This window comes from Fundulus heteroclitus, chromosome 7 (genome assembly GCF_011125445.2).
Source record: "Fundulus heteroclitus isolate FHET01 chromosome 7, MU-UCD_Fhet_4.1, whole genome shotgun sequence".
Taxonomy (NCBI): Eukaryota; Metazoa; Chordata; class Actinopteri; order Cyprinodontiformes; family Fundulidae; genus Fundulus; species Fundulus heteroclitus.
In genome coordinates, this window is record NC_046367.1 from 22,806,854 (window position 1) to 22,878,613 (window position 71,760).

The window sequence follows — 71,760 nt, forward strand, 5'->3', positions numbered from 1 at the left end:
TTTCTGTTTCTTTCCCATATATGTGAAACAGCCACCCGAGATAGAGAAATGTTACAACATAGACTAGAATATTACATTATTTACACATGATGCTGCTGTAAAATGAAAATTCAACCGTTTTTTTTTTGTGTTTTTTTTGGTCTGGCTAAGCTCCCAGTGTTTTAAGATCTTAACACCTGTGAGAGCAGCCAGGGACTGAAGGGAAGAATGCTCACAGTGAGATGTGAAGAGATAAAACTCACTCAGAGAACAAGGTCTGAAACCGGAGACGGATCTGGGAGATAGGACAACCTGACAAGTCAGCTACTTGTTGTAAAAGGTGGGATCTCAGTTTACCCGACCATTTTTACGTTTTGCATAGTTTTTAATCCAGGCTTGATCTCCATTTTATTTTATTTCCTTTTCTCACCAGCCTCTCGTCCATTCCTCACTGTAGAGTCATCTCCAAAGAAGGCATTCAGGTGACATTTGGCTATCCTTCAGTAAAATGTGGTGTACCGTATATATTCCCAAATAGCTGACCACTATACCAACACTTTTTAAGTGCTGTAAAGTTTACGTATGATTTAGCATTCAAAAGTCTTTAAGAAAGCAACTACACTGCAAAAACGGAACTAAAAATAAAAACCTTTCTGGAAATTGCTGTATTTGTCTTAGATTTGAGCACATAAATAAGATTATCTGCCAATGGAATGAGTATTTTCTACTCCTAAAATATGATAATTAGATAAACTACACTTGAAATAAGATAATGGAGATGGGTTGTTCCTATTTTAAGAGTAAAAACCTTATTCCATTGGCAAATAATCGTATTTACCTGCTCAAATCAAGGACAAATACACTAATTTCTTATTATTAGTTGTATTTTTGCAGTGTACTGCAGTGGTGTTTACCTGTTGGTCTGTGGGCCTTTGACCCCATTACCCACTTTATCTTTTAAATTAAAAGTCTACTTTGCTTTGCTTGTGCCAAACGCTGAACTATTGTGTTTCATCTTTCCACTGATGTGGACAACAAGACAAAATCCTGGCCCACTCAGACGTCTTTGGGATTCTCTACCCCATGAATCCACTCAGTTTATAGAAGCCAGCCTCTTAAATGTAAATGATGTGGCGTGTGTCTTAAGACTTCAGTTCACTAGATATTTTATTTTACTTTTAAGTAATATTTGAAGAACATAAAAACTGGTGTTGCTTCTTCTGGTTTCCTTTCCCGTCGTAGCACTGAAACTGCTTGTAAGATAGCCTGGCCAAAGTGGCTAAAGGAGGCAGTAGGCAAAAGATGGCCAATGTAGCAGGTGGTTTATGGTGGAAAAAATATTTACAAAAATCCAAAAAAAAAAAAAAAATAACTCAAAGGTTAACGTGGCACAACAGATCATAACTGAACGTAAAACAACCAAAATTAACGTCACGAGCACTCAGCTACACCGACCTGATTCTCTGCTCCCTCCCTGAACCTTAAATACTTAAATAAGCTTAAATACTTAAATAAGATTAAATACTTTATTACCAGGCTGACAAAATGGCCTCCAATGGACTCTTCCATCAACAGGCACCGCCAACATAGTTCCTACTTGAGCTCAACATGGTTTCCTTCAGTGGGCCTCAGCAACATTTCTTTGAGTATGGCCACAACAATGTAAGATTAAATCACACAGAATGACACCCCCCTCAAAGCCCAAATTTGACCAACTCAAAGTCAAGTAGCCATCCCTTCCCCCTCTTCACCTGGTACCTTCCTGTGACGTTAGATCCAACAGGAAGCCATAATTGCAGGAAGTGAGGCAACACTTCCCCCTGAAACACAGATAAGTAAGGTAAGTTCACCAAATAAAATGCACAAGTTAAACGATCAAACAATAAATACAGACTGGAACTGAATCGATTCAAACCAAGATGTTACAGTAAATAATCTGTAGAAATGCAAAACATAAACAAACCTGAGATAGTATACATTTGCAAACTATAGACTAAATACTAAAATATGGTTAAATGAAGCAAACAAGAATGTTACCAAAAATATATAAACTGTGGCAAATGGTGTTCTCACCCACTTTGTCACAGATGACCTCCTGATGGCAGCTGACTGGTTTATTATCCATACTCATCCTTCTTGATCTCAGTGCAGCCTTTGATACCATCTCCCATACTATTCTCCTTAAAAGATTATCCCTGATTGGCATCTGCCATTCCCCCTTAGACCGGTTTCTATTCTTACCTTACCTTACGGTCACATTCGGTCTGTCCAACTCAAGTCATTCAGTTCATGTCCCTCCTCTGTAACTTCTGGTGTACCTCAGGGGTCTGTCCTTGGACCTCTGCTCTTGGTCATATATCTTCTTCCCCTTGGCAATATTTTCCGTAAATTTAATGACACAGCTCAAACAATCTAGCAAGCCTAACCCTGCGCTTCCGCCATACTCCCTCACAATGTGTTTGTCTGAAATAAAATATTGTTTTACTACCAATCTCCTAAAATGAAACAGTGATAAAACAGAGCTCCTTCTTGTCAGAACTAAATCCATATTATCCAAGATACACAGTTTTTCTTTTTCCATCGACAACTCCACAGGTCTCCCCTCACCTCAGGTTAAGAGTCCGGGTGTCATCCGCGATAGATTTCCATCTTTCACGTCTCAAATCAAAAATATCACTTGGTCTGCATATTTCCATCTTACATCCTTCCCGTTCGCCTCACTCTGCCTCCATACTTGTTCACAGTCTTGTCACTTCCTGTACTGACTATTGCAACTCACTTCTGTTTGGTCTCCCATAAAAATCTCTCCATAAACTCCAACTGGTCCAGGACTCAGCTGCTTAAATCATGACAGGTACTCCTTCATTTCATCACATCACCCTGTTTTACTGCAACTTCATTGGCTCCTGGTCAAATTCAATTCAAAATTGTTCTGTTTACATTCAAGGTCATCCACAACCTCGCCCCTCCTTACTTATTTGATCTCCTTCATGTCAATCCATCTCTCTGTTCCCTTTTTTCGCCTCAGTGCCTTTGGGAGCAGAGCTTTCTTTTACTCTGCCCCCAAACTCTTGAGTTTTCTCCCATCGGATATCCGTAATATTGACACTCTATGCCTGTTCAAATCCAAACTCTAAACACACCTCAAGACTCCTTGTTCTCTGTGATTTTAACTTCTATTGTTCTATTTGTTTTATCTTCATTGGTAGAGACCTTTAGTGTTTTGAAAGGCGCTTCTAAATAAAATGTATTATTATTCAAATCTTTAAACTCTAATTTAATCTCCTTCATAACACTTTTATGGCTTAAAACTGGTTTTAAATCATGGTGGGAATATTTCTATTTTACACTAAATGGACATGTGCTCCAACTCAAAAACATTATTTATGAAAATATTCAAATCCTTCTGTTGGTAACACTTGAACTGAGAATATCACACCAAAAACAGAGGCATCTAGGTTAATAAAATAAAAAAATAAATAAAAAACTATTGATTGTGTTAAACCTAAAACAGGAGTTTACTTTGGTTAAGTCTCTGACAACAAAAAGTGTGTAAGAAAACATTACATTTTAGTAAAAACATGTCTAACAACATAACTTTAGTTAAAAAAAACTAAAACATTTAGCACTTCTGGCAATTTGTCTGGCATTAAACCTTTTGCACTTGGTAATGTGCAAATATTTAAGTGAACAGATTCCTTGGTGTTTGAAAGTACAAAAAGCAAATAAATGAACTTTTCATTCTATGAATTGCTTATACATTAGCCTGGGACCTATTATACAGTATCAAGGGAACTGGATGACCTAATTTCAGTCAGAGGTTATGTCCCGATCCATGTCAGTTCCCAAATGTTCTCCACTGAACCTCTCTTTCAAGAAGCTCCTAATGAAGCATGAGCCAACGTGCTCGAAAAGCTGTTTTGTTTAAATGTGGTGGTTTTTGGTTCAATATCAAAAGTCAGTGTTGCCTTCTCAGGTCATTTTTTTTTTTCAAAACTATCTTCATTGTACACAAACACTCTAGCTTACAACATGGTACATTACAAAGCAGATTTTGGGTTCTTGAGAGTCCTGAGATGATAAATTAAATTTAGAAAATACATGTGGTTGTGGATCTGCAGAAGGGTCAGGTCCTTGCTCTTAATATAATTAATGAAATAATCCATATCCTTTCAAAAATGTCTAGTTTATCTTTTAGAGTGTATATATATTTCTTCCAGTAGTAAGCATATATACAACTCTTTTAGCCATTTTGTAAAACTTGGTTTGCCCATTTCCTTCCACAAAATCCCTCTGCCTGTAAGATTCCTAAGTTTATTAAAATATAACAATTTCTTTCACAATTAAGACACTGATGATATATGCGTAAAATGTATCTGTTGGCACCTGATATAATTTTTCAATTGTAGATATTTCTAAAAAATATTTACGAAGGATACATTTAGAAACTACTTGTCCTTTACTAAACCATCTACCTCATCTGCTGCCTGTCATTGTTTAATCATTTGGTAAATTCGCCACCAGCCACAATAAAGCTTTTCTGTCTAAACTGACTTTAATAATCACCCATTGAGCCGTTTAAACCTAGATTCTTCAGCAGACTGCAGTGTTTTAACAGATATTCAGTATTATACTGTATAAACCTTAACACCATTGAAAAATGAGGATTCTTTCGGAGCGGGTTTCACAAGGATTCAGTGTTTATAAGCGACGACACATCTGTGTATTCGGCATATTTAATTCTAAGTTATATGAGAAAAACTCAAAACGTATGCAAGTCTTGCGTTTAATTAGGACACTATGAACCACACTACTGGAAGTGAAGTCTTTTATTAGCTTGACATTTTAAATTCAGGACGTCAACTGTTTCCTTTTGAAACTTCAAAATACAAAAACCTTGAAGTGCTCTTCTCATCTTCTTCAACCCGTTCATCTCAGATTTATTGCGATATACCATTTCTTCCTCGTATAAGAGCATCAAAGCTTTATTATAGACATGCAATGAAACAAGATGTGCGTAAGATGCTAAACAAGAGAGTACAAAACAACTCTGAATTCAGACGGTCATGCACTTTAGCTGCTCGCTGCTACAGCCACGGGGGAAATTATTGCTAAATTTCCCTTTTAGCTTTTTACTGGGGTGGTGCTGGTCTTGGGCCGTTTGGGTTCTGGAGGCTGGCACACTGGATCGGAGGGAGGAGACGGTCGCTCTGAAGAAACACAGAGAGGGATAAGCAACAAAAGGGTAAACTTTATAGTCCATTTCTGTACCATTTTCATTACGAGAAATAAGGATCTTTGCGAGAGGTGCCACAGCGGTGAAACAGCATACCGACCGCTCAGCGCCAAAACATGCAATCCAGTGGCAATTATTTTTCCACCAATAAACGTACATTAACCATAAAAACCCAGACGGGTTACAAAGTATTAGATTTTACTGAGGGGAAAACACTTAATAAGGCTGCTAAACGGAGAAAAAAAAAAAGATATACAATTGTGCTTTGTGCGTATTTGGGTGTATGGCGTGACAAGAAGTACAAGAACCGGGCTGAGGGAGTTGACGCTTACATGCCGGAGTTTGAAGGATCAATGCTGGCCTAGACGGAGAAGCTGAAAGAAACTGATGATCATCTTCAGATCCTCAGCTGGTACGAATCTTTTCATATTCTTGTTTCATATTCTTGTTTCATATTCTTGTTTTTTATATATATATATATATATATATATATATATATATATATATATATATATATATATATATATATATATATATATATATATATATATATATATATATATATATATATATATATATATATATATATATATATATAAAAATGAAGTCCTGCACTTGGGTTTCTTATGCAGTAAGAGACGATTGATTATATCTAATAATTTCATACTGCATAAGAAACTGTACAAGGATTATTATTAAGAAAATTAAATAAACTATTGTGGCCAGAAAAACCGTGGTTTTTGGTCTTTCCACCTTAATTAAAAGAGCAAATGTCTGTTCCTACTCAGTCTTACGCGCCCTAAACGTTGAGATTAGGCTCCTCATAAGAGTCGACCTCAGGAAACGGCTTTTCTGCAGGAAACATCTCACAAAAGAAAATCATCTCGGCAGAACACAATGTCCAGACTTTATGCTCTCTGCAACAGCTTGGAAACATTGTTTAAGGTCCTTAATAATGAAATCTGCTCATTTCAGACGGTCGCGTCGCCACAAACTGCTTCGTTGTGTTTTATTGTTGTATAAGTGTCCTGAAGTCTCTGCGCCGTTTCCACACAGGGCCTTAAACGTTTTTTTGCTGCAGCTGGCAGAAAACAGACAACTTTGTAGTTAAAAGTCGACCAAATAACTTAACGACAAGAAAAGAAAGATATTCAAGAGAGCATCACCAGAGGCCTTAAAGCTGCCGTTTCTGGGAGGGCAGAGCATCTTATTTAAATAACCATGTATAACCAAATTGCAAAACGAGCAGAAAAACTGACCGTGACATGTTGCTTTCTGCATGACAAACTATAATCAAAGTGAGTTTAAGTGAGTATTGACCTGGGTTAAATGGAAACACTCTGACCCGATGACTCTGATCAGAACGTGACATGGAAATGAAAAGTTGATCTGTACGTTCACACTGCAAAAAGGGAACTAAAAGTAAGTAACATATTTTTGAAATGAGTGTATTTTTCCTTGATTTGAGGAGCTAAATAAGACTATTTGCCAATGGAATGAGTGTTTTTACCCCTATAACAGGATAATTAGATATCCGGCACTTGAAATAAGATGGAGAGGAGTTGTTCCTATTTTAAGTGCAAACATCTTATTCCATTATAGTCTCATTTAGCCCTTCAAATCAAGGAAAAATACACTGATTTCAAGAAAATTTCACTTACTTTTAGTTCCCTTTTTGCAGTGAGGTGCTAGCAAGGCTCCTCCGGCTTTGCTTGAAGGTAATAAGGAGGGTGTGCAGATTTTAAAATGTGGCAGAAGCATCAGGAGAAAGCCCTGAATGTTGTTTCAGAAAACATAATTTCTCTCAAGATGTTATTAATTAAGACTCCTAAATGCAAAACTAGCAGAAAGGGGCAGAAACCAACCGTGTTTGGCCTTCTCTGTGGCCGAAGCGTTGCTGAAGAGTGAGCTGGCAGCTGGAGGCCGAGATCCCACCGGAGTCAAAGACACTCTCCTATAAACAAACAGGGAGACCAATAATGAAGTCCAGATCACACAGAAGAGCTTTGCTGCACAATAACACGGTTTCCATCCACGGTGTTAAAGCAGACAAACAGGATCGGTTACAGAGAAGCATGTGCAACAATCGTCTATCGCTGCGTTCAGACCAAACGCCTTTTGAGCGTCAAAAAGGTGTTCAACACCTCAAACTGGATGCCTGTGCGCATTAAAAGTCTCCCCAGTTTAGCCCCAATGCTCTGGTGGTGCGTCAGCTAAAGTGACTCCCGTTGGGGGACAGCTACCCTCTTTTCCTCTGCCACTCTTTGCCAAATTGCGGATGAAATCAAGAGAGCGGCTTGCCTTTATTTACTGAATAATATGATCTGTGCTGTGTCTGAATTCAGCAGATAATTCAGAGGCGTTTTGAGTTTCACCGCCTAAAGCAGGAGCAGCATGCAGGCGAGGGTCGCTTTCAGCGCCATCTAGGCTCACCCAGTTGGACAACTCGCTGACCGGCACTGGAGCCCGTATCTCCCACCAGGACACCAAGTCAAAGAGCCTCTGTCTCAGGTTAGTGGGCATCATTCAGGAGGCTGGGTGTTAACATTTATCAGCAATAAGAAGTAAAAATATTTTTCCTGTCAGAAAATGCCGCACTGCAACTCAAAACGAAGTCTGATTGGTTGACGCTCCAAACCGGCTGCAAAAAGATTTTACAACTCTTGCGTCGGAGACTCTAGAGGCGCTTAAAACGCGTAAAAGCCAAATTTGTGGCACAAAACGCGCAGAAAGCTTAAAAAAAAAAAAAAAAACACGCTGCAGGACCTGTCAAAGCCCCCAGAGGCGCGCCCACCAGACTTTGCATGTACACCTGATGCTCCTGATGCTCAAAGGGCGTTTGGTCTGAATCTGCATGAGTTGTGGTGTTATTGTCTCCATTGGGGGGGGGTCTGCTCATTAAAGGAAAAGATGCATGACAAAATGTAATGTTTGCTGTATTCCTCGTCTCTATGGAGACAGGATTTTCATAGCTCATGAGCCCCGCTGCTTCAGCCATCAGGCAGCAGCAGCGGCGTTTCCCGAAACCCATTTGAATAGTCCGAGTATTTCCATAAATTAACATCAGTAGCCACGTGGCACAGGACCAGGTGCACCTGCAGCTCTTTACCTGAATAAAACTTTCATTAAAATCGGTTACAAAAAAATTAAATAAAATAAATAAGTTAGCTGCACTAGATTCAAACGGCTGATTACTCGTTTCCTCCCTGAACCGACGACTGAAGCAGCAGAGACAAAAACTTTGCTCCTCTTAGTGACTTCCTCCTGAAAATCCATTTGTTTTCACAGGAATTTAACTCCAGCTTTCTTCCCCGAGTTTTACCCGTCAGCCTCAGATCTAAGTGTTCGTCCACAGGCCTGTCAGTGGTTTAAAAACCTTTACGGATTTCATCAGTAGGAGGAAGTCAGATTTTAAAGCTGTTCTGACACCAGTTTGGCTTGAATATTATCAATGATCATTTTAATAAATAAAAATAACTAATTTCAGAGCCCTCTTATTTATTGGCCTCCTTTCTAATCATCTCTAAAAATACTTAAAATACAATAATATTTCATTGCAGCAGAAAGATTCAGCCTTTAATATAAGCACAGTTACTCAGTGGTTTATTCTTAAATAATATGTAGTTTGTTTTCACCCCTAACAATTCCAACATTTAATGCAACTTATATTAACTTTCTTAAGCGGATCAGAGTCTAGCAGGAACAATCAATTAGTAATCCATCCATCCATCACCCAGGAGCATCTAGAGGTCGAACATAGATGCCCTAGGTTGGCCAAAAGGTTTGATTTTTTTTTTTTTTTTGATGATGATGATGTTGATGATGATGATGCTACTTTTGTTTATTTTAATGGGTTTTCACACATCTTTACTGGGGGTGCCCAGTAGCGTGGAGGATGCTGCATCCTGTCCGACCTCCACGACAGACTGAAACCACAAAGCACTGCAAACTCTGCTGAATTTTTTTAAAGGAAGAGCCGGCATGTGTTAAGGAGTCATGTTTGAAAGCTCACGTAATGATGCATCACTGCTCGCTTTCATTTAGCCTTCTATAAGAGGAAATCAGTTTAGTTTGATCATTTTTTGGAAATTATGCATCTCTAATTAAATTATTTATGTCGGTAATGAACCTATACATTTATAGGCAATCAAAATATATTAATATTTATATTTTAGTGTCACGTCGTGGGGTAGCCCACGCTGTACACGCTCATAAATACTCCACCACAGATATCAAGCTAAAGTAAAAGCTACACGGGTCTCGTTTTCTGCTCCAACATGTACCTTGGGGTGGGTCCTTTCGGCGTGGCCGGACCTTTGGGGGTTGTGGACCCGGCCGTGTTGAGGACTTTGGATGTGGAGGGGGTGAGGGGTGCAGCGCGGGGCTGGTTTTTGGAGGAGCTGGTGGGGGTGAGGGGGGTAACGAGGGGCTGGGCCGGTAAGGGCGAGCTCTGGCTTCCTCCAGACGACGGGGTCTGACTCGTCGAAGGAGCGGAGGCTTTAGGGGTGGCGGGCTTCCCCCAGCCCTCCAGGGTGCTGAGGGTGATCCTGCGAGGCTGAGGTGTAGATTTGGTTTTCGGGGTGTGCTTCTTTTCGTCCGGTGGGGTGGGGCAGGGAGAGTCTTTAGTCCCGCCGCCGGGCTGGGAGGTGGGGTTCTGGACCGAGCTCGACGACTGGGAAACCGGAGAGGAGTTTTTGCCTCCCGACGACTTCTTCCCCTTTTTCTCGACGCCGCTGTTCGGGACAAAGACCTCCAGGGTGGGAGGCTCTTTCAGCGGCGTACCCAGCTCCCCGGGAGAGAAGGACAGGAAGGAGCAGTAGCCGTCTGTTGATGACACGGCCAGGAAGGAGCCATCACTGGACCTAAACAGGAAATGGTACAGACGAGTCGGAGGAATGAAACACATGAGAGACCTCTAAAGTCAGCAGCTTTACAGTCCCCACATGTACACTGGAGGAGATTTAGTGGTTAATATAGTTTTTTTATTCTTTATTTTTTTATTCTTTACCCAAAAGCATGCATTTGTTGCTTATAAAAAAAGATAAACCAGGAAACCTTATGGTCGTGGTTTTAACCATTAAAATTGTACTTTTACATGCATAATATCTGACATGTCCAATTGAAATCACTTCTAACACTATAATAAGAAAAACAGCTTTTGTTTCACTTGCGTATTACAGCCTTTGACTTTTTTTATCTTTTAAAGTCACTTTATTTATTTATAAATCACACTCGCCATCACACACACACGACACTTCCCACTGAGACACAGTCAACCTTTTCCCTACAATATATATAACTTAAATGCAGAAGTTCACTAAAACGTTAGGACTTTGATTTCTACCGTGGTTGGGATTTTATATGAGAACTACAAAAGAGAGACTTATGAAGGAAAAAGGATGGATGGAGTGATCACAAGACTAAAAGATAGGCAGACCGTGGTGGGGTGAGTGGCGCTAATCCGCAAACACTGCAAAAACGGATCTAAAAATAAGAAATCATTTCTTAAAATTTGTGTCTTTGTCCTAGATTTGAGCAGGTACATAAGATTATCTGCCAATGGAATGAGCATTTTGACCCCTAAAATAAGATAATTAGATGTACTGCACTTGAAATAAGATGATAGAGATGAATTGTTCTTATTTCAAGTGCAAAAATCTTATTCCATTGGCAGATCATCTTATTTACCTGCTCAAATCAAAGACAGATACACTTATTTTAAGAAAATATTACTTATTTTTAGTTCCGTTTTTGCAGTGAACAGATAATTGTGGCACTAACCTTTCTCGCATTATCGTTCTCGCCAAGTTTAGTAACTGTGGACCGGTTAGCTTCCACTACAGAGTCCTCGCCCTGATTTGTTTTCAGCGTAACGGGGGACGGTTGGTGGGGGGTGCTGGTCTGTCGTTTCGCTGCTTCTCTGGATGAATTCACGCAGCGGAGCGTTCGTAAAGCTAATAACAGCTAGCGTTAGCTTACGCTGTCTAGGAGGTTTTGACTTAGCCGATACACGTTCAAGAGCTTTACTGACCTTTCTATGTTGCTCTCAAACCACCGTGTGTTAAAAATGAGGGCAACGTTCTAATTTCATCGTAATATTGTCAACTTTTAATGTAACGGGGCCCTTAAGCTGAAAGGCGCTGGCCAGAAACCCGCACTATATTGGGTTCAAGTACTTGTACTACGCTAACAACGATCACAAGAAGACAATCATAATATAATATGATTGATTTGACTTTGTAAAGCGCCTCGAGATGACGTTTCATGAATTGGCACTGTATTAATAAAATTTTATTGAATTCATCCGCCGTTTACGTCACTATCCTGGCTCTCACTACACATCCACACAGACCTCTCTGCAGCAGAAGCAGTCACTGTTCCATAAAAGACTAGTTAATAAGCTGTGCTGCTTCCTTCTTACCTTTCTTTGTCGTGTCACGATGTGGTCTTAATATTGTCGGCGACCATTGCTCAACTGCTTCATATAAACACGGAAATGCCGGTGTTACGTCAATCTGCATTTCCCCATCAAGGATGGGGAAATGCAGCTCCGCATTGCACATATTCCAGGCGGTGCTAGCTATCTATCTATCTATCTATCTATCTATCTATCTATCTATCTATCTATCTATCTATCTATCTATCTATCTATCTATCTATCATGTGAGGGGAAAAATCTGCTTGCCTGATTGCGTGCAATGTGAAGCATCTTTAAAGATGCAGAAAGAGTGCGTGAAAGCCACTGCAACAACAGACTAAACTAAAAATAAGTTAACAATTTTCTTAAAATGGGTGTATTTGTACTTTATTTGAGGAGGTAAATAAGATAATCTGCCAATGGAATACGATTTTTGCACTTAAAATAGGAAGAACTTATCTCCATCAACTTATTTCAAGTGCAATATATCTAATTATCTTATTTTAGGGATAAAATTACTCTTTCCATTGGCAGATAATTTTATTTACCTGCTCAAATCAAGGACAAACACTAATTTTAAAGAAAATTGTACTTATTTTTAGTTCTGTTTTTGCAGTAAGCACACTCTTACTGCTTCTTTGTGTGTCTGAGTACGTCCAAAGGAACCGTACGTGTCTGAACTGGAAACATCTCTAAGGGGTTTAGGAGGAAAACGGTCAAATACCGAGTTCTCACTGTGGGATAATTAAAAGAAGAACCTATTTTATATCCCATCTTCTCCGTATGAAAGAAACATGAGGTTCCTGCGACAGTCAGCCGAGTCGGGACGTTTGCCGTCTGACAAAACCAGCCGAGACCCTCTGCTCACACACCAGCAGACCGAGGAGCCCTACGAAGAATACCCCCGACTCGGGCCAGGCAGAGAGGTTTGAGGTTTACCATGTGAGGTCGCTGAGTGTGTGGTAGTGGATATTGGACACCAGGCCAAAGGGGAGGCTCTGCTGGGTGTCGTATAGGAAGATGGAGTCCTCTGAGGCCACCGCAAACACCATACGGTACGGAAGCTGGAAAAGATTGGGGAGAACCTCTGGAGAACCATCTGGGAGGAAGAAATGAGAACAAACACGCAGAGGAAGAATGAACATTAGAGCCACAAACAAATTAAACAGAAAGCCCTCCGTAATTAATGATTCTTGGGCCTTGCCTTCTCCCTTTTTGGTCCTGAGTTCAAAGTAGACGGGGCAGCAGCGCACAGCCAGAGTGGCTTTAGTCGGACAGGGCAAGTGGGCGATGGGCCTAAACGGATAAGAAGAGACGTTTGTATCACTTGTGAGACATTTACTAGTAAGAAATTAAACAACACTCAAAGCATGCTTTACCTTTTGAGGCTTTTCCTGGAGAAGATGTACGTGGTATTGATGATGTTTTCTCCCACCTCGACACATCCAGCTGTGATTCCAAGTGACAACAGAAAAGGGGACAGAGCTTAGCTACGCGTGGCTTTCTAATCTGCAAGTGTGTGAAAAGTGTGCCATGCACATGTGAATATACGGCCCCATTTACTCTGATACATCTTAGAGACATTTTTAAAGTGTTTAGTTAGTGAAGGGAGCCTGCCTATGAGTGTGTAACTTATTCTCATTATACAAGTAGCTGTTCTGCAAAGGCGGTTTGTTAAGGAACATTAAAGAACAAGCAGGATCGTGAAGACCAAGGAGCACAACAGAGAGGTCCGGGATAAAGTTGTGGAGAAGTTGAAAGCATAATATCCCAAGCTTTGAACTTTTCAGATGCTTTTCAATCCATCATCTAAAAAAATAAAATGGAAAGAGAGACAAAACAGCAGATGTACCAAGCCTAAACTGACAGCCCCAGGCAAGGAGCGCAGCAGACAACAGACCAAGGGTGACTCTGGAGGAGCTGTGGAGAGCCACAGCTCGGGTAGGAGGATGTGTCACCATGACAATTAGTGAGGTACACGCAGAATTTGTATGATTATTGCTCCGTTTCTCTCGCTCCACTCATCAAAAGGAGTCAGTTGAGGTGGTTTGGGGAACTGATCAAGTGACCCCAGGTCCCTTAAAGGGAAGTCCGGTCAATAAGGAAAAATCAGGGGATCATTAGCCAGGTCCCTTAAAATGAGGAGGATGTCTGGGTCTCCCTCCTGGACCTGCCACCCCCACAACCCGATCTCAGATGAACGGAAAACGATGGGTGGGTGGATTAGTAAAAAAAAAATTCATAAATAAAAGAAATTCAGAAACAGTCAATAGTTGTTTTGCTGCGTCATGCTGTTGAGCAATAAAACGCTGTGTCACCAAGAAGAAGCCGGGTCATGCAGCGGCCTAACCAGTATTCAGACCTCACACTGTGTGGAAATATGTGGGTGGAGCCTAAACTCAGAGTTGCTAAGAAATTTTTAACATTCATAACGTTTCTCTAAATAGGAGTGGACAGAAAAAAAAAACTTGCCAGACAACTTTTTGGTGAAGATTCTCAGTCACCGAGGTCATGATCAATCCAAAAAAAAAAAGGTTAAAAAATATAACTGGACTTCTATTGTGAAGCTGAATGGGAAGCAAAAATGTCTCCAGCTTCAGAATAGAAGTCCAGGTGTTACGTTTTTTTTTTACTTTTTTTAAACAACTTGCACTGAAAACTAAAACAGGGCTACTGAAGGTTTCTATTACAGACGCTGGTATAAGTTTTATTTAAAGATCAATATTATTATATATTATATTATTCAATCCCTCACAGTAAATAGCATCAGCAGTGTAAAAACGGTGCTTGGTGCACGCAGCAGGCGTACCTGGAGCAAGAAGGAACGACCCATCTGGAGTAAATGAAAGACGGCGGAAGAAGGACCTCATGCTGTCGTCGTGAAACATTCGGTACTGCTTCACCTGCAAGGTTACAAAAATTCATTTGAAGAAAGTTTCATTTTATACGCATCATCTGTTTTATCTTCAAACATTTTCTAAGGTTTAGCCTCATTTAAAAAAAAAAAAACACATCAAAACATCTTTCCTAAATTTGTGCATTCACGAACATGAGAATCCATGTTGTCCCGCTCCCGCCTCAATCGCTCGAGACCGAACCAAAATACGGTTTGGGCCAATCGCGCAGCAGTATTATGGTTTAAGGCGGGACATACAGCTGTGACGAAAGCGAGAGCCGCAGCTGAACCAAAATAAACACAGGATGACTAAAGTTGTTGTGGTTTCTCATGGCGCCTGCTGCTTACATTTTCATTTGATGCCGTGATTGGCTAAAATTAAAACTATGGTAGGCGGGCACTAGGTGTTGCTTCGCCCAATCAGCTCGTTGAGTTCACTGCATGTCCATCCTTTCCCTGAAAGGATTCGATGGGAGCAGATCCAGTGTGATGATATGGAGAATGGAGAGTGCTGCACATTTTCAACCTGGCTGGCCAGGTTACAACTCTCAATCAACCACTACTGAATTATTGACACTATAAAGGTAAAAGTAATATCTAGTTTTCTTTTTGCATTATTTTATGAAGCTCGGCAGTATTGCTTGTTGCACAAACCTTAAAACAGCAACATGCTGAGGTTGGCTTCTGACCCCTCAGAGCTGTAAAAGGCCCAGATTTATTAACATTTTCTCTAGAGATTTGACAAATCCTCTCTTAGGTTTGTCTGGACCAAATTACCAGACACCAAATAGATCTACTTTAATGCACACTGCAAAAACGGAACTAAAAATAAGTTACATTTTCTTGAAATGAGTGTATTTGTCCTTGATTTAAGCAGGTAAATAAGATGATTTGCCAATGGAATGGGATTTTTCCACTTAAAATAGGAACAACTCATCTCCATAGTCTTATTTTTTTGAGGGCAGAATATCTAAATATCTTATTTTAGGGGTCGAAATACTCATTCCATTGGCAGATAATCTTATTTACCTGCTCTAATCAAGGACAAATACACCAATTTCAAGAAAATTTAACTTATTTTTAGTTCCATTTTTGCAGTGCACATTTTCTTTGTAAAGTTAAAATATCAGGAGTTGCAGAGTTTTATTATAGAAAAACCAAGGCATAGCTTTGAAGCTATGGGGAATGGATTTCATACCCTGGAGTTTGACAAACATTCAATTTCAGATGAAGAAATTCAAAGAATTTAAATCAAATATAAATTAACGGAAGAAGAATTTCTTCATTTAAATGTTAAAGAAAATAAACTATTATTATTATTATCTTTTAGCTAACAGAAGAAGGATTAGTCAGGAAACAAACATTTTTTCCAGACTAAACTTCCAGTTTTTCCACGCCTGGAAACGCTAAAAGCGAATCCCATATTTTTCCTCAGACTGTGAAGCAGGCCGTTGATATTTATACTAGGGCTGGGCAACGATTAAAATATTTAATCGCGATTAATCGCCCTGATTAATCGCGATTAATCGCATTGTATTTACAAACTCCAAGAATGAATTCAAAAGTAGTGTAAAGAGCACTTTTATTTTAATGTTCTGCTGCCATATGAACAAAAGTGTTGTAACATTTGTAGCACTTGTTTTATACTGGATATTTTCAACCCATCTATTGAATTTAGTGCACTAGTTGATCTTTTCTTCATAAGAGAACAGCAAGCACTGCAGCCAAAATATGGCCTTTTTTGACCTGCTGTATATTAGCCAGTCCCTAAGCTTGATGTATCATGAAACTGTTGACCTTTTGGGTTTTGTGTTTTTTATTTTATTATTACAATTAAATAATAATAATAATAATAATAATAATAATAATGTTATGTTCAGTGTTTTTTCGCTAATCCACCTCTTATATATTTCAATCCTTATGTAATTTTGTCTGTGTTGTGTGCACCTGCCTGTTGCTTTAATCCTATAAATTTCCCCGTCGTGGGATAAAAAAAGGATTAGCTAATGTTATCTTATCTTAAATAACACTTTTTAATATATGTACTGGGTTCTTTCAAGGTCTTAATTACATGTTATGTGTGGGCTCCAGTAACATCCATCCATCCATCCATCCATCCACTGATCTACCTGGATGTTCCATGGAGGACTGAAACGCCTCAGTCAGAGACATCAGTCTGTGGGTCTGTCGGGGCAGTGAGAGAAGTTTCGTCTCCTCTCTCCGTTTCTGGGGCTCGACGTTTTCATGTTTTTTCACGTGCTTAGATAAATTTGTTGTGTTTCCACTAAAATGAACCGGCCTTTTACAAAACATACAGCTTGATTTCATTTACGGTATTAAAATAAAGCCAAACGGTGCTACTTCCTCTGTTCATGTTTTTTCGCTGCTGCGGTCTCTCTCAGTTGTTTCTTTGCTAAGTTTGTGTGAGACCTAAGTGGGCGGGCCAGGCTAAGCCTGCGTGCTGATTGGCTGGCGCCGCTGAGCCATGTACGAGAGGGGAGGGGGAGCGGGAGAGTGCTGCTGCAGTCAGCGCGCTGCAGTCAGCGCGCCTGCTGACTGACACTGACTGAAAGCATGTGAGCAACATGCGTTAATGCGCGATAAAATAAATATCGCCGTTAATAGTCTAATGAATTAACGCGGAATTAACGCGTTAACTTGCCCAGCCCTAATTTATACATATAAAAGTTGGATTATTTACGATAAAAAGGACATAACTGGGGCCAAAAACTAATATTGGAGTGGAAAAATTTACATTTAGTGAACTGCGACGAGGGGGGGTTGTAAATCAGAAGCTGCGTTTTCACAAACCTCTCCATCTGCAAGAGGTGCGGAGCTCATTTTGCTGACACAGAAGGCCTTCTTCTTGGTGTGAGTGCTGTACACACGCATCACTCTGACGCACAAACAGGACAGAATAATCCGTTATTCTATCAGCATCATACTGGTTATAAGCGTTTAATGCAGCCTTGAGAATAGGTCGTCCTGTCCTACCGGTCACAGCTGAGGGTGGCAACGTATTGCCCCTGAGGGTCCCAGGTCACCCCCTGAACGTAGCTCTTGTGGTCGTTCAAGATACACAACTTCTGCCCTGAACACAAAAGCGGGATAAATGATCAACGAGCGTCAACCAAGAGGTTAATTTAAATGGACCCAACGCCCCTGGGCCGAGGCTGTGAACCTTTGTTGATGTCCCACATGATGGCCGTGTTGTCAACGGATCCGGAGATCATGAAGTTTCCGTCTCGAGTCCAGCAGATGTCGTACACGTCCTCGATGTGTCCTCTGGGGACAGAGCAGGGGACAGAGAAACGCTTTAGATTCCAGGGCAGATGTGGTGATCAAAACACAGCTTAAAATCAAACTCAACATCCTAAGATTAACGCTAATGGATCTAAAATATAAAAATTCAGGCAAAGACACGTTAAAACATGTCATTAAGGTCAGAAATAAAAGGCTAAAACCAATAATCAAATCTAGAGCCAGGTTTCCTCTCAATTATACGATTATTATAAAGTCCCATTAGCAAGAATATTTACATTAGGTCTGGATGAAACAGGGCGGGATTATGATGCCTGGAGACTTTACGTCTTGCCTCAGACTTGAAATCATTGTTCAAGATCAAAGTGACAAATAATTCAATAAGCTGCAGCATTAATTAACTCTTTGACCCAATGATGTTTCTCCTGCAGCAGAAATGTGTTCGGTTTAGTTCGGGCTTGGTTGCAAGATGGGAAACTCTTCTACCTAAGCCACCGCCGGGGATAAATAATCGCATCGCAGATATCAATAGAAATCCTTTGGAAAACCATGCGCTTCCTAATACAGTTCTGTTGTTGTGTACCTGAGAGTTTTGACCACAGACCAGCTCTCTTTGTTGAGCTGAGAATCTTCTTCGTCCTGAAACATGGCCGCCTGCTCGGGCTCTTTAGAGTCGTTCAGCTTCCATAAGAGAATAGCTGCATCTGTGTGTTTTAAAAAAAAAAAAAAAAAAACATAAAACACAGACATGAATCTACTTTAAATGTGAAATGTTGATGAAACAAAACCAGTGATTTAAAAATAAATAAATAAATCAAAATAAAGACAAGCATGTCTTACCATCTCCCCCTGAAGCGAGCAGCTCTCCGTTAGGGCTGAAGCGGACCACGTTGACAGCCTTGGTGTGTCTGACCAGGTTGGACAAAAACTCCACCACAGCCTTCCCGTCTGGACCTTGCTCCACCCGCCACAGCTGCACAAAAAAAAAAAAAAAGGAGGGACACAAACGCCACGGATCAGACAGCAGCTTAACTGCAGGTTAGTCCTAAACGTTCCCAGCTTCCCACTTTGAAAGCTGACGCGATGCAGCAATGTTATTAGGATTTATAGCATGGGAGCGGCGAGGTGGACACTCCTGGAGACGCGCCATCGCTCTGGCTTTTCAAGGACGGAACGAAGGAAGGATATTAGGAAGGGAGGAAACAAGGAGGAAAAGGAGGACAATTACAAATATGTTTTAGAAACCCTGTTTTGGTTTTCCTGGCTTACATTGGACCTGGTAATGGGGATCTTTGACGGCACACTTTATCCGACCATTCCTGTTGTGGGAGCGGCTGCATCTCTGGCTCCAACCTCTGGATTTGTAGTGACTCAGCAACACTGTTTTTTTTATTTATTTATTTGCTGTTGTGAAGTTTTGTAAAGGAAGCATAGACTAGCCTTTCCTTTATCCCGATTTTCACCTCGATTTTCCCTTCCGAGAGGCTTATCGGCGTGTCTCTAAAAATAATCTTAAGAGATTATCCTCCTGTGTAGGAGAGATCGGGTCCGCTCGGTGGAACGTCGGGATCACTCCGACCTCAAATCGGGATATTCAACATGTTGGATTGCCCCGATATCCTACCATGTGTCGTGTTCCCCGAAGACAAATGAGCACGCAGCCTGTTGAATGTGGCGTTAGCCAATCAGAAAGCGAAGTGAGGGATTCCCTGAGAGTAAAAAAAAAAAAAAAAAACCCAAAGCTCGCCTCCATTTCACAGTGCAGCGAGTGTAGAGCCCCCTGGTCGATCATGATTATGTACTCTGAACTCATGTTTATGAGTGAATTTCTCCATTGTGAGATCAATAAAGACTATCTTATCTTATCTCTTATCTTATGTTTGATCTTCATAGGATTCACCAGATTTCCCGTCTGACATCTGAATGATCTTCAGTGAAATCTGTCCGTGTGTTGCGCTCGCCGTCTGACCGGACACCACACGCTGTACGAGCAAACCTGTTTTAGCTAGGTGTCTGGTGTCTCTTTGACTTAGAAAATTTTAAATCATGCCGTGTGAACCAGCCTTTGACAGAAGTTATTATAGTTCTTTAAAAAAAAAAATCCACTTCTATGTGCAACAGGAAGTAAAAGTAGCATTAACACTGTCTCCATGCTTAACAGAAGCACGATATGGGCATCATTTAAGACAATTTTTTTCTGCTCTGTTGAATAAAATCGTCGATTACTGCTTTGAGGGTTTGACTCATTTGGTGTCCAACCTTTTCCACTGGACTGAAGGTTGTTTTTTTGTTTTTTTTCTGGTGGGGGGTGCAGATGTTTGCTCTCCACTCACTCTGACTGTGGTGTCCACCCCAGCCGTGGCCAGCCGATGAATGTGTCCCTCCTGGCTGGGCTGGAAGTCCAGACTGTACACCGGCTCCTTGTTGTGCCAGGCGATCTCACAAGTCACCACCTTCATGGTTTCCCCCCTTCAGAGAGAGAGAAAAAAATCGTTCATAGCGTCCTGCAGGACAGTTTAAATGAGTTTGGGTCGTGTGCAAATAATGAAAGCGACCCTGATTAATAACCAACACCAGAAACCAGCCGAGAGCTACTGCTAGCTCTTGCTGCTAGCACCTGAACTGAGCGGGTTATTCAGACTCGCTGGTTTCCACACAAAAGCCCAGACGCCAACTACACGAATGTGCTTCTCGGAAAGATACCGGAAGCTCACAGGTATATTATGGCACAGATATATATCCGAGTTTTTATCGCTAGCGAATATTGTTGAGATTGATATGAACGAAGTTTGCGTGCTTTACCTCCTCTGTCGTTCAGCAGCAGAAAAGGTATTGACAATTTTCCCGCGTACGTTCCACTCAAAACTTCCGGGCAATGAGGGCGCATTGATTGGACGACAGCGCGGAAGGGGCGGAGTTAGTTCGCAGTGTTTGACAATGGGTGTGTTCCTCAGCAGTGAGCCGGCGGGTAACCCGGGTGAGGGTGGAGACTAAGAGCGAAGGTGGATTTTTTTTTTCCCTCATAGCGAATCGAAATTCGAGAGCAATTCATTTTTCCCGTTTTTTTTTTTTTTTTAAAGAAATCAAGGACCTCCTCTTAGGATCTGTGTAAATCATATCATAAACTGTAAAAAGAAAAAAAAAAGTAATAATAAAAATATCAAATGTACCTTCCTTAGATCCTGAGACTTACTGACTTAATTTTATATTTAATGCATTATGTCTTTTAATCTAAGTAGCTAAACAATGTAACCATTTTACATTCTTCGCTCATACCATGCCAGCCCCCGAAGCGCAGCTCCAGTGAGAAAAAAAACATTTTTTTAGATGATTTGTAAATAAAAATGCATAATGACCAAAAACAACAATTTCAGTAAATACTTTTAGTATGCTTCATGTACAATGTCGCACCGAAATGTTTACTCCTGCTTTGTGGGATCTTCGTGTAATTTTGGGTTGTTGAAGTTGAGCAAATCCGATTGTATAACTTATTTTTATTAATTTTCCTACGGAAGCGTATTGCATCACTTAGAAAAATACAAATTAAAACCAAATTGATTGTTAGTCTCGCACATTAAATATTAGCCCGATTTTGATTCACATTATATATATATTTTTTAAACTTTCTTTGCTGTTTGAACTATTCTTCCCCACTGAACACATCAATATAGTTTGAATTCAATTAAATCATTGTGTGCTGTTCAGTGTTATGATTGCACTATTTAATTAAATCGGTGTGCATAAATAAATTTTTTATAATAAGTGATATAATAACATGACGGTAATTTCATTTACTTCGTGCATCTGTTTTTACTTTCGTGGGCCTAACATTCCCTAAATAAGAATTCCTGACTTTCCAAATGCGGTTCTTGTCATGGTTCAGTTTTGCCCAGGCTGTTTTCCCCTGTTATTTTCCAGCACCTCCTCCTCTCACTCAGCAATCAGTCACACCTGTTAGGCACTAATCAGTCAGTACTCACTCCACCTGCCAGCCTATCTACAAAAACCTCTCTCAGTCTTCTCTTCCCCGCCGGCTCATATTCAGTCACTACCAACCCAACCCAACGCCACGCCTGCCAAGTCCTGTACTCATCAGTCTCCACTCGCCCCTCGTCTGTCAGCCTAGTAAACTCTCCGCTTTGCTGCTGGTTCTCCTGCTACCCCTGTGCTCCAAGTAAGCTCACTGCACCTCTGGTTCGACAGCAGCTCTGCATCTCAAAAAGCTCTTTCCAGTCCTCCGGTTCCTGCACCCATCATCTCCAGTCTGGTAACTAACTGGTTCATCTTCATCCACAACTCCATTACTTTCAATAAACTTCAAAAAGAAAAAATAACAAGCTCTGTCTGGCCGTGCTCTGTCCGGGTTCACAAAGACAAATATTGACAGTTGTCAGGTGGGATAATTGACTGTTGTTACCAGCAGAGCTTTAAGTGACTCTGCTGCTGTCCGGTCCTTGGAAGAGAACCCAGCGTGGCTCTGGTGCCGATTTTATTTGAACTAAAACTGCTTTTATCAAACAGAAATCACCAGACTCAAAAAAGATTGCTCAGATTTTTAATTTCAAAACGTAATGGCAACAAAACGGGGCTCTTACCCACAATTTCCAGAGCCTGATTGCACAATAAACCCATTTGTTTTGGTGCTGCTTGTGTCCAAACTGTTGGGCTGTGTGAGATATGAGAAAAAGATCACAGGGCGATGCTGGTCAGAGAGGTGTGTAAACTCAGACTAATTTGAAACCCTTAAATTTTGTTTCAATGGTCTCTGAAATAATTTTTTTTTAAATAAAATTCAAGTTGTGGGTTCAGAGGAATTTATGGATATTTATGTTGTCAAAGCAAAATATTTCCTGAGCATGTAAGCAAACTTTTAAATTGTTGCCTACTGAGTTTCTTGAAAAGCTACTCAAATTATGTGCAGAACTCAGCAAAAAGGGGTTTTATAAAGAGCCACTCCTGGACATTACCCATAAAAACACAGGGCTTTAGCCACACTGCAATAAATATGACTGTTATAGAATGTTACTTCATTTGAATAAATTATCAATAAGGAAGAGTAAGCTCCGTGTTAATTAAACCCCCATACACTGCAAAACTAACATTGTAAATAAGCCAGAGCTGTCAGTCTCCACCGCTTCTGGCCACGTGTCTGCATATCCAACCCAAATTTCCGCTTTTAGACCGTTCAATAGCTCTAAAAACAGAAATTGAATGGATGAATCGAGGGTTTACATTTCAAGGGTCTTATTTCATAATTTCAGGTTTACTACATGTTCACCAGGCCTGACATCTTTAAAGTTCTGACTTTTTTTTTTTAAGGCAAATTAAAATATACTTTTGGTAGCTTGAGGCGCTCCAAGATTTCCTGCTGGATGATCACACCGACTTTGGGCTTTGCTTCTTCAGTCATCAAACCATGAAGAACGTCGAGCAACTTGGATTCTGTGCCTTTTGACCTTTCCTCGGGCATCTTGATTTCCAACAAGAAATGTGAGGCCCCAGGCGTGACTGACGCTCCTGGTGTTACTAGCTCATATCCCTGTTGGAAAGATATTTTTGTTGCTTGTGCACATTTTTCCAAACACTTCGTCCTTCCACTTAACTTTCTGTTAATAACCTTGTTTGTTGCACTCATTTGTCAGGTAACCTGTGTGGTTCATATTCCCTATGATGTGTAGACCATAACATTACATTTCCTGTATTAAAGTGGTCTAATTGTTTTGGCCTTCAAATTAAGAAACTTTTTTTTCCCCCTGGAAACCCTGATTCAGGCCTTTCGATAACTAAGCTCTAGTCATGAAAATTGACTGAAATGATGTCTTAAAATGTCCTTCTGCATGTATTGGTGAGTTTCACTTTCGCAACTGAAAAAGTAAAATATTGAGATGAACCTGTATAATTCAATATTTATTGTCTTCTTTCACCAATTTCTCTTGCACTGGAAATGTTTTTGTTGAATCATTATGGATCTTGCAATTTAGTGAGATGTAGCTGTACACACCTGAACAAAATATGTTACAAGAAATCGTATTTAAATCCATTTACTTGCAATCCAAAAAACAAAACAAACAGAAGCATTCAGATTCAGTCCATCGTTGATCCCAGCTGCAGTTAGAGAGCGACCCGCCACAAAGCTGCTCGGTTTATGCTAAGTTTGCAACATTCAGGAATTAACTGCAAGGCTTATTGCTGGCACAATCCTAGATTTTCCTAACGTTTAAAGTATTAGAGTACAAATGATTCACGTAAAACAAACTGGCAGTATAAAAATAGATTTAACACAATATATACAGATTTAAAACAAAAGAAGACGCTATCAGTGTGAGGTTTAGCTGGGCAAGAAAACCTAAACATGAAACAAACAACAAATGCTTAAAGGTTGATAGCCATGTTGACTTTTTTTTAATTTATATATGTCAGTATCTCACTCTGGTTCCATACAAATCTTTTTATGAAAGATTAACACGTCCTGCTGGCATATCAGTTATGTTGGTGTTTTATACTTTGTTTTTATTAAATTTGTAAGTGAATAAAGCCTTTCGTGTTTATGATTTAAATGGAAGTACGTACTGCACATACGCAGCTGGGGTTAAAACAAGAAAGTAGCTAACGGCTATTAGCATCTCCATTCTAAATAATAAAGAATGTTCCAAGATCCAGTGAAAAAAGCGTAAAAAAATATGATTCCAAGAGGGAAAAGACTGGAATGTCGCTGGGAATACAGCCTGAATGTTGTTGTTCACTGAAGCGGACGATAACCCTGCCAATCGCTCAGATGTGACTGCAGAGTTGACTGTTCTGATATGAGGCTCTTAAAGTTGCTGTAGATGGGTGTATTTTTTTAAGCAAACCGGCATTATAATAATTCTGTGATACTGCCACTAGATGGCGCCATATCTGTTTCTATTTGTTAATCGCCCAGTGCTGGGGTTATTTTTATCCACAAAAATGGACCATCAAGACATTATCAAGATGGAGGCTTGGTGTATATAACCAAACAGTGTTTGGTCTTTTTTATAAGCATATTACGTGGGCTGGTTGATAATTCAATAACGATACATATCGATAAGACGTGATTCAATAGAAACAAAACAGGGGTCAATAAAAAGTTAAATAAAAGTGCATTCTATCCTATCATGTAGGTTAATACTACAGTTATTACATCCTCCCAACAAATCCCAAACGCAGACCCAGGAACGCTCCATCAGAATTTAGAGAGTTGTTTTTTGTTTTTTTTTAAAGACTTACAGTTTTGGTATAAGGTTGGTTGAATAAAGGTCTGTGTTTGAATCCATCTATTTAAAAATAGGTCATTAAGCGACAGCATAAAATGGTCAGGGTCTCACATTAAATGTATGTTTTGAATTTATCTGATAATTATGAATCTCGATTAAAATTTCTATTTTACCAATATGCTTTTCCTATATCGGTCAGCCCTACTATATACCCTTAAGTTGGTCTACAATCTTCAAATCCAAGTGTATAGACCACAATGTTATGTAAATTAAAAGATGCTAAAGTGAAGGAAAAGGTGTTCACAAACCCAACAGAAGTCTTCAAGCTAATCCATGTTTTGAACGTCTAAGCAGGAGAAACTGGAAGGATTTACTCAGAAAGAGCGACTAACAACAATGGATGCTCCAAATCTAGACAAGTCAAAAGAATAAAAAAAAACCAAATGCTTAAAATCGGCAATGAAAGAGAAAATCAAGAGTCAACAGTGATAAAGATGGGCGGTATTTAACTGTGCGGGGCAGAAGAGAAGAAGGGGCATCTCATTATTTAGGAAACATTCAGCAGAACCAGCTTTGCTTTGGTTCTTTAGGAGCAAACAGCTGATTAGCCCAAACATGCCTGAAGCTCAGGTGCACTTAAAAAAAAAAAAAAAAAAAAAAAAACAAGAACATTTTAAATCGATTCTGGCATCTGTAAATGTGTACACCTTTAAATAAAAACTTAAATCCCCGAGATTCCTTTGAGTCCACGCACAGGTTCATCGCAAGTCCAGAAGTTTAGCATTGTTCCTAATCCAGGGTCGGCTGGAAGACCGTAATTCTGCTGAGATGATTTTCCAGGTCGTATGCAGCTTTTCAAGCCAGTCATGTGGAGCCTGAGCCGTTGACAAGTTGCTCCAGCATCTCGTCGATGACGTTGCATTCGTAGTTCACCTGCGCCAGGTCCAGCTCCGGCATGCGGGAGGCCAGGAGGCGGGCGACGTTCTGCCGGAGCTCTATCAAGCTGCAAAGGCGGTGGGACAGAGAGACACGGGACAACAGTGAGCCGCTGAGGTTAAAATCCCTGCTGTGGTGGGGCTGCTGGAACATATTCGTTAAAACATATTAGTGATTTGTCTGCAGTCGTACCTTGTGCGAGCGTCTGGGTTTGTGCCAGAGGTGGAGGATCCTGCTGCAGATTGTGCTTCTTCTCTTTGGTGCTGCAAGCTCAACTTGAGCTCCTCGCACCGGGCTGCCAAGTTTGACTTCTCCTCCTCCAGATTAACCAGCTGTTGATGGAGAGAAAAACGGAGAATCAGCGAGTCTAGCAGAGATGAAAAAAAAAAAACGTTCAGACAAAATATCTGAACTAGGAAGTTGACGCTTCGGTTTTGTAAATCTAGAGAGATTTTCTACTCCTACATGTTGAGCAAGCCTTATTTCTCCCTGTCCTCTCTGTAATCAGATAAACTCTAAAGAAAATAGAGTAAATACCATGTTACTGCTGCACACAAGTTTACAAAATACAATGTTTATTCTAATAGAGCTGCACAATATGTCCGATCAGCGTGACCGTCAAAAGTATTCACTCTGAATATATCACTGAGGGTAGGGTAGCGCATCTAAAGTTTCTAATTTTAAATAGAATTTTCTGAAATAGATAATATTTTCAATGACTCAGATTTATTGAGATGCAATTTTTTTTTTAATAGTTTTTTTCTTCTTTTCGTAGCAATGTTGCAACCAGATAATAGGCAAGAAAAAAAGACATTGTATCCTTATTTGGACGCTTATGGGCATGTCAACACTGATGATTTGTTTATTGAAGCCCAGCTTTTCTCATGGCTTTATCGGGGAGTTACGATAACGTGCGTATTCTAAAAAATAATATAATTGTAAACCAGCAGTTGGAGCCCAAAGATGGCATACTGACCTGCAAGCGCAGTTCATCCCTCTCCTTGTTCCTCTCATCTAGTGCGCGCACCAGACATTCGACTTGAAGCAACATCTCCTCAACGTCCTTGTCCTCATCTTGGCCTCTGCTGAGAGTCGTCGTGCTCTTGGTAGCGGCCAATAAAGTCTCCTTGTCCTTTAATAAATCCTTGATTTCCTGTTTGGCCTTCTCAAACAGACCCTTGTAGTCCCCCTGACCCTCGGTCTGGCAGGCCTGGTGTGAGCTCTCCTTCTTCACGTTGGCCTGAGACACTTCCTGCAGTCTGTCCTGCATGTCCCTCAGCTTGGAGGTGAGCGTTTCAACCTGCTCCTTTAAGCGGTCCCTCTCCTGAGCCGTGTCATCCATCAGCTCCAGGAGCTTATCTTGTTGTTTCTGCACTTCAGCCATATCGGAGGGCTGCTGAAGAGACGCAGAAGGACCAGCGCCTTCATCGCTGTCCGTGGTGTCTGCTACTCCGTTGTGCGGGGCCTGCTCTCCGCGGTTCTCGTCCTCCGCGCTGCTCTCCTGCTTAACCTCCCTGTCTTTGAGCAGCTTTGGGTCGGGACCTTTCCCAGCGGCTGCACCGTCTTTCTGACTCTGACTCTCCTTCTCCTGCTTCACTCCAGGCGCAGCCGTCTGGGTGGTGGCGCTGGCCACTCCCGGAGGCAGAGAGGGCGCGGCCGAAGCCGAGTCTTCAGCCGCGGCGTCGGCGGTCTCGTCCACGGCGGCGTCGTCGCAGCACTCCAGCAGCACGGTGATTTGGTTCTCGTCCTCCTTCTCCTCTTGCTTCACTTTACGTAAACCGCCGGCGGGCTTTTTGGGCTTGGGCGTACTCTCAGTTTCCAAGATGACGAGGTCGTCGTCGGTGTCTTCGGTCTCGCTGCTGTCGGTGGACAACGATACGGGGCTGAGGTTTCCCGCCGGGGGCGTGTTGGAGGGGCTCGCCTGGAGTCCGTTCATCCGGGGTCTCTTGGCGACGCTCGGTGGCGTGGCAACCTGGGCTCTTTTCGGCCTGCGGAGCAAAAACAGCAGGGTCTTCATGTCCGCTCACTGCTGTGAAACTTAGATGTTCAGTGTCCGGAAAAAGTATTCCCAACCCTTTACCTTTCCCACATTTCGTCCACTTTTAAGTATTTTAGGGATTTTGTCTAACAGACCGACTCAGAGTAGGGCATAACTGTGAAGAGGACGAATCCAATGGCTCATGTTTCAAATCTAAGTGGGACACACGTGTGTAGTTAGCTCCACTGAACCAGCACTTTGCGGTCGAACCACTTTTCACTGCAACTACAGCAGCAATTCAAGCACGGTCAGCTTTTTTAAAAATCTGGATGCTCCAATTTCTGCCCATTTTGCTTTACCACTAAAGCTAAACCTCAGTAAGATTGGATGGATTGAGTATTTTAGGTGTTATCACAGATTTAGGATGAACACAGGTACGTGTTTTATTGACTGAGCTATATAATACACTGGAGTGCTGATTTTGCCAGAAAACTGAAGTCACTGGCCGCCATCTTGCTACTCCCTAGTCTCACAGAATCCCATAGGATTTGGTTGCAACAACAAGCAGTTTTCTGGCTGTGAAAATGTTTCACAGGTAATTCTACAGTCAGTGGATGTACTAACACTATCAACTACTAGGAAATTAGGTGCTGAAATATTTTACATGTTATTCATATTATATATATATATATATATATATATATATATATATATATATATATATATATATATATATATATATATATATATATGTTTTTGTATATTGTTATTTATATATTTCTAAATGTTGTAAATATATATTTAAATGAATAAAATGCTAAATATTTCAGCACATGTCTTTCTCAGTGCTTGATAGTTTTAGAACATAACATAAAAGTATATGGCTTTTGACATTTTAAAAGTTGTAAGCCCCCCCTGAACATGAGAAAATTATCGTTATTCGATGCTGTAGCACACATATTCCCTAGTTACTGGAGGGAAATAGGGAGTACCAATATGGCGGCTGGTTGCTTCAAAGCGACTCGTTCTAACAGCGGGCGATTAGCACTCCAGTGTATTATATAGCTCAGTGGTTTTATTCTGTCTCTGGCTGTATGTTTAGAAAATTAACCTCCATGTTGGTCTCAGCTGCTTTACTACCCTAGTTTTCCCGTTAATAAGCTTCAGCCACCATCCACGTCCCGGCAATAGAAAAGCATCCCCTCAGCATCATGCTTCCCACACATTTTCCCCAGGTTTGCCGTGATCTGTAGCAAACTTTCTTGCAGCTCTTTCAGGGGAAAAACATGTTTTTTCAAGCACATTTCAAACAGCTGTCGTGTGAACAGATTTCTTTCCACCGGAGATGTGGATCTCTGCAGCTCATCCAGAGTAACCATGGGCCTCTTGGCTGATTGCATGAGGTACGCTAACATTTCTCAGCCTCTAAGTTTAGGTGACCTGCCATAACTTGGTCGGTTACAGTTGTACCAAACTCTCTTTGAACACTTGCAGAAGATGGCCTGAATGGTGCCTTACAAGAAATCTAAAGCTTGCTATATTGTTTAACAATCTGACCTTACTTTACACTTTCCTGCATCTTTATCCATGTCCTGTCTGCTGTGTTCTTTGGTCTTCATGATTTGTCCTCTAATAAAGCCCAGAGGCATTCACAGAACAGCTGGATTTATACAGAGATTAAATAACAGGTGGACTTTTCAAAGTAGCTGCTTGCTTAGGGGCATAAGAGTAAAAAGGGGTTGAATACTGATACAAAGCCTAATTATGCATTACACTGTGCTGGTCTGTTACGGTACGTAAAATCCCAATAAAATATCCTCAGATTTGAGGCTGTGATGTCGTGAAATGTGAAAGAGAAGCTTAAAGCGTGTCGATGCATTTTTACAGCGTTTTCTCCTCACAAATGTGTGATATCATACCTGATGGACGCTGCTGAGAGCGAGCACACGCTGGTGATCACTGGAAAACTGCTGGCTACAGAGGAGGGAAGAAGGATCAATCTCAAGCTCCTGTTTTTCCTCTAGATCACAGAAAAAAAAATGATTTCCTTACCTGGTTTTGAAATGTTTGACGACTCCGGCGAAGCGGATTCAGATTTAACTGCAACCCCGTGTAATGACTTGCTCCTCGGGGTAGAAGGAGACTGCACAGAGGACGTTGATATTTTAGATCAATACATTTCTGAAACCACAACAAGTGTTTGTGCACCTGACTGGCATAGATTTAAAACTTAATCACACAAAGTATAAAAGGACAAAGGAAAAACCTGCTTGAAACAACTTCCTGTATTCTATACATCAGGATTTAAATATGAAATAATTGTGGAAGATTTTTTTTACACTTACTGTGCCACTAAAAACATGTTTTTGTTGTAATAAAAATAAATTGTAATTTTACAGCGGTCTACTTAACAGTCCTGTTTTCTTTACTGTTGTCACCTTTTTCCCTCATACAGAACCAAGCACTTTACATTTTTGGCATGTGTTTTACGACAAACAGAAAATACACAATTTTCCAAGTGCATTGTATATCCATGGTGGATGATAATTTGGTTGGGAAAAATCACAAGTGATTCAACAATTACAGCCATAAGTGAGTAGACAACCCTGCATGTCATTTTCAGCAACTATGAAAATGACATGCAGGTCATCTGCGCCTCCTTCTCCATTTTTCCCCGTCGTCTCTCTCCCCCTCTCTGGGTCACATGACCCTCAGTTCCTTACTTTTTGCTCTCTCTCTCTTGGTCATCTGTTCTGCTGTCTTACTCTTTAACTTGATATAAAAACTGCTTAATTAATGATCTGATTATTGAGCCGATGTGACAAGTGAATTTCTCCACTGTGAGATCAATAAAGTCCATCTTATCTTATCAAACGTCTCACTAAGAAGTTGTGAAGCATTGTGTAAGATAACTGGGTTACGTCACAAGTTTACTTCACCGCACCACTGTGCCAAACGGTGCCCGGCGGTGTGGGTGCAGATTATTCCCTTGTGTTCTCTTTTCTCACTGTTAGAAAATCCACTTGGTTTAACTAATAATCAGCAGTCCTAATAAAAGGACTTAACTAAAAACAATGACAGGTGAAAGTGTGTTTTCAGCACCACAGCGGCGATGAGAGAAGCTATTTCCACTCCTCTATATGGAAAATGAGCCCCGTCATATTTATGAGAGCCGCATTAAGATGTGTGTGTGTGTGTTTTTAAGGGTGCCTGGAAAAGGAATAATTGTATTTCAATGCAGTTCAATGAGGAGAATGGATTCAACATATGAATAATTCCAGTTAAGAGCTCCATCACAGAATTACTTAAATTATAAAGTAGAAGTATCACCAGACTCTCAGAGTCTTGAAACATTGGACCTTAAATAATTTACAATTTTCTTAAGAGTGGCCCATTTTATAAATGATTTAGAATCAAACTAATTTGAACATGTTGTAGTAGTTCTTTGCCTTGGCTGGAAAAATTTACAACAATTTGACTTGGTTTTACATTTTTTTGTTAGTAGTTAAAGTGAGGGATAAAGAGCAAGTTTACAATTGATGGACATAAACCATTTTGCTGGAGTGTATAATTATGCTTTTTGTGATATTTAGGAAAAAACAAACACTTTTCTGCTCATTCCCTTTTACAAAAAGGAATGAGCAGAGAACCTCAGAAAAACTATTTTCATTCTGGGTCAAACAAATGCTTTTTTCCCCTCATCTACAAAAATAACCTTTTTAAATTTTACACTCTAATCAAAGCAAAAAGGAAACTGGTATAAAGTTGATGTTCTTAAATCTTAAGTCAAATGGGCAACACTACACCCATCTCAAGTCCACTCTTATCTGTTTTGCATACAGTAACCATCCCTCCCACTTAATTTTGAATGTGTCCATTTCCATTCGAAGAGACAAGGCCAGCTTCTCCGTGTTGTAAATACTGAACATTAATTAAATCCAATCTACCCCTTTAGGTACTATAATACTTCACCATCTGATGGTAATTGAATTTTTGCAGTATTATTCTGGGGGAAAAAAAACTTTTCCCTTGGTAGTTGCAGAGGTCTACATTTAGTTCTCAGATAACTCCTCGCCAAACAAATCTAGAAAACATTTTGTCACATTCATTAAACTCCTTCTCTGTCCCTTCAACTTATATACATCAATTGATGGAGAACATTAATTTGAACTATTTCTACTCCTGATGCTTAAGACTGGAATTATACCCCCTTTCCCCAAATTTGCTTTTATCCCAGGTATTAAATTATAGTGAGACTTCAATCGCTCCAAGTCCTGGCTCAGTGTAATACCTAAATATTTTAATATCATGGCTTGGTTTATAATCCAAAGTAATAACCTTGGTTTTGTAACCAGACAGCTTACCAAAATTGGCAAACGCGGAGATGAGTGTAGGCAATAATGTATCAAGTTGTTCAAGATAAATCACAATATCATCTGTGAACAAACGTATTTTCTGCTCTTCCCCTAAAACATCTAGACCGTTCACATCATTTTGTTGTTTTACCCGCTGGCTTAAGGGCTCCAGGAAATTGGCAAAGAGTAAAGAACTGACTGAGCATCCTTTGCTACAGCCTTGTTTTAAAGAAACTGTATTTGATAAACTTCCATTGACATTGATTCTAGCTGTAGCTTGTATTGATTCAACACAAATTTCTTGGAAATCCAATTTTTTTTCTTCATATCCCTATACAAAAATTCCCATCGAAATGAATCAAAGGCCTTTTCTGCATCCATCCTAATTATTAGTGTTTCTGTTTCTCTATTGGATATATCTCACATAATGCAACTAAACAACAAAAGCCTGAGAAAGTCATACTTCAAATGCATAGTCAATATTAAACCATAAATCTAATGCATTAGAAGGATGTACCGCTTGGTGAAGCTGCCGGGTCAGCTTATTGTGCTGACGTTTGTAAGCTTCGGTCTCTCTCACTATGGAATCCAAATTCAAACGGTGCTCTTCATCGTTCCTTATGCCCAGATAACCCTAGGAAAGAAACAATTAATGTTAAACACACCGTTACAAACCGGTGGGGAAATTTCTTATTTACAGAATGTACCTTTCTTACCTGCTGTAGTTTCTGTTCCTGTTTCTTTTTGTTCTCCCTCTCTCTGTTTTAAAGAAAGCATTGAAGAAAAGATTTGCACATGTTGGTGGTTGTGTTAAACGGATTCAAAGGTCAGGGCTGGTATTATGAACAGACATGGGAGACACTAAGTACAGCCGCTTTTAGTTGTAAGGTTTTAATGTATCAGGACAAAATAAAATTATCAGGTCTACACCCACTTCCAAAAATTTACCGTATTTTTTAGATTATAAGGCACACTTAAAATCCTAAAATTCTCTCAAAAATTGATGGTGCGCCTCATAATCTGGTGCACCTTATATATGATTACCGTACTTCTCACTGCAAAAACAGAACTAAAAATAAGAAAAATCTACTTGAAAAGAGTGCGTTTGTCCTTGATTTGAGCACATAAATAAGATGATCCGTCAATGGAATAAGATTTTGGCACTTAAAATTGGAACAACTCATCTCTATCATCTTATTTCAAGCACAGTCTATCTAATTATCTTATTTTAGGGGTCAAAATACTTGTTCCATTGGCAGATAATCTTATTTACCTGCTCAAATCAAGGACAAACGCACTAATTTCAAGAAGTTTTCACTTATTTTTAGTTCTGTTTTTGCAGTGAGCTGCTTACTGACCAATTTCATGTGGTACAATGCGCTCAAAAATCTGTTAAAATGAGTACGACTTTGGTAAGTAACAAAGCCGCTCCGCTCAATGGATATTTGGAGCATTACGGTACACTGTGTCACTACATGATCAGACCCCTGAGCTGTCTACAAGACTGCCTGACTGTAATGTCTAAACTAGAAGTGCATTTGTGTAAGGGAGTACACGCTAGCAACAATAACCAAAGTACATTAATTCAATATAAAAGTTATGTTTACGGTATTTTGGCCTTATGTTAGACACAGGGCAATGTAGTGCAACTACTCTGTCCTCCCAACAGAGAGGGACAGCTCTTCCTCTCAGGAGAGAGCAGTGTAAGGTGACCAGATTTGATTTCTCTAATGAAAACCGGGGACGTCTCTGATTTTGTTAAGCATAGAATCTCTACCTGGGGGTAAGTTTGTTTTGTCTGAACTGAAACGGCAACGGGGCGGGGATCCGGTCTGACAAAATGAAGCAGGCTTATAAAAAAATCTCAGGAAACTTTCTCCTCCTGGCAACTTTTCAAAATGGGATACAGCAGTCAAAAAGGTGTGTGACATCTGAATAAGAACTCTGACATGTTTTACTGCAATTTCTCTGAGCATTTTACTGCTGACCATGGGTACAAGTTGCAGCACTACATGTAAAGAATATTTACTCACTGTAGTTTGTAAGTCTTCCGGTACGATGGCTGATCATCATCAGAGTCCTCTGGCTCTTCTTCTACCTTGCAGCTCCTATAGGGTTAAAACAGGGAGAGAAAGTCCTTGTTTAGATCAAACTTTTAGGTAATGGAGGAAAAAAATGATGACATTGTTGATATAACTTTGTGATGCTTTAATTATTTTACAAATATGGAATTTCACTTTCCCATAGAATGGAAAAATAAACAGGTTTTGGAGACTAACATTTCCAACAACATTGAACTGTTTCTAAAGAATCTTTGTTTGACAAGACTATTCGACTATTTTTGTAGTTTTGAATCCGGGACATTTGCAACTGGACACACGGTGGACTCCTGGGAGGAAGATCGTGCGTTTGTCAATTTTGCTGGTCGAGGATGTTGAAGATGTATTGAAAATTGGATTTAAGGTGACATAAATCCTGGATGTTATGTAAACTTGACGCTCTGTGACCTGGAACAGAAAGCTACTGAGCTGCCTGATAACGTTCCATCACTATCAATGAATATGACTGCAAGGGCCATCTGCCACAGCTCACAGACCTATACTAACACACACACACACACAATTACACTAAAATACACATGCACACACTTCGCCTTTACTGTGCTTTTTCTCTACTCTGCCGGTTTCAATTTTAGCTTCAGTGTCAGAAAGACCAGATCAGAGACCTGTAGCTTTAAGGATTTTGTTTATGAATATAAACAATTAAGCTTTAAAATGTAAGTGATGAAGCTTGTTCCAGTGAAACAATGAAACAACAGAAGTTATTCTGGTGGTAGCTTTAGAAAAGTTGGACAAAATTACTTTAGATAGGAAACCCCAAAGGATTTACCTAGTTTATTTCTTATGAATAGAAAATTAATTATGGTAATGTTATATTTTCTATATGTTTGTTAATGTATGAAAGAAGCAAGCTTATTCCTCTGTTAATGAAATGTTTTTCTCTTCCTATGTAATATATCCCTGTGTAATGTTTCTTCTGTTCATGCACAGCACTTTGAATTGCCTTGTTACTGAAAAGTGCTTAATAAATAAACTCGCCTTGCCTTGAGCATAATAAAATCTAATTCTGAACTTTTCCTGACCCTTCAAGACTGCATATCATCAGCAGGAGTGCTTAATCATTGTAGAAAATTTGGGAAGAAATCCAGAAGAGTCTAAATTCATGAACTTCTACTATTTTTAAGTAATAAAACATATTCTTCCAAGATGGCGCTGCGCAGGCAGCAGCCAGTCACATCGGCGGTATCCCTTCTTTCCCTACTTTCTCCTTTTTATTGTGTTTTCTGGATTGCATGTATATTTTTGAATACCGCATCGGGTATTCTGAGCCTAGATGCCCTGAAGAAACCAACTTTTGGGACTCTATTGATTATATTTTTGTTACTTTCGGCACATTTCGATGCCGCGAGTGGAGATCCCTTTGTCCGCAACTCCGAGCGTCCCTTGATCTACACGAGGAACCAGCTTCTCGGACTACGTGACTCCTCGCGCTGCGGCCCCGTTCATCACCACGCTGAGAAACTATACATCCCCGCAGAAATACGGAGGAGGCGGAGAGGATGTCGGGGCGGGAGGACGAAGCGGAGGAAAGGTTATTTACCATCGGTTGTCACGGGAAACGTTAGATCTTTACGGAACAAGATGGAGGAACTCACAGCACTAACCCGTTTCCAGAGTAAGTACAGAGACGCTAGCATTATGTGCTTCACGGAGACGTGGTTAGATGGATCTGTCCCGGACTCAGTGATCTCCACGGACGGCTTTAAAACTTATCCGCGCGGACAGAACTTTTGCGGGGAGCGGAAAAAGGAGAGGGGGAGGGCTGGCGGTGTTTGTGAATGAGAGGTGGTGTAACGCGGCGCATGTTCACGTGAAGCAGCAGATATGCTGCTCGGATGTTGAACTTCTCGCAGTGAGCTTAAGACCTTATTACTTGCCGAGAGAGTTCGGCCACGTGATCATGCTCTGTGTTTACATCCCTCCCTCCGCGGACGCCGCCGCCGCGTGTGAGCGGATCCACGCCGCTGTAAACAATCTGCAAACACAGCACCCCCGCGCTCTCCTGCTGATCACAGGGGATTTCAACCATGCCTCTCTCCGTTCCACCCTCCCCACGCTCACCCAGTACGTCACGTGTAAAACAAGGGACAATAAAACGCTGGACCTTTTTTATGCTAACGTTAAGGACGCTTACACCTCCGCCCCCCTCCCCCCTCTGGGACGCTCAGACCACAACCTCGTCTATCTGCTCCCCCATTACATTCCACTGGTGAGGAGACAAAAGGCACAGAAGAAGTCAGTGAAAGTTTGGTCAGACGAAGCCAGTGAGAGACTGAAGGACTGTTTCAGAACCACAGACTGGAGCATGTTCCAAAGCTCTCATGGAGATGACATCAACAGCCTGACTGAATGCATCACTGACTACATGAACTTCTGTGTGGAGAGCATTGTGCCTACACGACGGCTACGATGCTTTCCAAACAACCCCCGCTGGGTGACCCCTGAGCTGAAAGTCCTCCTGAACCAGAAGAAGAGGGCTTTCTACTCAGGGGACAGAGAGGAGCAGCGTAGAGTCCAGCGGGAGCTCCAGTGGAAGATCAGGGCAGCAAAGAAGGACTATGGGAAGAAGATGGAGGAGCAGCTGGCACAGAACAACGTCAGGGATGTGTGGAGAGGTCTGAACAACATCTCCGGCTTCGGGCAGAGGACCAGCAGGGCTGCAGATGGAGACACCAAGACTGCAGATGAGTTGAACTCATTCTTCACTCGGTTCGACTCCCCCCACACTGGCCCCCTCCTTGCCCTCAACTCTCCACATGTCTCCAACCACCAGCGCTCCAGAGACCTACCATCCCCCCCACCGCCACTCCGATCAACGACTGACCCATCCACACCTTCAGCCCTACCTTCCTCCCCCCTCACAGTCACACCAATGCAGGTGAGGGGACAGCTGACGAGGCTGAAACAAAGGAAAGCCTCAGGACCGGACGGCATCCCCCCCAGGCTGCTGAGGACCTGTGCAGATGAGCTCTGTGAGGTCCTCAGCTACATCTACAACCTGAGCCTCAGCCTGGGGGTGGTGCCCACCCTGTGGAAGACCTCCTGTGTGGTACCGGTTCCCAAAACGCCGCACGCCAGGGAACCGGCCGACTTCAGACCAGTCTCCCTGACCTCCCACCTGATGAAGACCATGGAGCGCCTCATCCTAGCTCACCTGCGCACTGTGGTGAGCCCCACCCTGGACCCGCTGCAGTTTGCCTACCAGCCCAACATCGGAGTAGAGGATGCCATCATCTACCTGCTGCAGCGGGCGCTAACCCACCTGGAGACCACCGGGAGCGCTGTGAGAGTCATGTTCTTTGACTTCTCCAGCGCTTTCAACACCATCAGACCGGTGCTGCTGAGGGGGAAGCTGGAGGACGCTAGGGTGGACAAACATCTGGCTGACTGGACCATGGACTACCTCACTGACCTCCCTCAGTACGTGCGGCTGCACGGCTGTCAGTCAGAGGTGGCGCTCTGCAGCACCGGGGCCCCCCAGGGCACCGTTCTATCTCCGTTTCTCTTCACCCTCTACACCTCGGACTTCACCTACAACACGGACAGCTGCCATCTCCAGAAGTTCTCTGATGACTCGGCCATTGTGGGCTGTGTGTCTGAGGGGAACGAGCTGGAGTACCGGTCGGTCATCATGGACTTTGTGGACTGGTGTGAGAAGAACCATCTGTGCTTAAACACCAGTAAGACCAAGGAGATGGTGATCGACTTCAGGAGAAGACCCCCACCTCACTCACCTGTGAACATCCAGGGGCAGGACATAGAAACTGTGGAGAGTTTCAAATACCTGGGTGTTCACGTCAACAATAAGCTGGACTGGACTCATAACACTGACGCTCTGTATAAGAAGGGCCAGAGCCGGCTCCACCTCCTGAGGAGACTGAGGTCCTTTGGAGTGAGCCAGCCTCTGCTAAAAACTTTCTATGACTCTGTGGTGGCCTCAGCCCTCCTCTACGCTGTCGTCTGCTGGGCTCCTGGCAGTGCAGAGCGGGACAGAAAGAGACTGAACAAGCTGGTGAGGAAGGCCACTTCTGTCCTGGGCTGCACTCTGGACTCTGTGGAGGAAGTAGCTGAGAGGAGGGTGTTGTCCAAGTTCACATCCATCATGGACAACACCTTCCACCCCCTGCACCAGACTGTAGAGGAGCTGAGCAGCTCCTTCAGTGCAAGACTTAGACATCCTGTCTGTAAGAAGGAGCGCTACCGCAGGTCATTTATTCCTGCTGCTATCAGATTTTACAATGCTGCACTGTAACTGCAACTGTGACCATAACTGTAATATTTAATGTGCAATAACCAAGGTGCAATAATCTATTTAATACACTGTCCTACAACCAGTGCAATAATCCTGATGTAGTGACTTCTGCTGCTATCATCACCTGAACATAAGTCAGCCCACATGTATGTATGTATGTACAAATGTATACAATGTATATATATATATATATATATATATATATATTAGGGCTGGGCAACGATTAAAATATTTAATCGCGATTAATCGCCCTGATTAATCGCGATTAATCGCATTGTATTTACAAACTCCAAGAATGAATTCAAAAGTAGTGTAAAGAGCACTTTTATTTTAATGTTCTGCTGCCATATGAACAAAAGTGTTGTAACATTTGTACCACTTATTTTATACTGGATATTTTCAACCCATCTATTGAATTTAGTGCACTAGTTGATCTTTTCTTCATAAGAGAACAAGCACTGCAGCCAAAATATGGCCTTTTTTGACCTGCTGTATATTAGCCAGTCCCTAAGCTTGATGTATCATGAAACTGTTGACCTTTTGGGTTTTGATTTTATTATTACAATTTAATAATAATAATAATAATAATAATAATAATAATAATAATAATAATAATAATAATAATAATAATAATAATGTTATGTTCAGTGTTTTTTCGCTAATCCACCTCTTATATATTTCAATCCTTATGTAATTTTGTCTGTGTTGTGTGCACCTGCCTGTTGCTTTAATCCTATAAATTTCCCCGTCGTGGGATAAAAAAAGGATTAACTAATGTTATCTTATCTTAAATAACACTTTTTAATATATGTACTGGGTTCTTTCAAGGTCTTAATTACATGTTATGTGTGGGCTCCAGTAACATCCATCCATCCATCCATCCATCCATCCACTGATCTACCTGGATGTTCCCTGGAGGACTGAAACACCTCAGTCAGAGACGTCTGTGGGTCTGTCGGGGCAGTGAGAGAAGTTTCTCTCCTCTCTCCGTTTCTGGGGCTCGACGTTTTCATGTTTTTTCCACGTGCTTAGATAAATTTGTTGTGTTTCCACTTAAATGAACCGGCTTTTTACAAAACATACAGCTTGATTTCATTTACGGTATTAAAATAAAGCCGAACGGTGCTACTTCCTCTGTTCATGTTTTTTCGCTGCTGCGTTCTCTCTCAGCTGTTTGTGTATTAAGTTTGTGTGAGAGCTGAGTGCGCGGGCCAGGCTGAGCCTGCGTGCTGATTGGCTGGCGCCGCTGAGCCATGTACGAGAGGGGAGGGGGAGCGAGAGAGTGCTGCCGTGAGACAGCGCGCTGCAGTCAGCGCGCGTGCTGACTGACACTGACTGAAAGCATGATGTGAGCAACATGCGTTAATGCGCGATAAAATAAATATCGCCGTTAATAGTCTAATGAATTAACGCGAAATTAACGCGTTAACTTGCCCAGCCCTAATATTAATATATATATATATATATATATATATATATATATATATATATATATATATATATATATATATATATATATATATATATATATATATATATATATATATATATATATAGACCACTAAGAATGTAAATGAGACATCATATGCCCATTCCTATTTCCTTTTTTGTATTTTTTTGGTATTCTTTCTGATCCATTGTATATATGAAGATTCACTGTATATAATTGAATGCACCTTCCCTACTCTGCACCTTCTTGTATGAGCTGATGTGACGAGTGAATTTCTCCATTGTGAGATCAATAAAGACTATCTTATCTTATCTTATATTTTGTTCATTTATACATGAGCATTTAAAGGTAGAGTCTGCGACTTTTCTGGAAGTTTCCCCAAGTCCCTTTTTAAATAACGGCACAAGAGCGTTCCTCTTCTTCTCATAATCTTGCAAGACAGTTTGCTTACGGCGACTGTCAGCCATGTTCGAAGTATACAGTGAGAGCAGCGGAGCTACAATGAACGGCTAACACCGAAGCTAACCGCTAAGCTAACTGGATACATGAAAACTAGAAGTGCGCATCCAGCAAGCACAAACTAGGACCGAGCATGCACACTGGCATTACGGGAGGGCGTCAGAATGATTGCCACATGAGACAATCAATAGATAAGTTGATTCCCCCAGAACTTGAGGGACAGAGGAGGTGAGGGCATGACAAATCCGTGCCCTACAGATTGAACGGCAGGAATTGGTGTTTACCGGCCTACAGCTCCCAGAGATCAAATTTTTTAACCCTTTTCGGAATACATAACGTATTTCACTATATTCAGGACAAAAAAAGTGTTTCTGAACAGGATTACCAACCACAGCTTTTAAACAAACCAGAAATGCTCTGTTACCTGAACTGTGGATCCGGGTTCAGATGGCAGAACCATTTGTCTGGCAGCTTGCTGACGTCGATCCCATCCGGAAGTTTGCGCCAGCGCAAACAGCTATCGCACTGCACCCAGTTCTGATCCGGACGCTTCCTAAAATGTCAATCAGGTTAAACAAATACCAATTATAACCCTTTACATGCGTCTCTTGACTGTGTACTAACATGGTATCCTCCACTGGTACGGTGCTGCTCGGGTCTTCCTTGGTCTTGTTGTAACGGATCTCGTTCCAGTACTCCTCCAGCTTAATACCCAAACTGTTTATGGTTTTTCTGTTTGAAGCAAAAAACAAAAGATCCACGTTGTGCTTTTGAGAGACAAAGAACATAAAATAATTTAGTAAATTCTTATATTAATACCAAGTGCACTGTTGATGTTATTACCTGTACTTGTCAGTCTCAATGAAGCTCTGTTTGTTGTGGGTGGGATCCAGGAAGTTACATTCGATGACGCCAATGACTCCAACACCTTTGATGTTTGCCTGTTGATTGAAAGGATTTCAAAGTACAGTTTAACCCAGATTGTATACATATGCTGGATATACAGACATTTTTCCTCAATATCTGAAATTCTATTAAAAAATTTCCTGTTTTAAGTCAGCAAGGATTAGCTATTTTGCAAATGCCAGAAAAATGAGAGAATGTTTTTTTAACCAATTTCAAATTCAGAAGTTTCCATACATTTCCACAGCATTTGGTAGTTGCTTTTAAATAAAAACAATATGACTTGAATCAGATATTTCCACAAGCTTCCTTTGGTGGAAATTAGGCCCATCCCTCCTGACAGAACCAATAAAACCAGGTCAGGTTTCTAAGCTCACCTGTTCACCTCTGCCTACAAGTTGTCAATAGGATGAAGATCAGGACTCTGAGATGACCTCTCCAAAACAGCGAGTTTGTTGCCCTTAAGGCATAAGCTCATTGCCCATGTAGAAGATCTATTCCCACCTAGGGTGTAACTCTCTGATGTCTCGATATTTTGTTATAAAATATGTTCTTTTCTCATGATGCAATGTAGTAGTTTATCAAGCTCACAAAACGACCACACAGCGTGATGCCCCCATCTCTGCATTTGTTATGAGGTTTGACAACTTTATCCTTTTCATAAAAATTTTAACTATTCTCATGACCAAACACTTCAAATTTAGCTTCATAAGACCACGAGACATGTCCCCTAAATGAAAGTCTTTGTCCCTTTGAGCATTTTTAATCTTTAAACAGTTTTAAATTATTATCCTCTTGCTTTTAGAGTAATAGCTTCTTCCTCTCTTTCATCCAGCTGCTTCACAGTGCCTTTTGTTAATATTAAGATACCCATATCGTTCTGGAGGGGTACAACGGCTGAACATTACCATGTTTTTTTTTAATATTTAAATGCAGCTGTTTGAAATGAATGTGGCACTTTTAGACATCTGATAAATAGATGAACCAGACCAGGTCCTTATGTATTGACGGATTCTGACACTCAAATGGCAAGACTATAAATTTCTCCCACCTTGTACTGGTATTTAGCAAAGCTGACAGACTTAAAACAAGAAAGTTAATGTCAGACCATCAGAAAACAATGGTCATGCATAAATATCCGGTTTTCATCTTTATTTAAAACCTTAGAACAGCAGTAATAAAGAAAATCCCCTGGCCAGAGAAAACCCACCTTAAGCTGGCAGCCCACACGTTCATACGCCTTAATGAGTCTGTTCTTGTGATACATCATAATCCCATACTGGTCTTTACTTTTGGTGTTATACCCAAAAATGATAGGGATGCGTTTTTCCTGGGGTGACGGTAGAGAAAAACATACAAAAACAAAAGTGAGGAAGAACAACAAAAATATACAGTCTCTAAAGTTCTGTCAAATCTCTGATTAAAGGTTACCAGAAAAATTGGCTTATAGTGGTCCTTTCTGATGTAGGCCAGGCTTTTAGCGATGAGCTGAGACTTCACCTTTTGACCCCGCACCATGACCTGCATGCGTGGCTTCAAGTACAGAATGCTACAGTAGGACTGCAACACACAAACAAACATGTCAATGCATTCTTGCAACAAAAGGAATGAAGTTTTAACATCAGAGGTGTAATTCCCTAAACAAAAGAAACGAAACAAGAAGCTTAAAATTTGGGCGAGCAGTTTACATGAGTACAAATAATGGTTCACCTTAGAAAGCATAAGTGTTGGGATGATTGAAAAAAAAAAATAACTGTTTAATGTTAGGAAACTTTTCAAGTGTTGTTAAACATTAAAGAGTTAATGCCATGCCCCTTGCTGCTTCTTACCCGGAGGGAAAACATGCTCTCAGGAAGGTAAGATGTAGCCCGGTTTGAAGGCTGAGCTGGATCGTTTAATTCTTCGTAAACCTCTGAGGGAATACGGATATCATACCGATCGGTGTCAAAATCAAACTCTGGTGAATCCGTAGAGGTCCTAAGAGAAGAAGACAGTGATCGTTTAAGTATATATTGTTTAATATATTAAGTATATTACATGTATATAGAACAAAAAAAAAAACATCTAAAAAAAAAAAATCTATCGATCGAGATATAGTTCCATAAATATTAGCATTCTATGTAAGAAAATGCATCTTTCCTGCCACATCTAGCTAAACTTGTATTGTTTCATTGTTTTAAAACTTAAAAAATAGAAATAAAACGGTGGTTCTTTAAAAATGACATTTTCTATACTAGATATTTTTCAAAAGTTACAAGTTTGTCTTTTTTCTAAAAGCATGCCTTTTGCGGCTGTAGACGAGTTTCGTTAAGCTGGACTGAAGGGACAAAAGGGTTCTTTTGGTTGCAGACCCCTGGATTAGAGGTCAGTGCTTGTGGACCACAAACATACCTGCGGAGATTCCAGATGATGATCCGGGTGCCTGTTTTAGTTGTGGACAAGACTGAACAGATGGCGTCGATCTCAGCGAGAAGCTCCTTTTGAGTTTTAAAAAGGGAGTATTGCAGGATGTCCTTCAGACTTGCTTCGTGTTCTTCTTTTACAGAAAGTAGAGCCATGGTTAAGGAAAACTAATGGCAAAGCAGTCCTCATAATTATTTTCACACTTGAAAGAAAAAAAATGCTGTACACATTTATGCTCGCTGGTTAAAAGGATATATGTGTTATTTGAATGCCTATTTTTAAGAGCAATGATAGGTACAATTATTTGCTTGGCTTCAATCTTCTCCAGGTAGCTCTGAGAAAGCATCCCGATGCAGGACATGCTCTTTGACTTGGAGAAGACGATCACATCTTTGCCGAGACGCATGGATCCAGACTTGAAGCCGTTACCATAGATACCAATGGGCTCCAGTCCGTTTACTGCTATCTTGTCGCTGTACCCGAAGCTGAAATACGGGAATACAAAAGTTCCTCGTCATCAAAAGGCTTTTTAAAACAATAATATATTCTTACTGCAGAACATTAAACTGCAAAAACTTCCAGAAGTTTAGGCAAGGTAAGTTTATTTCTATAGCACTTTTCAGTAAGAAGACAATTCAAAGTGCTGTACATGAACAGAAGATAATTATAGACATAGGCAAAAAACAAAGGAATAAGCTAAATAAATCCTTGACTAGACTTCTTTCATACATTAACAGACATACAAAAATAATGAATTGTTTTTTGTTAATAAGAAGTAAGCTAAGTATACTCTTGGGAATTTCTGAGCTAAAGCAATTTTGTCCAACCTTTCCAAAGCTACGAATAAAATAGCTTCTTTTGTTTAATTGTTTCACTGGAACGAACTTCATCACTGAAAACTCTTAAGATTAATTGTTTATATTCATAAAGCTAAAGCTTGAGGTCTCTGATCTGACCTTTCTGACACTACAGCTAAAACAGAAAGCAGCAGAGTAAGGGAAGAAAGCACAGTAGAGGCAGTGTATATGTGTGTGTGTTTAGTGTAATCCTGTGTGTTTAATGTAACCGTGTGTGTGTGTGTGTGTTGGAAAAGGAAAGGATGGAAAGATCATTAACGAACGGATGAATGTTCAGATGAACAAAACTTTTCTTTTAGAAAACAGCAAATACACTGGAAACATGATTTTTTTTCTTCATACTTCTCCAAACCTGAAAAATACTTAGATTGTCAAACCTTTCCAGGCTGCAAATGAACCTTGTCGCTGCATCTTGAGCCATCCCTCATAATTTTAATGGGAAACAACTGAAGCCATTTAGTGACACGAATGAAAACATGTATGATGAACAGCTTGAAGTGAGCTTTGCTCCAGATAACTCATGGCTTTTAATTCATTGTTTTTCTGTCCTCTTCTGCTTTTACTGTAAAGGCAGAGCGGTTAAAGTAATTGTCATACAGAAAACCAAAACTGATTCCATTAGACCCTTCCCAGGAGTTATTGTGTCCTCGATCAAACGTGGAGTGCGTTTTCCTGTGTTCATAATGCAGCCCCTTACTTCTGGCTGCAATACAGTCCTAGATCATGACTAAGCTTTGACATCTTTTAAATGTCGTAGCTGCTCACTGTTCCACATCTTTGCTTACTTTCATGTCTAATGTAAATACGTGCAGTTTATATAGAATTCACCTAGTATTTACACTAGACAAATACAGATGTTCTAGACAACTTTGTCATTTTGTATGTACAGAGTACATACAGAACGAAATTTCGTTGCATACAGCTTATAAGAGTACAGTGAGATTCCAGGTGGAATAAGGCAACATTACAATGTAAAAGTGCAGCAGTGATCAGAATGATAAACAATGCAAGGAGAAAAACAGTGTGCAATCACAGTGTGCAGGAGAATGTTCAAACCGTTTTTATGTGCAAAAATAATGGTGCAAAAAGGCATTTGTGCAAAAATGCATTTACGTTTATTTATCTGGATCAGCTGTGAGGTGCGGCCTTAAAATGAGGATATTCTCCAGGCTGTTTCCTTGTCTGTGATATAGGATGAACCCAATTGTATTTTTCTTTTGTAGCGTAGACATAAAAGAAAGATTTCAGTCAATTCCAGAAATATCTTCTGACTCTTTATACTGGTCAGTCAGTGGTGGCTTTTGGAAATGTCAAAGGCCCTCCAATTTCATATCCAATCAAACTTCAAAGCCGCGATTTGAAACGCTACCATCGCTGTCGCGTCTCTTGTGTCGGGTCGATGAGATGGCTTTCATCGCCACCAGCGGTCATTTGTCGCTCCCCGTATATCCAGCCCATAATGGGATGGGTTGCACTTGCGTGTTTATTGCAGATCTATAAAATTAAAGGCTTATGTTTATTTTTACAAAAGACGATTAGAAAGCTGAGCTGAAGTTTCAAGTGGAAGTTTGGTCGGTGCTTGGTTCAATGGTATCCAATTGCAGTCAACGGGAGCCAATCATCTGCCTGTTTTAAAGACCATGACGACATAATATAGAATAAAAAATAAATTAAATAACTGAATCAGCTGGTTAAATACATTAAATAGAGTCAGGACACTGGCCCTGAGGACCCTCTTTGGACAGTACTTGCTTAGTTGTAGTTTATCAAGAAACTGCAAACATTCCTTCACAAACTCAGGAGTAATTTTATGACTGAATGATTCATATTTTCAGGCAAAGGGGATAGAAAACGGAGCATTGATTGCTTGAATACAGAGTACAGAAATGATGAAAACCTGAAGACACACTGCAAAAAAAAAAAAAAAAAATCATAAAATAACCAATATCTCTCTAAAAGCAAATATAAGAGAAATGAACATGGGCTTTCAATGTTTGCTAAAGCGCTGTATTTAGACTTGGACAACTTTATTGTCATTTTGTATGTACAGAGTGCATACAGAACGAACACATTTTTCAAAACCCTACAGAACCACATCTGTGGAAGTTGTACCTGAGCATCTTGTGCATAGTTTCATGGTCGAGGCCATTTCCATTATCCATGAAGCTGAGGCAGAGCTCTCCGTTAACCATCGTTTTATCAATCCAGAACTGCTTGGCATTGACATCTGGGTCATAGGCATTGTCTGTTAATAAAAAACAAAAAAAACAAAAAAAACATCAAACACCAAAACATTTATTTATATTAGGATAAACCCAACAGGAGCAACAGGTGTAACTTAACAGCAAGTTTTTAAACTATATTCTCACAAAACGCCTTCAATTATGTGAGGGACAGAATAATATGTTTCAGGATCAGGATCTTTTGTAAAGTGCAGCTACTGTATTTGACGGAATTAAAAATTAACACATTGTCATTTCCATTGATTTGTTACATAAAACAAAAAGACACCTACAGGCAAATGTGAGAACATTTAGGAGAAAGCCTCACATTTAATTGACCTACATATAATAGTTTAACCTGACCTCTAATCCCTCAACTGGGTTATCAAAAAAAAAAAAAAAGCGTCAGAAAAAAAAACAAAAACATTTATTACATTTGTATCACTTAATAATTAAGTCAGATTAATTTGAAGAAACTGAAAGTTCCCATATTTAGTTTCAATTTAGCTTCAAACAAAGAAAAATACCTGTTTGTTCCCAGATAGGAAAAATCCATTTGAAGCGTCACTGCAATGTTGTTTTTCCAGAAATACAATAAAGACTAGTTTTGTCCCTCATTTTTAAGCAACCGCTCACTTCACAGAAATGTTTCAACTGTTTTCTAATTTTAATAAAAGGGCCGTGGTTCAAAGAACCGGCTGAAAAGGGGTTTTGATCAGATGTTCTAGGTGACAAGTGCTGACATGATGAAACCGCATTTCCCTGGCACTGAACCATCGAACAAACCGTTTTATACGTTAGTAGGAAGGACTTTTTAGTTTTAAAATCTGAGTCAGAATAAATAAGGGCTGTGGCTCCATTACTTTCTGTTTTGATAAACACAAGCAAATTGAACAGGGCTCGCTCGCTCACATGCGAGCCACCAGAATTGACTCCTGGATAGGAGTCAAAGCGTTTCCAGAAAGAACTGAACGAAAGTCCGGTTGCCTCCATTTTTTGTTGCGATGACCCAGGCAACTGAGAACTTTCACAGGCATATATCGTCTTTTTCGGACTATAAATTTGACTAATCCTGCAACTCAGTCAGGTGCGACACATCAAATTTAAATGGTAATTCATACTTACCAGCATGAACTACGTAGTAAACATTAGCATCTAACAGCCGCGAGAGGTCTCTCTAGGCCTGTGAGAACTATATGCTGGTCTTGTACCACTTAAAAATGTATTGAAATATTAACTTATAGACAACAAAGACTGGACAGGTTTGTATGTTGTTTCGCTGTTTCAGTCTGCATTCACGCAGAGGAGCGTTGTGTTCATGGACAACCCTGTCCATGAAGCTAATAACAGCTAGCGTTAGCTTACAGGTCTGTTGCCTGATGAACGTTAGCTTTATCTTGCTCTCAAACATCCGTGTTGCACCGTTAGCTTAGCACGTAGCATCGTTATGCTCGAGGTCCAATTTCAGCATAATTTTGACAACTTTCAAATGCGCTAATAAGAACTTTCCGAGTTGGGAGTAGCTTCTTATGCTAATTCAACCTCCGAGGTTTGTTCCATATTATTTAGACGCTTGTGGATGCAGCTGTGCAATTGAATAAACTAGTTTACCAGATTAAATGTCAGTTTTTTTTGTCATAGGATTGTGTGAAATAAATTTCTAAATAAATTTGAGACTGTCTGGTGTGACTTTTTTTTAATTTCCTCTTCATGATGCATTTTTTTGACTGATGCGACTCTGAAAAATATGGTACTGGGGGAAATGTTTGTTTTTTTGGGAGGGATTTTTTAAGTGATTTTTATTTTAGGCAATCATAAAAGGTACTGGTTGAAGAACAGACAAGAAAGCTTAACTGGAGAGATTTCTGTGTTGGAGTAAAGCAGAAAAAAAACAGCCTCGGGACAGTCAGCTGATTTGAACGACTCACCTATGAGCTCAGCGATGGCGCTGAAGGGCCAGGTGTGGCTGGTGGAGTTGGTGTGCAGGAACTTCGGCGAAAGCTGAAAGTGAAACAAACGTTGGAGCTTAAGTTTCATTTCTTGTGAATCCCATGTTAATAAATTCAGTTGGGCTGCATTAAATATTATCTAATAGTACTTTATGACAACCTGATAAATGTTAAACTTGACAGTCTACCTTCAAAATGCAACACAGACCTGAATATGAGAGAAATTGTCATTTTCATTTAGTTACCTTTTAATTACTCTGGGAATTAAAATGATCAGGCGTCAGGGCAGGTGGGTCCACTATGTCAGACATAGTGACAATGGAAATAGAGGTTCCACTTGAAAAATACTCTATAATGGCTTAGCTTCACACAAATACTAAGTTTACATTTACACTTTATAGCTGTGGAGCAGTACTTTATATCAGGTATGTAATTTCAGGCAGAAATGACTCCTAAACCCCTCTGGACTTAAGAGGTTAAAGCGCTGCACCAGGTTTGAAAAGCCATCTCTGTGTCCAAAGCCTCTGCATTAGTCTGCTTTATTAAGAGCCTTTTTATCTGTCGCACAGTCAAAATACCTAAAAGCAGTGCAAAGACAGCATTCGTTTGGAGGGCTGTTTGTCAAGCTAATAACAGCTAGCGTTAGCTTATGTTGCTCAGGAGGTTTATAACTGTGCTGAGAACTATACAGACCTTTTTAAGTTGCTCTCAAACATCAATGTTGTACTGTTCCGTGTCGTACGGGTCTAATTTCAGTGTTTTTTATTAAAACCTTTCTGTTATGAACTAGAATCAGGCAAACCCAGTATTCAAACCAAACAAGCGAGGTATAAGCAAAAAACAGGATTTTAATAATGAAACAGGGACAGGCGGGCTCAACGATCAAAAGGCAGTCCAAAATAGGCAGAGGTACAGACAGGGCAAAAGCAAGCTCGGATAACCATGGGACAGAATCAGGTCGGTAAAACGGTAAATCAGTCAGACAGGGCAGGAAAAACAGATCAGGGAACAGGCTGGCTCAGAATCAAAAAGGCTCTCAGGTTAGCATCAACAGGTCAATCAAGAAAGGAACGCTGGAAACAAAACTCACCGTGGGCTCGTTAATGATCTGGCCGAGAACTAAAGACTGAGGCAGAACTATATAGTGAAGTGCACAGGTGAAATGGAGTGAAAACTAATTACAGGGAAACAGCTGGAACTAATCAGAGGCAGGGAAGTGACTGACAGAGAACTGAACTGATAGGTTGGTGACTGCTGACAGGGGAGTGACAAGCTAATAGGGTAAAAACAGGGAGGTGAGCTGGCAGGTGAACAGAACTGAGCTAAAAGCTTACAGAACCCTAACAGATAGTATAAAACAAAGAACAAAATCAAACCACAACAAAAGTCAAACTATTCCATAATTCAAAACTAAGACAGAACCTAAAATCATGACACTTTCAGCGTAACGGGCCAATGAAATGCGTTGGCGAGAACCTTTCTCTTTGGATTTAGCACGTCGAAGATCGACAACACCGGTATGAGAAGAACCACGGCAATTTTAGTCGAGCCTTAACTGCATGTCATAAATAGTCACTTTTCCCCCTTAAAAACACCACCAAGGAGGCTTTAATGTTTCTAAAATGCACCCCTATTTTTTTCACAAATACTTTTAATTTTATAGCATTTAAACAGAAAAGATGCCATTCAACTGTCTTTGAAACATTGCTGATTATCTGAACCTGGGTTCCCCACTTCTGAACAGCGCAGTACAATGGCAGCTCTAGAAGCTCCGTGAGAAGTTATGAGGCATGATTTCTGAGTTTTCTCTTCATTTCATTGATTTTATGCTGTGCACAATGGTAAATGTTAAGGAAACAAATGGTAAATCTTATTACCAAAGGCTTTGTCATGTGCAGGAGTACTAAAATGGAAACCAGCACATTTATTCGGTCACGCCGAACACCAATGATACTGGCCAAAATGTTGAAGGTCCCAGAGAGATGGTCGCCGGTGCAATATTTACCAATATTATCATCATTGCATGGGGTTTTCAATATCGGGAAGCCCTATAGTGGCCACAGTTCACCAAGCAGTTCAGGGTTTAAAAGTCCGGGCTTATTCACACATGAATTCCCTTTAGATTTCAGCTGAATCTCTACGGTTCACACGTTTTTAAGATGGATGGATGAACATATTCATCCTGCATCAGTGTTTCCTCAGTGCAGATATTCGGCAGTGGTATGTTCACTGGAACGTTCATTAATAGTGCTTTTATTACGCTTCCATTTATTTTATCACTAGTGTTTTACTATTAAAATCCTGCAGCTGGCCCTGAATACATTTTAACGCCCAGCTCTTCCAACCACAGTCAGTTAATTGTGTTTTGTGTAAATCAGGTAACAAATAAGGTGCAGCAGTTTCCTTTTGTTTGTTTTTGTTAATCTTGTCTCACATTTTTGCACTCAATCGGTTCTTGATGATTTTCTTCATTAATCTACCGCAGGCCAGCAATATCATATGGGCTACTAATATCCCAGTTTAGGAATTACCGATCCAGAAAATATTCATTTAAAAAAAGAAAAAGGAAATTTCGCTCTTCCACAAATCTGTAATCGTAAAAATCACATACAAGAAGTTTTGTGTGAAAAACAAAGCTTGAATGAAAGAAATATGCCACACTATGGATTGATAATTCAATCAAAATCATAAAGATGGTTTCATGTACCAACTGCCTCTTGTTTTACACATACAACATGGTCCAGGTGCCAGAGGACACTATTGAACCTCCTAAATTCTTCCCTATTTCAACTGAACACGTAAGACCTTAATGTCAAGACGTTCTCATGCAACCTGATGATTTTAGCAGGTGTTACGCCGGAGGTCAACACTGCTGATCTAAATAGACAATTATTTCTCCCTGAACATAAACCCATAAGCAGTGGGGGAAATGTGCAATTATAGTGTTGACAGGTATACTTACTGCGCTACAAAGATTGCCATGCTGTCAATGTATTTTTTTACAGCGCAAGCTGCATTATTGTATCACAGTTTCTTGGTTTGTGGCCCTGTAGCTGAGGTGATATGGGCTTATAACACAAGGTTTCAGGAGCGGATTGGACACCGGGACATTTGCCGCTCCAGGCTGTCATTGTTTAGTTGTGGTCTGGCTGTTTTCCCGGTTATTTTCTAGTACCAGCTCCTCTCACTCAGCTCACCCTGCACTCCTCAGCAATCAGTCACACCTGTCAGGCACTAATTAGTCTGAATTCACTCCACCTGCCAGCCTCCCTACCTGCCAGCACCCCCCCCCCCCCCCCTCAGTCTCTACCAACACCATGCCTGTCTAGTCCTGTTCTCATCATTCTCCACTGCTGTCAGCCTGGTTTGTTCCCCGTTTATCTGCTAGGTTTCCTGCCTCCTTTGTGCCTCAAGTAAAGCCTCTGCTAGCTGTTGGATTTACTGCTACCCCTGGATCTCAAGAACTGTCCCTGCTGCCCTGCCTGCTACCCTGTGCTCCAGCTTTTTGTTGTTAATTTTTTTCAATGAACAACCCACACAGTCTCTGTGGCTCAGTCAGGCTGAGTCTCTGCTTCACTTGAGCTGCAAGCCTAAAGGACAAACCCCCCGTCGCCACCAGGCTGTCACAGCAGCAGAGAGAGAGAGAGAGAGAGAAACAGTCGAGGGGAAAGGAGGAGCAGAGAGGGAGAGAACAAAGCTCTGGTCACCTTTAAATCGATATTTGTTCTTAATGGAGGAAGTAAGACAAACACTAATGTTATTGAGTCAAAACTGAGGCATGGCCTATCCAGCACAACTAGTTTATAACATATTTGTTTAATGCTGAAGTATCCAGAAATTCAAATTGTGTTTTTTTTTTCTTCATCCTGCTTCTCTGTGAAGGCGGACGATTTTCTTTTCTCTCTTCTCTTCGTTAAACAACTACAATCACAGTTTTATGTAGGTCTTGACTGAATATTAAAACTGATCCCATTACAACACAACAAAGCGATGATGGTGCCGTACTGCAGGGTTCTTTGAGCAAATAAAAATATCCAATACATTTTTTTAAACAAAAACACATTTAGTATTAATGTTTTTGCCCTCATGCCTGGTCACAGACCCAGAAAATACTTAAATCAAATTAAAAACAATGTAGGAAACACTTTAGTGGATTTATGCAAAACAGACTGCAACATATCCTGAAGTGAACGTAGAAAGCGAATTAACTTTTAAATGGAAAATCCACAGACTAATGACATTATGCTTCACAGCTTTCTGTCGTAATCATTCTAACCTAGCGGTGCAGTAGTGACCTGGTGTCCGCGTATTTGATGCGGAGGGACACGGGTTCGAATCCCGGTTGCGTCGGGAAGGACCTGCGGCAGCTGAAACAGGTCAACATGGTAGTGACCAGGTGACCAATAGGGCCCAAATAAGCTCTCATCACTGAGCAGTAGCAAGAGAAACACGTTGAATCCAAAACTCAGCTTTCTCCGAGTCCCAAACTGGTCAGAGCGGATATTCTAAGCAGTCTCAAATTGCTCCGGTTTATCTGCGGGCTATTTGTTTTTAAACCGAGAACCCGCTGATAGTAACCAACAAACACCGCCCGGAGACACCGAGCTTTTCTGCTAATATCTTAACACAAATTATGTTCCTGCTCACGCCAACAGAGCGTAAGGTCCCTATACGTAAAGGTTCAAATGGTCACCCTGAAAAACACCATGTAAAACTCGCTAAAAGGAGCGATAAAGTCTGCTCACCGTGCTAAGAGGCACGCCGCGATGTGTTTCCGCCGCCATTTTTTTCAGGACCATGGAGCAGGAGGCGGAGCTTAGTCTTGCTACTGAAAAACGTCCGGCGACCATTTCCGGTGTCACACCGCCATATTTTACGACTCTGGGAGGCGCTGTTGCGTTTTCATAGCGTGACTTGGCCTAAAGTAGAATATGTTACAGCAAAAGTTACGCCAGCAATGCGAACATAAAAATGTGAATTAATGTCCGGTCCCCAAAAAAGTTCCGGTGTCATGATGAATATTATAGAAATTTAGACGTCGCAGAATATGACTGCTGCTTCCATATATGGTGACCACTGATGTGCTAATAGCCCGCCGTTAGAACGAGTCGCTTTGAAGCCACCAGCCGCCATATTGGTACTCCCTATTTCCCCCCAGTAACTAGGGAATATGTGCGCTACAGCATCGAATAACGAGGATTTTCTCATGTTCAGGGAGGGCTTAAGACTTTTAAAATGTCAAATGCCATATACTTTTATGTTATGTTCTAAAACTATCAAGTACTGAGAAAGTCATGTGCTGAAATATTTTGCATTTTATTTATTTAAATATATATGTTTAACATTTATAAATATATAAATAACAATATACAAAAACATATATTTACATATTTGTATACATATATACATATACACATATTTATATATACATATATTTAATATGAATAACATGTAAAATATTTCAGCACATAATTTCCTATTATTTGATACTGTTAGTACATCCACTGACTATAGAATTATCTATGAAACGTTTTCACACAGCCAGAAAACTGCTTGTTGTTGCAACTAAATCCTATGGGATTCTGTGAGAGTAGAGTAGCAAGATGGCGGCCAGTGACTTCAGTTTTTTGGCAAAAACAGCAATCCAGTGTATAATAGACACACATCTATGAGGTGCCCCCAGAGACATAAATCAAAATTAACTTCCATATACACATGTTAAATTAAACTCTTCCATATAATATAGTGAAAACCATGCATAAACACTAGTGAAAAGCTCTCACATACACTAGTGAAAACATTTACCTCTTATATAACCTACTGAAAACCTTGCACAAACACTAGTGAAAAGCTCTCACATGAACTAGTAAAAACATTTACCTCTTATATAACCTACTCAAACGTTCTCATACAAAGTAGTGAGAACTGTTCATATAAACTGGTGAAAAGCTTTACCTTTCATATACACTACTGAAAAGCTTTCATATACACTACTGAAAAGCTTTCATATACACTACTGAAAAAGCTTTCATATACACTATTGAAAAAGCTTTTATATACACTACTGAAAAGCTCTCACACACACTACTGAAAAACTTTCATATACACTACTGAAAAAGCTTTCATATATGCTATTGAAAAAGCTTTTATATACACTATTGAAAAAGCTTTTATATACACTACTGAAAAGCGCTCACACACACTACTGAAAAGCTTTCATAAACACTACTGAAAAGCTTTCATATACACTACTGAAAAGCTTTCATATACACTACTGAAAAGCTTTCATATACACTACTGAAAAGCTTTTATATACACTATTAAAAAAGCTTTCACATACACTATTGAAAAAGCTTTCATATACGCTATTGAAAAAGCTTTCATATACACTACTGAAAAAGCTTTCATATACGCTACTGAAAAAGCTTTCATATACGCTATTGAAAAAGCTTTCATATACGCTATTGAAAAAGCTTTCATATACGCTATTGAAAAAGCTTTCATATACACTACTGAAAAAGCTTTCATATACACTATTGAAAAAGCTTTCATATACGCTATTGAAAAAGCTTTTATATACACTATTGAAAAAGCTTTTATATACACTATTGAAAAAGCTTTTATATACACTACTGAAAAGCGCTCACACACACTACTGAAAAGCTTTCATAAACACTACTGAAAAGCTTTCATATACACTACTGAAAAGCTTTCATATACACTACTGAAAAGCTTTCATATACACTACTGAAAAGCTTTTATATACACTATTAAAAAAGCTTTCACATACACTATTGAAAAAGCTTTCATATACGCTATTGAAAAAGCTTTCATATACACTACTGAAAAAGCTTTCATATACGCTACTGAAAAAGCTTTCATATACGCTATTGAAAAAGCTTTCATATACGCTATTGAAAAAGCTTTCATATACGCTATTGAAAAAGCTTTCATATACGCTATTGAAAAAGCTTTCATATACACTACTGAAAAAGCTTTCATATACACTATTGAAAAAGCTTTCATATACGCTATTGAAAAAGCTTTTATATACACTATTGAAAAAGCTTTTATATACACTATTGAAAAAGCTTTCATATACACTACTGAAAAAGCTTTCATATACACTATTGAAAAAGCTTTCATATACGCTATTGAAAAAGCTTTTATATACACTATTGAAAAAGCTTTTATATACACTACTGAAAATGCTCTCACACACACTACTAAAAAGCTTTCATACATACTACTGAAAAGCTACGGATTTCACTTGAAACGGAAGGCATTTCACTTGAAACAGAAGGCATTTCACTTGAAACGGAAGGCATTTCAGTGAAACAGGAAGGAGTGTCATTAACCCGGAAGTTATTGTAAACAGAGGTCACTCCGGTCATAGACATCATATACGTAGACGCGTCATAGGGCGCAGGTTCGCACGTCAACGTCACCGCCATATTGTATGTGGCAGAAAAAAGTCGAGTTCTGTTATTGTGAACGTGAATCAGAAAAGATGCCTCATTCCTGTGCTGCAATAAATACACACACACACGCATATATATATATATATATATATATATATATATATATATATATATATATATATATATATATATATATATATATATATATATATATATAATGTGTGTGTATGTGTGTGTGTTTATGTGTTATGAATATAAGGATAAATTTGTTAAATCTAAACATTGTGGTCTTCATTATTTCATAAACCCGTGTCACAGGAGAACCTTTAGGAACAGACTTTTTGGGTGAGTATTAAAGAGGTAAAATTAATAATATGAGGAAAAAAAAGTCCTAAAGTAAAAATAAACTAACAAACACAAAAGTGATAATGTTATGATAAAAACATCATATTATGAGAATTAAGGGGGAACATTTCCAGAATAATCACAGTTTGCAGAATTATTTCACTCCTGGAGTAATAGGGCCAGGTTAGATTATTTTAATTATTTTTATTCTTTAGGAGAATACATTCAGGAGAATGAAGCTAAAGGGATACGAAAATAAACTTGTAATATTACAAAAAAGAAATACAACGAATACAAAGTATATTCATAGATTAAAGTCCCTCTGATACTGTTTAAGTGACTGAGTAACTGCCGATTTGCCACATTTAAGATGGCGGACGCTCTGACGCATCGCAGCATAGGCAGAACCCGCCCAACGACGCGTCTACTCTTATATTATGTCTATGACTCCGGTTAGCTCCGTACATTTTGTGCAATCTCCGGCCGATATTTTATCAAATATAATAATTGATTACTGCTGAGTCGTGATGGGTCCGGCAACACCGATGCGTCGGCGCATGAGTCGAGCTCCTAGAGCAAAACCCGTGTCGATGCGCGTATCGCTATGGAAAAGTCACGTGATTGATACAGGAACTGTTTCGAACTGACTGACGCGCTAAACTGTGTTTATAAGCAGTGTTCTGTTCCCTCTAAGCTGCGCGCGTGTGCATTCGCGCATCTGGATTCAGCACGCACAGCAAAGCTATGCAGCGCAGTAAATAAAAGCCAAGCTGAACTGTTCGTTTTTTTTAAACCATTTTACAACTCTGGTGAGATGGTGTTCCGCAGTCTCGCTCTGTGAGCGCCAGGTGCTGATCGGAGCGCACCACTGATGGATTTGGCAGACGACTTTATGGTTGGGCAGGTTGCGCTGTGCGTCTTTGTTCTGACCCTTGTGTCAGAAAAACGGCTGATCTACCCTGAGTGGGAAGCTGCTGCTCTGAGTAGTTCTCCATCACTCTGTCATACTCAGCGTTTCTGATTTCAAAACAGATGATATAAGTCAGGTAACTAAACACAGCGTCCGATCAACCATGCGTTGAACGTGAACACGAGCATGAAAAAAAGCCCGATCAATGGAACGCACATAACTCGATTCACCATGGCAACGAAAGAAAAGCTTTGGAACTGCGCATGTCCTGCGAGTAGAATTAAACATTTTTAAAGAAGGCATATGAACAATATTAAACCATAAGAAACAATACCATTGCTGCTGAAAACCGCAAGAGAATTTTTTTGAAAAAGTCAATGCATGCGCAATATGAAAGTTATGTGATGGAGAATTAAAGCAGTTTTCTCACACTTCTCTAGTTCAACACAAAAGGTTGTGGGGGGCATTGATTACTAAAAGCATTGAAAGGACATGGCAGCAAATCATGATAAAATACAGTTTAACCAGGCAAGGTTAAGTTAAAAGTTTTATGTTTAACAGTATTCAACTAAAGCATTAATTGGCAATATTCAACATATGCAATTAATGATGGGATGGTGTGTGTTATTGAAATAACTGATATGCTCATCTTTTTGCCATTGTTCACCAATCCTAAAAATGAGTTGACACTGATTGTCTTGTAGATGTTTAATGTGCCAACCTCACTTTACAACTACATAGGCTATATGGAATGGAAAATTAGAGTTGGAAGTGCCGAAATTTGATACAGAATACATTATTGCTTTCATTCTGCATAGGTATTTTATTAATCTTGTGGGTCTCTGACTATGGAACACCTTTAAAGTGTAACTGAGTAACATTTCTGACAGCGCAACATACAGTTGCCTCTGAGAGATTTTCTGGGTCTCCTACGTTATTAAAAAGTGGCCGTTGGCATAAAAATGAAGAGCAGCACAAAGAAATTGTTCAGAACTGAGCGTGTTCCCTCGTTATTTTAGAAAAGCGATGTGCGGCTGAGAATATGCAAATAAATCATCTGACGACCCCAAATGAGCCCCAGCCAGGACCATCTTCACAAAAGCTGTCTGCCCCTACTTCAGGCATGTTATTGGGCAGTTTGTTGTTTATAAATCATGAACTAAAATGCCAATTTGTTCTTTTTACATAACATTTAGCAACATTTGACATCGAAGTGGGCAGGCAGACCCAAAGTGCCACAGCTAATGCCATCCAGGAGGTGCACAGATACTTGGCAGAGGGTCCCAAGATCCTATGATAGACTGGAAAAATCAAAAGACAGTCTGTCCAAACCTCTTCCGCTTTTCATTACAATTTCTCTGCACTCCAGCATCATCTGTGCTTCATTGGGTGTCTTCTACAGTTGGAGAAGTGATATCAAAAAAGCGTAACAAATTCGATATCAAAACGTAGAAAACAACTTATTTTTTTGAATAAAAATTTGTAAAAAAAATAAATAAAAAAATGCCAGTCCACAAGCATCCTCATTCACAACATGTTTACTTAGAGGGTATTACGTTATGATACAGGTTCACATTATTTATTGACTGTATAAAAAAATCAAAGATATTTTAAATTCAAATGAAAATATGAAATAATACAATGCAACATACAATGACTTAAATTGTATTATTGTGTATACTAGGTCATCTAATCAGTGTCAGTTAACGCTGTCAACTAGGTTGCCTGTAGGGATTTTTAATGTCCAGCAGGTGTCAGTATTCAGTGACACAGTATCAATACAGTTTGGCAATGTGTCGAAACATTTCATGACGCCTCATCGACCCATCGCTACTGCTCAGCTACCCGCTGAACACCTTACAGAAGCAGGGCCATTACTCAACTTTATTTTAGCTTATCCTGTCAAATGCTACAATGCTAAACCGCTATTTCAGTAGTGGGTATGAAATCTTTTTTAGTAGTGTGTATGAAAGCTTTTTCAGTAGTGTATATGAAAGCTTTTTCAGTAGTGTATATGAAAGCTTTTTCAGTAGTGTATATGAAAGCTTTTCAGTAGTGTATATGAAAGCTTTTTCAGTAGTGTATATGAAAGCTTTTTCAGTAGTGTATATGAAAGCTTTTCAGTAGTGTGTGTGAGAGCTTTTCAGTAGTGTATATAAAAGCTTTTTCAATAGTGTATATGAAAGCTTTTTCAGTAGTGTGTGTGAGAGCTTTTTCAATAGTGTATATGAGAGCTTTTTCAGTAGTGTATATGAAAGCTTTTTCAGTAGTGTATATGAAAGCTTTTCAGTAGTGTGTGTGAGAGCTTTTCAGTAGTGTATATAAAAGCTTTTTCAATAGTGTATATGAAAGCTTTTTCAGTAGTGTATATGAAAGCTTTTCAGTAGTGTATATGAGAGCTTTTTCAGTAGTGTATATAAAAGCTTTTTCAATAGTGTATATGAAAGCTTTTCAGTAGTGTGTGTGAGAGCTTTTCAGTAGTGTTTATGAAAGCTTTTCAGTAGTGTATATGAAAGCTTTTCAGTAGTGTATATGAAAGCTTTTCAGTAGTGTATATGAAAGGTAAAGCTTTTCACCAGTTTATATGAACAGTTCTCACTACTTTGTATGAGAACATTTGAGTAGGTTATATAAGAGGTAAATGTTTTCACTAGTTCATGTGAGAGCTTTTCACTAGTGTTTATGCAAGGTTTTCAGTAGGTTATATAAGAGGTAAATGTTTTCACTAGTGTATGTGAGAGCTTTTCACTAGTGTTTGTGCACGGTTTTCACTATATTATATGGAAGAGTTTAATTTAACATGTGTATATGGAAGTTAATTTTGATTTATGTCTCTGGGGGCACCCCATACACATCAGTGATGGTGACCGCACTGTAATGTAAAATAATACATATTTTAACCAAACTGCTTCTGGCGGGGTTTTTTTACTTCGTAAATTAAGTGAAAAGTAATATTTACCCTGTGATGTAATGATTAATTAGTTGTAGTTTAGGAGGTCAGGGAAGTTTTTGACAAAATAAAAACAAAAAAAAAAATAAATAGCACCAAATTAAACAAAAAATAAAAATATTGTAAATGTAAACATTACTTAAGTTTTATTTAAAGATAAAATAATCCATCAAATAAATATCTGGATCGTAGATCAGGCTGAACTACGGTTTCTCTCACAAGGGAGGAGACTGATTTATTTGAAACTGTTAAAATTCAGGTGAAATTTTGGGCCTTTTATCTTTATAGGCTACATATTGGGTCTCCAAAGTCGTGGCAGATGGCCATTCACACTGAGTCTGGTTCTGCTGGTGTTTTCCTTCTCTACTGTCAGAGGGATTGCTGCAAAGTCAACAACTCATTGCAGGCAATTGTTCATTGTTGCTACATGCTCATCCAGGAGGGGTGAACGCTGCAAAAGTAACTCGATGCAAGCTGCTTGGTCTCCTTAGATAAAAACCATAATCTGGAAATCCACAATAAAATCCATAATCTGGGAAATCTCTAGAAAGCATTAAATGTAAATAAGACATTGAATGAACTGATGTAAGCGCAACATACAAGTAACCAAACAGAACAAACAAAACAGAAGTTCAATTTGTTTAATTTAATGAGTTGTTTTATTTTTGTATTGCATCAAAACTTGACGTGGTCCTTTTAACATGAACAATTTACAGGAACATTCAGATGTGCAGGAACAAAACAGACATTGGCAGCTGTAAAAACTATGCACGAATAAAAACTAGGAAAGTTCAATGGATTTCCCTTGATCACCAAAAACTGCAAGCACGTATTAGGTTGAGGCACAGACATTATTTTCAAAGAGTTTCCCCAATGCACACGGAGCACATTCCTCTGCTTACCCAGAAAAGTTGTGGCATAAATTAAGATACATTTCTAAGATCTTGAGTTTTACATTCTTAAGACAGATTGTTATACCTGAAGAAACAGACAGCAGGTGAGTAGTTAAGGAAAACACTATTGGCGCCTAATACGGTTCTTCACAGTAACTTTTTTTTTTATTTGCTGGACTAAAATCTGTTGACTGTACTATCATGATCATAAGTTGCATGCCTTGATTAGTCCATAAGTAACCTGACTCAAGGATACCTGGCTGCCTTTATTGACATTAAACATAATAAATTAGTGACTTTAAGCTGTGGCAATATCTCTTCTTTGGACAAAAACAAAGCTTAATTCCTTCATATTTTTTCACATTAAAAGCCCAGTGGATACAAAAACCACAGAGTCCCTTAGTTTTTCCCAGTAAAAGCAGTTCAGAAATGCATCCAGGGATGCAACCAGAAAGGCTAAAATATTTTTTTAAATCACATTTCCAGAACCTTTCCTTTACCACAACTTCACAACACAACATAATCACTGGCTGTGCCCATTTTAGGTCTTTTTCCACGTCTGCTGCTGAAGAAGCTCAGCTTTTAACTTTCCATGGAGTCCAGGAACTCGTTTTCAATGATGTCCTCGAGTCTGTGCAGGACGGTGTGTGAACTGGCTGCGGGGTAGTCGGCTACGGGGAAGTGGGCAGCAGGCTGGCTGCAGGCGGGAGGGGCCTGGAAGGAACAGCAAAGGGTGCGTAGGAAAGGCAGGAGCTGGGTGATGGAGGACAGGGAGGCCTGAAAGAGGAGGGGGAACTCCAAGTGCTCGGTGGAGGACTCCCCACTCAGCTCGTTTAGTGCCTGGAAAAAAACAACAACAAAAAAAACAGGAGACATTTGAAAGCTCTCAGTGGTTTTTCTTCTACAACACAAGCAAAAACATATTACCTTCTACACATTTTTTTTCTCCCAGTGTCCTGTCTAGCAATGTGGCAATAAGAATTGATGTCTTAATGCCAAATAGAGCTCGACAGATTTTGCTTTCACAAGTGGAGCAATCAGCTTTCGCCATAATGCCCCGCTTTATTTATGCATGTAAATAGCTTTTTTGTGATTCCTGCAGGGAGAATTTCAAATTATATGGACACTAAAATGGGAAAGTAGGAGAGTAAAGGAAGAACAAGAAGAGAAAAAAAAAAAGAAAGAGAAGAGGTGAAAGAAAGAAGAGATAAAAGGGACAGAATGATAAAACGTCCCCTGTCTGCTCCATCACCTGGAAAGAGACGCAAAAAGAACAGCACAACCAACGGACATAAAGCAACAGATACAATCGAGTAACACCTTCATGCCATTGCTAAATCATATATATTATTATTTAAGCTGACATGTGTAATGTGATACCTGAAAAAAGAAAGTGAAAGAAAATAAATTATAGGCTTTCTGTATATAAGTGAACATTTAATTTCTTCTACACATTTGAACCTTCTTTCCCTGTCAATTTAATTTAGTTTATTTCTTGCACACTTTAGCCACACATGCATTTTGGAATTAAGGTCCACTCAGGTGCTGATAAAAGCGGATAAAATTGATCTCTCCATCTCGGGTCCCTTACCCCATAGCGCTGCTGTATGCCTTCCAGGACTCTGACAACATGTGGCGTGCATTCCTGTTCGCCTTCAATCAGGGCATTTTCTGGACCGCTGTAGCGGCTCACATCCACCTCAGGGACAAATGCCCACCGATACCTGCAGGATGAGCAATTAGATCGCAGCATTAGAAACTAATATATTGACTAAATGTTTCACACGTGTTCCGGTTCCCTTACATCTGAAAGAGTGGCATCTTCTCCGGAGGAAAAGCCAAGGAAGTGTCCAGGAACTTGCAGGCTGACAGGTACATGTCCAACTCGGCCTGAGAGAAGTTGACTGGTCCGTTTCTGTCAAGAGCTCCACGCACCACTTTGGCCAACCTTGGGTGGGCGCGAACAAAGAAATACACACGCCTTTAAAATTAAAGTTCATAAGTACGCGTGGAACAAAAACAACGATTAAAAACTCACTTTGATACTTCTTTATCTGGCTGCAGAGATTTCTCCAAACGTGCAAATATCCGTATCTAAAGAAAAAAAAGAAAGATTAAAAACAAAGGTTTTTATAAAAAGACGATTCTGTGGATAATACAGTATATGGCATCAAAAAGGTAACTTACAAGTTCTGTGACCATTATGGGCCAAAGTGACGTCAGGTGCTGGGATGAGATCCGCAGCAGGAGGACACGGAACATCAAGAACATCTGGGCGCAGACAGCAGCGCTCGGGTTCATGCGCAAAGTCTCCGTGAGGCGCTCTGAAAGGCAACGCAAGGACCGGTTGATTTTTTTTAACTCGGGTAGCGTGGACACGGGTACGAAAACTCCACACTGATATCTGGTAAAAGTAGCCCACCTTGAATAAGTGGAAGGTAGAGGTGATACTGGTCAAGTTCGCCGCTAAACATGGCGAACGCCTGCCGTTTCAGCAGCATGGGCTTCTGGTCGGCACTGGGGAACAGCTTCAGGGAGCTGCTCTGCATGCCTGTAGTGCGAACAAATACAAAAGGTTTAATTGATATTAGAGGTTTGGAAAGCTCTGCGTCACATTTTCGAGAACAGACATTTCTTCTCGATCTCAGAAAGGCTGTTACGCAACAACTTGCACTCACCCATCAGGTCTTTAAACATGGTCTTCTCATGAGTCAGTAGATGGTCAATAATTGATTTCCAACTGTAAAATAAAGAAAACAAGGCATTGACTGCAGACATAAGAGAACCATGGAATCAAATGCGATGTGATTTAAGGCAGCAAAGTGTGCTGTGACTTTTCCCATATAAAAACAACCTAGGTGACTAAAGATAATGTAATCTGGGAAAAATAAACCAATTAAATGTTGGGTGTTATTCTCTATTTAGCTTTAAAATGTAAACATCCTCATGCTATCCAGTGTGTTTCCCCATATACAATGTTGCAAAATAGCAGGCTCTCATAAAAAGGTAATTAAAACAGTAAAGAACTATTTCACATTCATTTAGGCTCTTCACAAAGAAAAAGTGAAATGAAGCTGGCAGTAAGATGAATCAGCGCCTTAACTTGTGTCAATAGTACGGAGTGGAAATCGGATCTGCCTCCCATTCTACTTTTAGAGATTCTAGGAACCACCAGCAGACCTGCAGTCTGAGAGTGAAGTGCTCTGTTAGGAACATACGGGGTAATCAGAGCTCTGATATATGATGGAGCTTGATTATTAAGAGCTTTATACGTTAGAAGAAGAATTTTAAATTCTATTCTTGTTTTAACAGGAAGCCAATGAAGGGAAGCTAAAATTGGAGAAATATGATCCCTCTTGTTGAAGCTGAAGGCTTCAAACTGAACTTTGTAGACTTCCTGATAGTAAAGAATTACAATAGTCCAGCCTTGAAGTAACAAATGCATGGACTAGTTTTTCAGCATCACTCCTGGACAGAATGTTTCTAATTTTGCCGATATTCCTGAGGTGAAAAAAAAGGAAACTCTGGAAAACTGTTTAATATGGGATTTAAATGACATGTCTTGGTCAAAAATAACACCAATATTTTTTACTTTATCACCACAGGCCAAATTATTGCCATCCAGATTAAGTAATTGATTACAAAGTGTATTTTTTGAGGACTCTGGTCCAAAGATTACAACTTCTGTCTTGTCAGAATTTAAATGCAGGAAATTTAAAGTCATCCAGCTTTTGATGTCATCAAGACATCACTGCAGTCGAAGTAATTGATTGGATTCATCAGGAATTATGGATAAATATAGCTGAGTGTCATCAGCATAACAGTGAAAATTAATCCCATGCTGTCTGATAATTTTATCAATTGGTTAGCAATGCTAATAAAGACAATTGCGAACAGAAGAAACTAAAGACAGTCTGAAAAGTCAACTCCAAATTGCTTATTTTTCTGTCGCCACTCACGATGTAAAGCTAGTAAAAATGCTAGCCAGGCTGCTGGGACAAAAAGCTTCAGCCTCATTACTGTCAGTGTCAACTAATGATTAATAGAACAAAGAAACAGAGATGTCTGAATCAAACTCACTGAATGTCAGCAAAAGGTGCGGTCTATGAGCCATGTCAAATTGATCTTTTACTAACCCACAGTCCCTCTTTATCAGCTTTAAATAATTTCATTGCACATCAATTTTTTTGTAGATCACCTTCCTTTTTCTTTAACTCAGTAGCAACAACTTGAACCGTAATTACTTCGGGGATTCCTGCCATTGCAACAAATGGAGAGAAGTGCATTGCACAGTGCTGCAAATGCATCGCACGGGGTCACGCGATATAGAAACTGCAAAGATTTGAGCTGTTTTTGCTGTTCAGCAGAGGTTAGAAGAAGCTGATATGCCTCTGCAGGCGTTATCCGCAGCAAACTGATAAAGAAAACCCCTAACACAGATAGACTGATTAGGAGCTGCCTGTCAGTTTAAATTACAAACACCCCTGCCTGCAAATTTCTACGTATTGAAACACATCAGAGGGACTAATGTAACCCAAATATAAAGCAGAACATTTGAGCTGCACAGCAGTAAGCCTGTGAATATAAAGCATCTGTGTTCCCACTATCCAACAGCGATGGACTTATTACAAAGGAGCCAACCTCCAGGTAAAACGTGGCTCCTGTCCATTTCATTGTTACATTATAATGGGCTTTGTGAAGGTGTTGTTGAATTCTACTGGAGTTCATAAAACAGAGAAAAGTAATGACCAACCATGGGTCCCTATGAGATGCTTAAGTTATACACTGCAAAAACGGGTCTAAAAATAAGTAAAATGTTCTTAAAGTTAGTGTATTTGTCCTTGATTTGAGCAGGTAAAAAAGATTATTTGCCAACAGAATGAGTATTTTGACCCCCAAAATAAGATAATTAGACATCCTGCACTTGAAATAAGGTGATGGAGATGAGTTGTTCCTATTTTAAGTGCAAAAATTTTATTCCATTGGCAAATAATCTTATTTACCTGCTCAAATCAAGGACAAATACACTAATTTTAAGAACATTTTACTCATTTTAAGTTCCGTTTTTGCAGTGTAATAAAACTGAGCAAAAGCATCAGTTTCATGGTTTAAAATAAAGGTATAAGTATGTAACACCCTCTAACTGCCTTCATTTTAAACACAAAGGCTATCACAGATGACCATATATTAACATAGATGAAGCTATAGCTCACCAACTAGGTTTAAAACAGCGTCACCATAGTAAGAATGATGGGTGGAGCTCATTTAGCTTCCACAAGATGACTATCAGGGTTTTTTCGGGACTAGAAATTTGTCCAAACAGCCTCAGTCATTTTTCCTGTGAGCAAGAGAAAGGTGTAGTGGCCTTGTTTCAAGCCAGCTGACCGGCAGTGAGCAAAGGGGATAGCTGCGTTGCTCTATGCTCCATAACGCTTCAGAAATCTTTTATATCCTCAGCATCTTTACTAAAATGACTTTAAAAACGAACCAACGTAAAATCTCTTCCACAGCTTTGAATCCTGAATGTTTAAAAACTTTTAAAACCCCGATACGGCAAATGAATGCATGCTCACACTCACCTGTGTGCACAGGAGGCATCCATGGTGAAGAAGAGCGGGTCCATGAAGAGCTCAAACACCTCCTTCTTCCAGGCCCTTTTGGTGCAGGCGTACCCACTGAGGCTACTGAGCAGCTGAGCTCCGGCTGCAAAGCTGGGCATGTTGTAGGCACTGCAGGGCAGAAGATCGACACGAGGGAGTCGGGTAAACCCAGCGACAGCGAGGCTGCAGGCATGAAACAGGATTATGCATCGTTTTTTTTTTACCTGTGGTTCTTGAGGTAAGGGAAAACATAATAGAGGAGACGTGAGATGAGGGGAACAGCTTTTTCCTTCTCATCGCTACGGTAGACCATGTCCAGAAGGGGCGCCAAGATCTACAGGCGGAGAAAGAGAGAAGAACGGGGATTTAACAGCACACATCAAAACGCAAAGTCAACATCTCATTTGCCTCGTATATGAAGAGATAATCATTTATAAATAAAAGTCCACCTCTGCAAGCAGCGTAAGAGCCTGCACACTGTACACCGAGGGAGCGGAGGAGGAGACCATGGCGTTCGCCTGAGTTACTGACTCTGTGAAAATTAAAAAAAAGAGCATTAAAAAAAGCTTCAGTCAAAAGGTTCATATACACTTATTGATGGGAATGTTATATATTAAGTTTGGGCTTTAAATCATTTTCATCTGAGCCTAAAACAGAGGACTGATCATTATTTCCATTTGGTTTTTTTTATTTCAAGTTGGGAGTCTTTATAGAAGAAGTTTTATATATAGGATTAAATATAAGAAAAACAGGTGGATAAATGTGAATTTATTAAACAGTTCTTCAGCTCGACACAGGTTCTAAATTGTGCATGTAGGTTCAAATCCTTAAAGATGTCCATTTTGGAGTGTACTCTAAATGCATGTTGATGGAAAACTGACTATACAGAAAATAAAAATAAATAAATTTGACTATACTGTGGAGAGTGACGCTGTGTCCCACCAGCTTCTGGTGGCATGAGCCTAAGTGGAGTTTTCCTGAATCGTGTAACTAATTTCATGTTTTATAATGACTTGGAAAAGTGGTATTAGGGGTATTATAGTTTGGTCAGATAAAAAACATGTTTTTTTAAATGTTTTTGTCTCTTCAAAATTCAGTGGCAAAGCCAATATCAGTATTGCTTACTACGCCACATCCTGCCATATGCAGCCTCCACTATTTCAAAGTTTGTAGCTTTAGGGTTGATAGTCGCCATAAGTTTTTCTTAGAGTCTCATAAAATACATATTACAAAATATTTTTAAATCAATCTAAAGCCCTTATTGAGATCGAATACATTTTCTTAACGTGTTCTGAAGCTATATGAAGTTCATCAGTGGTTCCTGGGATGTTTCTGCATCCAAACCAATTTCCTCCTATCTGAAGGTAATGGCTTCATCTTATTCGTCAAGTCTTGGGAAAAGGTGCTTTCACATCCAAATAGTTTGTTTGTAAATATAATAATCTAAAAAAGGATTTCCGAATTTGCCATTTGAACTAGAAATTGATTAAAAAAAAGACAAGTGACTGGATTTGTGCAAATCTAAAATTCTTCATTTTAAATCTTCAGAGTTCCCATTGCTTCCTCCTTGTTCTGAGTGCGGCGTCCCTCCAGTCCTCGCAGTGGTTTAAGTCTTTGACTTTATTTCACGGGACCCGGGCTCAAATACAGATTGCGTCAGTCAGGGCATCCAGTGCAAAAACTCAGCCAAGTCAGAGGCTGCATCCGACAACGGAGGACTCTTCAGCCAAAGTGGAAGTGCATCAGCAGTCGCTGTCTGAATAGTGCAGTGAGTAGAGGAGGAGGTAGGTAAAAGAAGCCTGTATACTTCTTCTCACAGCTCCTCTAGCATAGGAACCTCACCATGTCCCTCACTGGCGCTAAGGAGCTATAAGGAATCCCACAATCCTTTGCATGACGTATCAGTACAGCCCACCTCTCGGAAATTAACAAAAATGTTCGGAGAGAAGAGAGCGCGCACTTTGTAGTTCGTTCTCAGGAAGGCTGTAGGCCCGGATTTGACTAGAATCATCCATCTGAGTTTCCATCACGTAATGACGTCGGAGTTAAAGGCTGTCCAAATTTCCTTCCCACGGTAAGAGTTCTTACTGTTGACCCCATGAAAGGTGAAGGAACAGGAGCTAAATTTGGTAGACCCTAGCTTCCAATTAAAAAAAAGTTAAACCTTTATGAGGACTACCTAAAAGACAGATAATTGTATTTGAGCATGTATGCATAATATTGACCCTCTATGGATTGAAGAAAATCCACAATAAATTCAAACATGTGCCCCCAATACTCTGTGTTTCCAAGTCATTAAAATGTGTTGCATCAGTCAAAAGCCCAAAAGTCATTAAAAGTCTGTATGTAACTCTAACTGCAGTGGCAAACTACGCCTTGTTTATGGACTGGATTAGTTCAGTTTGTTACAGAAAGTCTTTAACGAAATTACTTGTAAAGCATTAAACATTTAACCTGACCCTAGCCAACTGAATTTCGCTCCGACTAGCTTCACTCATATCCATCTGGGACATCGCCCATAGAGAGTGATTTCTCCAACCAATTTTATTGTCCAGCCAATCAGGACACAGGGCTGGAGTTTCATAGATGTAACGTAGTGGAGAAGCGATCATGAAAAAAAAACAATGGCGGCTCGCATCGAGGAAGCAAGCGTTAACATTGATGCTGCTATTTCTTCCGTGTTGTCCAATCTACCTAATATTGTTTCATTAAAAGAACATCAGAGAACGGCTCTGAAGGCTTTTGTTGGAGGAAACGATGTTTTCGCCCTTCTCCCGACCGGATTTGGCAAGTTTTGTTTTCCGGGCCGCGTCCGCGGCAGAGCGGTTAGCGCAAACCATATAAGGAGGCCTTTAGTCCTCGACGTGGTCGGCCTGGGATCGACTCCGACCGCGTTTTGCCGCCGGTCTTCCCCCCTCTTCCTGTCAGCTCACTGTCAATAAAACGCGTGCCACTAGAGCCACAAACACAGTAAAAAAAATAAAGTTTTGTTTTTTCCTGCGTCACTCTCATCAGCGTCACGGATTAGCTTCGGTGTGGGTGGTTGAAATAGCACGCCGATAAAGATGACAGACAAGTGGCTTATTCTATCATATGCAAGGATTTGTGATAAGGCCCAGCCTTCAAAAAAGGCAATTCCTATGGAGAGGTCCCAGATGGATGTGAGTGGAGCTAGGCGGAGCGACAGACATCTGGCTAGGGTCAGGTTATTAAACATTTGCTTCAACAGCATCATTTTTTTTAACTCCCCTCCACTAGCCCGTGTGGCTCTAGTATGTATTTTTTAGGTTAATATTATGTATGCATTGTCTGAAGCATCTAAAATTACCACAGTGATCCCCGTCCACATCTGCGTCATCCGGTTCTTCGGCTTCCTGGCAAATCTGTGGCTGCACTTTGACCTCCAGGCTTCGGCTGAGCCAGCTGGTCTGCTCCAGAGAGGAGCCTGCGATCCCGCCCACCGCCTCCAGGATCCGCTGGGTCACCTCCTGCTCAAAGGTTCAATAAGCAAAGCATCTTACCTCCACCTGCCGCTGGTGTAAACAGAGCACCGACTGCCTGCAGATCCCGCCGACAGACGGAGACTGTGCTATCTTACCTGCAGATCTTTGGAGTCCTTCTTGTTGTCCAGGTTGGGGAGACGATTGACAAAGTCATTTAGGATCCTGCGAGATAAAAAATTGAGACGGCGGCTCATTCACGAATTACTGCGAACCTTCCAGAAGGACATGTTTTGTGTTGATAGACGAGGACCGACCCCAGCAGTAAGAAATGTCCGGGCGGCGCCAGGTTGAGCTGAACGGACTCCCTTAACAGGCCGAGGAGGGGAGCGACGTTTTCCTGCAGGGCCGCAGCTGAAATGCTGCGAGCAGACACACGGATTACCGCGAGGACGAACAGGAACGGAACAATGTCCGTCTTCCCGATGCCGACGTCTATCCTTACCTCTGGATGTAGGCATAGCTGAACTGCAGCATGGGAATGTCGACCAGCGTTGCCTTCTGAAGGGGAGAAATGTAGAAGCTTAAAGGTAAAAATCATCTACAGTGAAAGTCCTTCAAATTCTGACCCATGTGTGCTGACGTACCTGTTCTCCTTTGATCTGATGCGGCCTCTTCACGACTTCTTTAACCAGGTGTAGGATCGTCTCGGTGTTCAGGGTGTGAAGCGATTTTATGAGCTCCACGATGATCAGACGGGCCTCGCTGGCTACAGGCAAGACCTAAAGACAGACAGACAACAAGCACAAGGAGAGGAAAACCCATACATCAGTCACAGTATTGGAAACAAGGTTGGAATCTTTCGTCAAATGGTAGTTGACTGACTTTGTTTTTATGTCTCCTTTTGCCCCCTCCTGTTGCTCCACACTACTCCCACTGAAGCCATCAGCTGAACCCCATAATGTCCGGTTAGAGGGAGCAGAAACTGCAGAATCCGCTGCCGCAGCATCTGACGGGGCCACACGACGAATGTATTCAATTCTTAAACGGTCCAGTTAAAGAGTCATTCCAAAAAAAAGTAAAAAAACAAAGCAACTGGACTTGTTTTCCGTAGTTTGAAGACGTTTCGCTTCCTCTCCAGGAAGCTTTCTCAATTCAAAAAGTTAAAGAAACATCCATGCACACCTTGGAGCTTTTGAAGTACACAGAGGTAGAGGCGTGTGTGTTGCTGCTGTGCCCGAGTCGGGCGAGCGTTTCTGAAGCTCCTCCCTCACGACCACGCCCCACAACAA

General features: G+C 40.2%; 3 protein-coding genes across 4 annotated transcripts; all 3 read right to left on the reverse strand.

The window, feature by feature from the left end:
• Positions 1-4,793: 4,793 nt before the first annotated feature.
• On the reverse strand, positions 4,794-20,675 carry chaf1b (chromatin assembly factor 1, subunit B). 2 transcript variants are annotated; one of them, XM_012879968.3, is made up of 14 exons: positions 20,593-20,675; positions 20,124-20,259; positions 18,631-18,763; positions 18,374-18,494; positions 17,711-17,814; positions 17,524-17,620; positions 17,341-17,425; positions 14,443-14,536; positions 13,013-13,082; positions 12,838-12,929; positions 12,573-12,732; positions 9,499-10,077; positions 7,081-7,169; positions 4,794-5,189 (listed from the first exon to the last, which is right to left on the reverse strand). In XM_012879968.3, exons 2-14 carry the CDS (start codon positions 20,247-20,249, stop codon positions 5,104-5,106), a joined length of 1,836 nt encoding a protein of 611 aa, XP_012735422.2. In that variant the 5' UTR covers positions 20,250-20,259; positions 20,593-20,675; the 3' UTR covers positions 4,794-5,103. The 2 variants fall into 2 exon arrangements, with proteins under 2 accessions (XP_012735422.2, XP_012735423.2); XM_012879969.3 differs by lacking the exon at positions 20,593-20,675 and adding an exon at positions 20,408-20,516.
• A 4,400-nt stretch (positions 20,676-25,075) lies between these two features.
• Positions 25,076-53,731, reverse strand: morc3a (MORC family CW-type zinc finger 3a). The gene is made up of 19 exons (XM_036139198.1): positions 53,655-53,731; positions 48,889-48,961; positions 46,851-46,983; positions 44,137-44,366; positions 43,870-44,026; positions 43,308-43,455; positions 42,910-43,038; positions 42,689-42,808; positions 41,419-41,516; positions 41,200-41,307; positions 41,000-41,128; positions 34,328-34,402; positions 33,011-33,053; positions 32,812-32,928; positions 29,992-30,082; positions 29,859-29,913; positions 26,938-27,949; positions 26,154-26,293; positions 25,076-26,028 (listed from the first exon to the last, which is right to left on the reverse strand). Exons 1-19 carry the CDS (start codon positions 53,706-53,708, stop codon positions 25,890-25,892), a joined length of 3,051 nt encoding a protein of 1,016 aa, XP_035995091.1. The 5' UTR covers positions 53,709-53,731; the 3' UTR covers positions 25,076-25,889.
• A 7,444-nt stretch (positions 53,732-61,175) lies between these two features.
• On the reverse strand, positions 61,176-71,378 carry LOC118563720 (protein dopey-2-like). The gene is made up of 16 exons (XM_036139199.1): positions 71,354-71,378; positions 71,116-71,250; positions 70,974-71,029; positions 70,786-70,890; positions 70,627-70,693; positions 70,357-70,519; positions 67,478-67,560; positions 67,253-67,362; positions 67,008-67,157; positions 64,107-64,168; positions 63,851-63,979; positions 63,616-63,752; positions 63,467-63,522; positions 63,233-63,376; positions 63,020-63,152; positions 61,176-62,268 (listed from the first exon to the last, which is right to left on the reverse strand). Exons 3-16 carry the CDS (start codon positions 71,003-71,005, stop codon positions 62,011-62,013), a joined length of 1,629 nt encoding a protein of 542 aa, XP_035995092.1. The 5' UTR covers positions 71,006-71,029; positions 71,116-71,250; positions 71,354-71,378; the 3' UTR covers positions 61,176-62,010.
• Positions 71,379-71,760: the final 382 nt, after the last annotated feature.

Coding starts and splice junctions, on each gene's coding strand:
- chaf1b (XM_012879968.3), bottom strand. CDS start 20,249: ATGAAGGTGGTGACTTGTGAGATCGCCTGGCACAACAAGGAGCCGGTG. Junction 12,733..12,837: donor CAGGACCAAAAAGGGAGAAG/GCAAGGCCCAAG, acceptor TCTTCCTCCCAG/ATGGTTCTCCAGAGGTTCTC. Junction 7,170..9,498: donor CCGAAAGGACCCACCCCAAG/GTACATGTTGGA, acceptor GTTTGTTTATAG/GAGAGTGTCTTTGACTCCGG.
- morc3a (XM_036139198.1), bottom strand. CDS start 53,708: ATGGTCCTGAAAAAAATGGCGGCGGAAACACATCGCGGCGTGCCTCTT. Junction 48,962..53,654: donor GCGGCGTGCCTCTTAGCACG/GTGAGCAGACTT, acceptor TTTCACTTTCAG/CTTTCGCCGAAGTTCCTGCA. Junction 27,950..29,858: donor CTCTCAGCAGCGTCCATCAG/GTATGATATCAC, acceptor TTTGCTCCGCAG/GCCGAAAAGAGCCCAGGTTG.
- LOC118563720 (XM_036139199.1), bottom strand. CDS start 71,005: ATGCTGCAGTTCAGCTATGCCTACATCCAGAG. Junction 70,694..70,785: donor GGACATTTCTTACTGCTGGG/GTCGGTCCTCGT, acceptor TTTATCTCGCAG/GATCCTAAATGACTTTGTCA. Junction 63,980..64,106: donor CATGTTTAAAGACCTGATGG/GTGAGTGCAAGT, acceptor TTCGCACTACAG/GCATGCAGAGCAGCTCCCTG.